Source organism: Amblyomma americanum, chromosome 4, assembly GCF_052857255.1.
Source record: "Amblyomma americanum isolate KBUSLIRL-KWMA chromosome 4, ASM5285725v1, whole genome shotgun sequence".
NCBI classification, from domain to species: domain Eukaryota; kingdom Metazoa; phylum Arthropoda; class Arachnida; order Ixodida; family Ixodidae; genus Amblyomma; species Amblyomma americanum.
The window spans coordinates 64,732,532-64,804,427 of NC_135500.1; the positions used below are offsets into that span (position 1 = coordinate 64,732,532).

Consider the following 71,896-nt stretch of genomic DNA (forward strand, 5'->3'; position numbering starts at 1 on the left):
TTGAGTGAAATAATTTTTATGACGTTGATTATTTGAATTTAAGTTAAGTTAATTTAATTCGATTAAATTTAGCTCAATGACCGCCGCCTGCCAACCGTGTCGGGTGGTGGCCTGCTGCGGCTGGCAGGTCGCAAAATGGAACGAAGGAAGTCCCCTATCCACGTTAACACGAGAGGAGGAGTTGGAAAATTGGGAGAGCAAAGAGAGATAAAGGGTGGGAATATATGCATAGTTCCCTGCAGCAATGTCAAAGCTGCGATGAGCGCATAGGCGACGTTGCGACACTGCACAATGTCATGCCAGTATAAAACTGGCTTAGGGGTATGTAAGACAGCGTGCTTTACAGTGCTCATGCGCAAAACGCTATTTTATATTGAGTCTTAACGTGCGTGGCATATTTATATCGAGTCTTACCACTTGTGCGTAGTGCGCTAGGACAGCTCCTAGCTCTCGGCGACGTCACGGTCACGTGACACCACCTGGCCGGTAACGTGTCGGTGACTTCACAGTTGCTTAATGTCACGTGATGGTGACGCCTTTGTCCAATGACGCCGTGGTCACGTGTTGTGGAACGGCAACGACGACGATTCCACTCACGCCACAAATCAGCTGCTAACAACCTCGCTGTAAATATTTCGCGTCTCGCGAAATAATGCATGGGTTTGCTTTTCCTCCCATTCATCCAGTTATGTGGAGCTGATTTCCCGCTGACCATTTTTGCTTTATTTTATTTTTCCCTAGGCTCACTGCTGGAACGAAGCGCATGGCTGCGCGTTTGTGGGCACCATGGACATCATGCTCCGACCCTATGAGACCGAATGCCCGTTCCACACCGTGGAGTGTCCGCAGTGCGGAGACGCAGTGTTGCACAATCAGCTTGCCGGTCACTACATGGCCGGATGCATAGGCGGCACTCCCTCAACCGCCGGAGACGCAGAGAGCAGGCTAATTGTGCATGACGTCAGAGCAGCCGTGGAGGAACTGAAAGCCATGGTGAGAAATCCGCTTCAAGACCAGCTGCCCGCGCTCCAGAATGAAATGAACGGACTCATCGAGGAGTCGAGGAATGATACCGCAAACTTGCTGAAAACCGTCCGTTCGCTCACTGAGTGTGCAGAATCCATAAAGGCGGAGGTGATGCAAATCGCCGGCAACGTGGCCACGACGCTTGCGGAAGTCCAGCGATATCGGGTAGATTTCGTAGAAAACAGATGTGGCGTAATCGGTGCTTCTGCCCCGGCAGCGTCCATACCGTGGCACACAGAGCAGAAGCTAATTCTTCGTAGGCTTGAAAAGTTAGCAGAGCAATCACTAATTGGTATAGAACAGCTACGTGAGAGCACTGCAATGGACACAGGGCTGGCTCTTATCAGCACCACAGCAGACACAGAGCTAGTACCCATCCCTGAGACCTCACCCGAGCCGCCCACTACGTTTAGGCTGAGGGACACTAAATAGCTCTCATCAGCAGCTTTATGCGGCGAGAAAGTGTACATCCTGGGCTTGAAAAATGTTCGGAACCTATTACCGAGTCTTAGCAGGCGAGCTGCCGTCACCAAAAGAGCGACATTGATTATATGGGATTTCAGGGACGGGTATCTAAAGGTTACCCTCACTATCACCAGCAGAGAATTGTTGCCACTTACCTGTCCTGTTGCTCTCCTTGATGTGCGTTTGGAGTTCTTCTGCCTCATCCCATCCTCTCGCTCGTCGTCTGTTCGATATACTGTGAGAATTCTGCATAAGGAGCCTTGGAAGAGTCTTGACTTGAATTTGTGGGATGAACTTTGGAACTCGGGTCATTTACTCTTTTACTTTGGAGCAAGTCTTGAATTGCCTGACTTCGAAGGTTTCCTTCACGACGGAGAATTTTGCCTTGAATTGAAACAGCAAGTTCTTTCAGAAGTACTTGTATTTGGGCGTGTTGGTTCATATCTTTTCAGGAGGACACAGGGCTCGTCCCTGTCTACTTCTATGTCCGTGTGTTTTTGTTGCGCCCCTGTGTCCTCCTGAAAAGCAAGTTATTTAATCGATGAACACGCACTATCTAGACCTGGCCTTGTTTGTGCACCATTATCACTATCGCCTATAGGTGATCTTTGTGTCTCTTCGACAGTTGGATTTTTTATTGATTATTGTTTTCGTCCCGGAAAACAACACTGTAAGCTGTCTTGTTCGATTCTATCACCCGCGCCATTGGCGCACGGGGATTTTCAGTGTTTTCAGGTGAAAGTTTCACTACGCTAGGTCTTCAGGACGTCAGTGCATTTTATCCTTGAACTCCCCTGATTGGTTGAGAGGTCATGTGGCCTACTGACGTCATTACCATCTGCGCACCGTGGATGCAGACTCGGGGGTATCCGTCCCGGAAAACAATACTGTAAGCTGTCTTGCTCGATTCTACCACCCTCGCCATTGCTGCACGGAGATTTTAACCCATGAAAGTGTTTTGAAGCGAATGCTTCAGTACGCTAGGTTTTCAAGACGTCAGCGTCAGTGCATTTTATCCTTGAACTCCCCTGATTGGTTGAGAGATGTCATGTGACCTACCGACGTCATCACTATCTGCCCACCGTGGACGCAGAGTCGGGGGTTTCTTCAACTTCGGCACTGGATGCGAAGATGGTTACAAGTGTGACGGAGCGCCGGAAGACTGACTTTGTGATCAAACTCAGCGAGTCTGACTCGGCTACACGTGCATTTCATAGAAGTTTTACAGACAATTTCTTCGGCAGTGTGTGTGTGGCGTTTGTGAACGTAGCCATGCAAAGGAAGCTTTCGCTTCTCGCCAGGGTTAACCAAAGTTTTAACCATAGCTAATTTTTTAACAGTAGAATAGCCGAGAATTCGAGACTGTCTTAGCGAGCCTTGTTTACCTTATTTCAGACCCGTGGATGAATGATATCTCGAAGGTGCTCAGGCGGTCGCTCATCTGCGTTTCTACTCAGAATACGCAAACACTTTATATCACATCTGCCCGACTGGATTTTATAAGTAATTTATATTAGAACACGTCGGACAAATGCAATAAAGACTAATTTGTGTGTTTTCTCGTGAACCAGCCAGACACGTATGTTCAAGATTTTAAATTCTGCGAAAATTTAGTATCTCGAGGATGTTAGCCATAAAAAACGAAGGTGGCATTAGTATGTCGCAGCGACCAAAAATAAACAAGGAAAGACGTTTCGGAAAGACGTTTGTGAACAAGGCTCCCGTGTGGGAGCCGAAACGCCTTTTCTTCTTTATTTTTGGTCGGTCTGACTTACTAATATCATGTATCATCCCGACCAGACGGGATGCCGTCAGACCCTTGACTACAAGAAAAACGAATGTGTTATGAACATTGCACACTGAGATATTTCTCTGATTTAAAGCATTCAGCCGTGCAGACTGGTTTTTCTGTGATATGCAAGAACCATAATCAGACAAACAACACTAAACTCAAAATGCGTCCTATTGCTGACGCTCAGCACACTGCTTAATATTTTCTTAATACCAGACTTCGCTGATGCGTGAATTCTAATGACGTTCAACTGCATTTCTAGAGAATAGTAAGATTAGTTTGTAAATAACTGGCGGCAAATGTGGTCACCGTTGGCCTGAATTCATTAGGAGTTGTCACCAGAAATTTTTTAGTGCATTTATTTAGAATTTTTTTGTCGGGTTCTTAAAAAGCCCATTTAATGCTATTTCAATCTGATTGGTGAATACTGAATTATGTGCTTGTTCCGTGGAAAATAAAGGTCGAGTGTCATGATGTTGGTTTCTACCGTTCAGAATAGTGCGAGTGCTCTGAAAAGTACAACACCAATTTCCTCAGTGTTTGGCCCTAAGTTTGAAGCTGACAAAGCTTACACTATAACACCAGGATTCTGGCTCATGCGCCCTCTAGTTTACAAAGCCACCACCACGCGCCGCATGAAGTTGAGCTGCTCCTTTAACATTCCTCCTTGGTTTGTGAGAGCGTCGCTAGTAATCTTCCCGCATTGTTCACTTTTTGCGTCGTCACCCCCTCCCCCCCCGCCCAGCTTCTCGAGGGCCCCGGCCGCGTTTCAGTTTATTTCTTTCTTTTCTCACCCAGCGTGTTCAAGGTGCGCTGACAGTGCAGCTGCCCTACTCGCCGCCTTCTTTGCTGGGGTGCAAGAAAAAGGAAAGAGGCCAGACAGCGGCGTATGCGCTCCGCCTTCGTCGGAATTTGAGCGGCGATTATTAGTTAAATAATATTGTAAGTCTGCACACCACGCAAGAAATGGCTAAACCTTGCAGAAGCCATCCAAAACTTTTCTCGAGACATTGAGAATGCCAATATCAGCGGATAAAGGCAGGCTTGTTGCTGCGATAATCAGACAGTGGCGCCCTAAAAGCCTGGAAGTTGCAGTCGTTAACAACACATTAAACTCCCTAAAGTGTGAAGAATGGGGTAAATTCGTGTGCACCGTACGAGAGAAGGTGTATCACGAACAGTTAAGGATCTGGACAGCCGTTAGGTGGAGAGTGAATCGAACAAAAAATGAAACTTCGGAAACCTGACAGTCAAGCAACGAGTCGGAAACTGAGATAGCCTAAGCGCCCAGGTGAAGAGTGGCTATTAACGTTAAATGCACGTCCTACATAGTACGAATTATTTGTATACTTACGAAAACTATGCTGGCCAAATTTTTTTCTGTCTCAAACTAATTTCTGCACATCGGAAAATGTTTCAAGCGCAGCCAGGGCATTGTCATATCGCCTTATCAGAAACACGTGTGATAAACTTAAATCCTAGTTACAGCACGAACATCTCAAGACAGAAGAGATTGCCTAAGCATAGCAGGACAGATATTACGGCGTGCTGTACCCATCATGCAGTGAATGAATGAACAGAACTAGCAGCCGTGTAAGCATTAGTGAGAACCTGAGGCTTCGGATTTGGTTACGCATCACTTGCACGCATTCCGAGAAAACATGAAATCTACGTTTCTCACAAAACCCGTTTCGACAATCAGCCGCTTCTTACCACGACCGAAAGACCGCGTCCCCAGAGAAAAACAACCGTGTGTCGTTTACGAAATCTCATGCTCCAAATGCCCGGCCTCATTCATTGACGAAACAAAGAACCTCCACCAACGAATAAGGCGACATAAGAGTGGCTTTTATGGCTTATGGGGGATTTAACGTCCCAAATCGACTCAGGCTATGAGGGAGCCGTAGTGAAGGGCTCCGGAAATTTCGACCACCTGGGGTTCTTTAACGGGCACTGACATCGCACAGCACACGGGCCTCTAGAATTTTGCCTCTATCGAAATTCGACCGCCGCGGCCGGGATCGAACTCGCGTCTTTCGGGCCAGCAGCCAAAAGAGTGGCGTCCGGCTACTGAGTTCAGAAGCCAACCCACTCGCCGAACACTGCGAGCGCGCCGACCACCGGCGCGACAACTGCAAAATCTCTGCTAAGCTCGCCTCGTGTCGCCCCTCGAATGCAGACGCGGAGCTAGCGTGAAAAAGTGTTCGTTTGGTCTATAGTGTGTAACGCCGCAAAGTGAACCAGACTGTGAGGGACGCCGCACGCAGTGAAGGGCTCCGGAAATTTCGACCACCTGGGGTTCTTTAACCTGCACTGACATCGCACAGTACTCGGGCCTCTAGAATTTCGCCTCCACCGCCGCGGTCGGGATCGAACCCGCGTCTTTCAGGTCAGCAGGAGATCTTCGTAAGGACTGATCAACCCCGGCGGTTGGCTGGAAACATCAGTCGCCATTACTAATGGCGTATTTAAAGCGATGTCCCGAAGCAAATTTTCTGGCTCCGCGAAAAATGGGAGCAGGTTTCCATCGGCAGCATGGATGCATATCCGGTGATATAATTGCATACAACGACGGACACTGTGCTACTCTGCGGATTCAGAGTGGCGCCCCGAATCGCCAATTGGACTAGGTCGTAAGCCTCAAGTGTGACTGACTTCGAGCAAGGGCCGGTGGTGAAGCATGTTTCGTTTTTTCCGATGTGATCTTGGAAGGCCGTAGCCTGTGAAACCGGAAAAGTTTACTGGCGGCAAAAAACGAAAAACTTCCATTGAGTGAGCGGCTGCTGGTTCTGACCGAGCAAACCCTTTTATCTCATACCACACAGCGCTGACGTATCAGCTACGGTCGTGGAGGAGCTCTCTCGCGATAACCGCGCAGTCCTCTCTCCTGGCGCCAGTAAGCATTGTCTGAAACAGCCGTGAGCTGGGGAAGACTTTTCCTAAAGCGGGCAATAGATTTCGTGAACAATGAACGAACGCTGCAATCTTTCAAGATTATAATACACTTCCGGTTTTCACCGCGTTGAACTCTCCGTTACGCCTGTCCTTGCAGAGCTCCACTGCGGCTGTCTATTTCATACGTCACGGGCCATTTTAAAAATCCGTCGTAGTGCCCGGATAACGGCCTCCTCACTGCCCTCAACCTGTGCAAGCGCCCGTCGGCTTCTTTCCTTAAGGGACACTCTGCGGGAGCCTCTGCGCCATTTTTAACGCGGCAGCGATCTGTGAATAACGGGCGTATTGAACCACTGCAGCTCGAGAAATGATCGCAAGAAGCCAGAGCGAGGCTCAAGTGGAAGCATATGTACGTGCCAAAATGCAGTGACGGTAGTTCCAGCAGGTGTCAGCAAGTAACTCGCACGGCTCACGACTGAAGGTTCAGTGGTCAACTTCCCGCTCGTCAGCAACTTTTTCTTTTCCAAAATTTTCGCAATAGATGGACTATATCCGCTCCTGCAGAGAACTGAACTGTGGCTTTGCATAGGTGCAGCCATTCTGGAAAAAGGAGTAAAATATCGGACAAGCCTATAATTCACATAAATTCGTTTCCAGCCCTCCTTTACATCTGGCAGTGTTTATGCATATGTCTTAAAATGCATGCATACTCCTTGTACTTACAGGGAGGTATCCGAGTGTTCCGAGCTTCACTGTTCCTAGCAGGGAACGCTGGTGAGAGCAGCGGTCTTAGGAAAGCAAAGCTTTCACAACTGAGTGCGAGGCATTGGAAAGTATTCGTCTGGGCTATCAGCGATCTGGCTGAGACAGACTGAAAGTGGCCACATGTGTAGATCTCCTACGGGAGAAAGAACTCATTTGCCACATGCTATTTTCGCTAAAGGCACATCAGTTATGACACGCATAAGGCGGGTGCGGAATGTTTAGCTTTTTTCAGGAAAAAGTAACTGATGGGTAATCCCAATTGTCCGCTAACTTTTTATTTTTTGCGATATTTGCGGCCAGCAGACCTCTCCTTCAAATGGAGCAATCACTCATTAGCATTCTCTCATGCGCAGCCGTACGGATACAAAGAAAAGCTATACAGGTTTCACAGAAGGTTGGCGTGTTAAAAAAAATTCGCTCTGGTCCGGGGTTCGAACCCGGGCTCGCCGTTTACCCGCGGCAGTTGCTCTACCAACTGCTTTAAATGTAACACCGTCAGTACCAACTCGTAACAACCAACAACTCGAAGCGAAACAGGTGTTAGTCCAGTTTGTTATTAGGGTGTTGGGTTCTAGCACCGGAAAATGACGAATTCTTTTTAACTACTAAGTTTATGTGAAAGCTGCAAACGTTTCTGCTCCAAATGTATGGCTGAACATGGGTGGATGCGGAAGACTTATTGGTCCTTTATTACAAATTCACTCCACCTTGGAGAGAGAGAGAGAGGAAGAGGAAAGGCAGGGATAGATAGGGGAACATGAGATAGATAAGGGTGGAGAGAAGAGGTGACAAGCACACCCACAACCCATCACAAGAGCATGTCGATATTAGATGACTACTGAGTGTTTTCAGACACAGGGGGCCGTCGAGAGATGTGGCCAGAGTCCGAGGACCTTATCCTCCGTCAGATGACGAGGATCGAGGCGGCCTAGGCATAGCGCAGCGTCTGTTGTTCGGGGATAAAAGCAGGGCGCCCACACAGTCCATGTATGATATTCGCTACATATTCACTTGTATCACAGGCAGGACCATCGGTCATCCCTATATGCGGAAACAGGATTGCTTAATAAAACCAGCACCACTGACGGCATAGCAACGTTGCCTTGCGACGCGGTATGTTAAGATGAAGAAGGCATATCCCGGAGTCCAGTGTATTCAGTCTAATAATAATAATTGGTTTTTGGGGAAAGGAAATGGCGCAGTATCTGTCTCACAAAACTAGCTTACAAAACTTTTATCCGACCTGTTTTAGAATACGCCTCTGTTGTGTGGGACCCTTATACTAAAGAAAACAATAAAACACTCGAAAATATTCATAGAAAGTCAGTGCGATTTATTTATAATTCATACAGCTGGCAGACGTCCCCTACCATGCTACTTGAGAAAGCAAATTTGGATTCTTTGCAGCTCAGGAGATACCGCGAGAGGCTTAAATACATGTTCATGATTGTTCACAACAAATTAGGAATTAACAGCAGCAAGTACATTGAGCTCGTCCCGGGTCGTTCGACACGATCCTACCATTCTTTTAAAGTGAAGGAATACTCATGCCGCACTGAAACATACAAGAATTCTTTCTTCCCCCGTACTGTGTGGGAATGGAATGTCCTCAAAGCGAATATTGTAGAGGCTTCTACTGTGGAGTCATTTACGGAGTCGCTTAGGAATTCGTAACAATTTTGCAGCATTCAACATTTTCCTCTTTTTTTTTTTCCAGTGCTCATTTTGACGCCAGGCGTCGTCTAATATTGTATAATGTTGTTTCTTTTCGTAGTTCATTTTTTCGGTATTGTGTGCTGAGTTGCGTGTACCTCAGGGAGGTTTTCTTTTTGTCAAAGTGTATTTTACACCCACTCCTGCTTAAGGCTTTGCAATAAAGCCAGCAGTCTCCTGTAAATAAAAAAAATAAAAATATATCGTTGGACACCTGAACCGCGCCGTAAGGGATGGGATAAAGGAGGGAATGAAAGAAGAAAGGAAGAAGAGGTGCCGTAGTGGAGGGCTCCGGAATAATTTCGACCACCTGGGGATCTTTAACGTGCACTGATATCGCACAGCACACGGGCGCTTTGGCGTTTTTCCTCCATAAAAACGCAGCCGCCGCGGACGGGTTCGAACCCGGGAACTCCGGATCAGTAGTCGAGCGCCCTAACCACTGAGCCACCGCGGCGGGTGTGTATTCAGTCTACGGTTATGTTTTATGGTTTTATGCTGGTTTGACGTCCCAAAGCGACTCAGGCTATGAGCGATGCCGTAGTGAAGGGCTCCTGAAATTTCGACCACCTTGGGTTCTTTAACGTGCACTGACATCGCACAGTACACGGCCCTCTAGAATTTCGGCTGCCTCCAAATTCGACGGGTAAAAAGTGGATCGTGTTCCATGCAGAATCTCTGAGCTCCCTCGCCACCATGCTAAGCCTAACCGCTGCGTCCATCGTTGATACAGGGATAATCAGATGAAGTCCGTCGTTCACGAAGTTTGCTTTAACGTCGCCATGTCCTGGCGGGCACTGAAAATTTTGTCCTGACCCTTTAGTTATGGGGCTGTGGTAAAGTTCGCGGATTTCTGTAACAAGTTGCTGCAACAGGGGTTCGGGCGGTCGGTCTACTGCGCAGGCTGAGTAGCCCACGCTGCGGTATGCATAGGCACGCTCTTCTGATGATTTACGAAACGTATATTCGGCGTATTGAAAATTTGGCTGCGTTCTGTTTTCTGGAGCGGCGGCACGCGAACTGCGCCCCCTTCTGCTCTTAGATCGTGAAGCACTGCGCGCTTGTTTGGGTCTCTCTAAATACGTGGCCTACAATGCTTTGTATCTTGAAGTGCGGGTGCCGCCTGTTACTGCAAGGCTTCGGCTGTTGCCAGTACAAACGTTCTTAAATTTTGGCGATTCTGAGCAGCATGCGTCCCAGTTGATTTTGCTTGGTCAGCCAGCGGAATTCTTGAGTGTCGGATGGCCTCGGCTTCAAACAGTCCAAATATGTTCGGTTGAAGCTTTGCTTGGCCCACTAAACGTGCAAATACCTGAAACTGTTCCGGTGCGGTTCTACCACTCATTTGTGACATCATCTTCGATGATATTTATCCACGTAATGCCAAATTACTGCCTTTCTCGTTGTTAAACAATATGTTGCAAGACTACTTGATGCCCGTCTGCTCACATGTTGCAATTGCGACTGATGCCTCGGCGTGTGAAGAAAAAGCAGGTATAGGCAGTTACTCCCACTCCCTTGACTGGTATTTTTCTCTCTGTCTTCAAGAATTTACACCTATTTATCTGGCCGAGTTTCTAGCAGTGGTCATTGCTCTGAGCAAGATGCCCAACTATTTATCCGCGGTGATAATAATTACGGACTGATTATCCTTAAGCACTTCCGTGTCTGCGCCTACTCAATAACAGCCCTTTCGAATACTAAAATTTCTGGTCCCTCTACATGTCAAATAAATTCGATATTTTCGTGTTCCTGGGCACAGGTGTCTTCTTTTAAATGAATCAGCTGGTGCTCTAGCGGAGGCAGCACTGAGTGGTCCGATTGTTGACCCCCTTCCAACCTGTGCTTACATTACGGCGGCACGATTTCGTACGTACATTTTTATGAAAGAATTTATCAGCGCTCACTTCATTGGGCGATTTTCAGCACCTCCTGTTCTCTTTTGAGGAGCAAAGCATGGCGATCGGGCAGACTTGAAGTTTCCTTCACGCGACTACGTTGCCAGATGCCACAACAAATTTTTTACCTCTACAGGCCTGGTCTTGCGATCTCCCCAGTATGTCCGTATTGTGCTGAGCAGGAAACAACTGAGCACTTTCTTCTCTATTGTCGTCGGTTCTCATCGCTCCGGAGGTGACCGCTAGAAGTTCCATTGCAGCATCTCAGTCTGCGTCTCTCTTCTGCGGTTGTTGTGTCTCGTGGCGCTTCTATATATGCTTGGCTGTACCAATGGGAATGTTTGCTCCGCCGTTCAAAATTCTCTGCTAGAAACAAAACGCCTACAATCGTAAGCTTTCGTACTGCCCATACTATCATAAGCTTTCGTATTTGGATACTTCCTTTTTGCAATTCCTGCCTTTTGTCGTTCAAGTAGCGAATATGCGCCAAAATGTTTAATTCGTATCCGATTCCCTTTTTAGCTAATGCATTCGTATTCCATTCGGTAGCAAAGCTGCAGTATTTGTATTCGATTCGGCTTGGGAAATGTCTTATTCATCCATCCTTACTTGAGTAGCGTTTCGTGAATGACAAAAAATTGAAAAAGAAAATTAAGCAATAGCGTAATTTAAAATAAAACGAAAAATAAAGTTATATATATATATATATATATATATATATATATATATATATATATATATATATATATATATATATATATATATATATATATATATATATATATACACCCAAAACACGCAGAGCATAAATACCCACGAAAGCAGCCGATTGGACAGCCGTCGCCGTAGCTCAGTTGGTAAGAGCCCCGGACGCGATATTCGGAGGTCGTGGGTTCGGATCCCACCGGCGGCATAGTTTTTTTTTCTGCCGCATTATAAGTAATTTTCTTAAAAAAACAAAAACTAATTGATTGGCACTAGATATTAAAAAAAAAGAAACATTCCCCTATGCACCTTGATTTCGGTGACTGTTGGCTTCCTAAATATGTTTGTCAAACGAGCCCCTCACTTCATTTGCGTTGTCTGCTATATATATATATATATATATATATATATATATATATATATATATATATATATATATATATATATATATATATATATATATATATATATATATATATATATATATATATATATATATATATATATATATATATATATATATATATATATATATATATATATATAGGCCAGCAGGCAGCTGAAGGGGCCCACTAACACAATCTGCGGTTAACGCTTAAGGCGGAGCTTAAGTGTGCGTCTAATTTTTTTTTTCATGGGATTTATTTGAATGACAGTTCTTTTCATCCCCGCAGGGGGGCGCCTGCAGCTTGCAGGCGTCGCGACGGTGAGTGGCGACACCGCGGGACCCGAGCACCCGCGCCTCGCCGTGCGTGGCATCGCCGTGTCCGGGGAAAAGGGGATCCTGGTGGTTGAGCCGATGCCGAGCGTTTGGACCCTTAAGGCCCCTCGGCGGAGGCAACACACCACTTTGGCCCCAGCTTCCTGTACACGGCACCTCCGGCCTGACCCGACCGGGGGAAATCGGCAGTCGCCTTTTCCTATCCTCCCCTCCATCTTTCACCTTCCTATCTTCTTTCTCACAACTCTCCTATCCCCTGCTTACTTCTTTGTTTCCCCTTTTCCTGGCGGCGAGGGTTAACCTTGTGTGACGAACTACCCTGAGTTGCGTCATATTCGGTTATAGTTGCGGTGTACAGCTGACGCGGGCAGGCCTTGCTTGCAACCTCCTGTCCCGTCCCCATGTTGGGCTCCGTGGTGGGTGGCTGCCACCGCGGCCGAAAAACAACTTTTTTTTATGGATCCCTTTCCTTCAACAAATGAAACAACTTTTTTTATGGATCCCTTTCCTTCAACAAATGATCGCCCTCATAAACGAGGGCGGACCGATGCCACTACGCAGTTCCTGCAAAAAACAAAAGAAGTTTTCCCTAGGTACCATGTCGTACATAGTGAAAATCTAGATCAACCAGCTAGGAAAATGTCCCCATTCATTGTTTCTAAATCTCTTACCGACGCCCTGGGCCTTGGCTACAAGGTGACGAAGCTAGCCAGTGGCGACCTATTCCTCCAAATCCGAGACAAAGTGCAATTTTCCAAACTCCCATCCATAGTGTCCTTTGGAGACATTCCTGTATCTATTACTGCACATCGATCACTAAACACAGTGAAAGGAGTAATATCTGAACACGATTTCCTGGACCTTTCTGAAGAAGAGATGTTGGAGGGTCTGAAAGACCAGAACGTCACCGAAGTACATCGTATTAAAATCCGAAAAGATGACAAGGAAATAGCAACAAAACACATAGTCCTGACCTTTGCCTCCAGCCAACTTCCCGAAACCATAGAAGTAGGATATCTGAAAATAAATGTAAGACCGTACATCCCAAACCCCAGACGCTGCTTCAAATGTCAAAGATTTGGCCATGGCTCACAGAGCTGTCGTGGCCGCCAAACATGCGCCAAGTGTTCGTCAAAAAATCATGAATCTGTGGACTGCAGTGCTTCACCACTGTGCGCGAACTGCGAAGGGGATCACCCCGCGTACTCGAGGTCATGTCCTACCTGGAAGAGAGAGAAGGAAATAATAACAATAAAGACAAAGGAAAACATAACATACCAAGAAGCACGAAAAAGACTCCCATCAGCTTTCCAGTTCACGGCAAAAACAAATTTCGCCGATGTGGTGCGCAGGGGCGGCACACCACACCAGGCTTCGGCCACTGCCCAGGAAATGCCTGAGGCAGGGCCACCCCCGCCCCCGGCAGACGCAGCGAAGGCTGCCCTGCCACCTCTGAGCAAGGGCCCGCCGGCCCCTCAGTCGGCCGCCCGTAAGGCTTCCCCAAGTCGGGAGAAGCCCACAAACCGTACACCTGCGGGTTCACCGCGGAAGTCCAGAGCCTCTAATGAGGCGATGGACACAACTCAGAACTCGCCTTTGCTGCAGCAGAGGTACAGCTCCCTGGAGCGAAAAAGAAAGAAGACCCCGGTATTGGCACCCCCAAAACCGGTACCCTAAGTTTTAACTACACTAGTTAAATATGGCGTTCCTTATACAGTGGAACTGCCGAGGACTAATAAATAACTACTCTGACATAAAAGAGCTTTTAAACACAATGTCCCCGGTGGCTTTGTGCTTACAGGAGACCAACTTAGGTCCAAAACAAAAAAATGTTTTAAACAAGTACAATATCTTTCGGTGTGACCGAGAGCAAGCAAGCAAACTGTCTGGAGGTGTTGCCATTGTCATCCAGAATGGTGTGGCAACCCGCGAGATCAAACTTAAAACCAAGTACGAAGCCGTCGCAGTCACCATTCTTCATTTTAAAACAATCACAATATGCACCATATATCTTGAACCACACCTAACAGTAACACTTCATGATTTAGAATCCCTTTTAGAACAGCTACCGGAGCCATATCTGCTAGTTGGTGATTTTAATGCCCACTCCGGTTTTTGGGGCAGTGCACACACTGATGCAAGAGGTCGTATTTTAGAAGATTTTATTCTAAGTAATAATGTTTGCCTTCTTAACACCGGCAAAGATACATACTGCTCTCCGAGCACGGGAAAAATGAGTTGCATAGATTTGTCTTTTACTTCACCTTCTATCTTTTGTGATTTTAAATGGGATGTCATCGATAACCCATACGGCAGCGATCACCTCCCTGTATCAATAAGCCTAACATACCCACCACTAGTCACCCCAACGAAACCACGACGGTGGAAGTTACAATTAGCCGACTGGGAACTTTTTAGAGAAAAGGCCAGCTTAGATAAAATATTTTCAGATGACCTCAGCATAGACGAACTGAATGAAGCTATCACGAACTGCATTTTAACAGCTGCACGCCTAGCAATTCCTCGGTCATCTGGAGTAGTAAACCAGAATCACAAAATTTGGTTTACACAGGAATGCAGAGATGCAAAAAAGAAACAAAACAAAGCTTGGGGAATTTTTCGTAGGTACCCAACGCACGAGAACTTAATAAGCTTTAAAAAGGCAAGAGCAAAAGCTCGATATATTCGCCGTAATGCAGAAAAAACTTCATGGCAAGGTTACGTGTCCTCAATAAACAGCTCAATTACGTCAAAACAAATGTGGGAGATGGTAAAAAAGATAAATGGCAGCTACTCCCCATTCACAGTTCCGTTTCTATCAACCCCTGGCATACAGACAAATTTAGAAGAACAGGCAGATATTTTGGGTGAATATTTTTCTGCAGTTTCGAGTTCATCTCACTACAGAGAATCATTCCTGAAATACAAAAACGCAGCTGAAAAACAAAGACTGCCGACAAGTGGCAGTTCAAATGAGCCCTATAATAACCTACTTACAATCCAAGAAATTAATAGAGTACTGTCCGCTGGTAAGCAAACTGCACCTGGCCCAGATGAAATACATTATCAAATGCTGGCTCATCTCTCTGAACCGGCTGTGGAGGCGCTTTTAAATTTTTTTAACAAAGTTTGGGTATCGGGGAAACTTCCCGAAGCCTGGAAGATGGCCGTTATTATTCCTCTATTAAAACCCGGAAAGCCCTCTACCCTTCCTAGCAGCTATAGGCCCATAGCTCTGACTAGCTGCCTAGCGAAATGTTTTGAAAGTGTATTGAACATCAGACTATCATTCGTGTTAGAAGACCGGGAGCTTCTGGATGTCCATCAATGTGGTTTTAAAAAGGCTTGCTCCACCACCGACCACCTGGTTCGTCTTGAAAACACTGTTCGTGAGGCTTCTGTACACAGACAGCATTGTCTCGCTGTCTTCTTCGATTTATAGAAGGCGTATGACACAACGTGGAGATTTGGGATTATTCAGGACCTGGCTGAACTGGGCATCCGCGGCAGGATGTTGAACTGCCTTAAAGACTTTTTGTCTAACCGTACATTTCACGTCCGCCTAGGCTCAACCCTTTCAAGGAAGTTTATCCAAGAAAACGGAGTACCTTAAGGATGTATTTTGAGCACAACACTCTTTATTGTAAAAATGAATTCTATCAGGAAAATAATCCCAAAGTCCGTAATGTATTCTGTCTATGTAGATGATCTCCAGATAGCTTATACATCCTCGAATATATCAACATGTGAACGACAGATACAGCTAACAATAAATAAACTGGCAATATGGGCAGACCAAAATGGCTTCCGTTTTTCTCCACAGAAATCGGTAGCCATTCTTTTTTCACTCAGACGAGGCATGCAGATAGATCCCACCCTACACCTGAACGAAATAGACTTAGCCGTGAAAAAAGAACATAAATTTCTAGGCATAACATTCGACAGAAAGCTCACCTTCATGCCTCACATAAATGAGCTGAAAAAGAAGGCTTCTCGATCCCTGAACATACTCAAAGTGCTGTCGAGAAAACAGTGGGGAGCCGATAGGACATGTCTGTTACAAATATACCGCTCTGTAGTACGCTCTACCCTGGATTACGGATGTGTAGTGTATGGGTGAGCAAGACCATCGTACCTCAAACGGATAGATCCGGTACATAATTTAGGTTTACGTCTCTCCACTGGTGCATATAGGACATCACCCATAAACAGTCTCCATGTAGAGACCAATGAACCATCGCTTACAGATAGAAGAGCCATACTGACATGCTCATACATTCTAAAAATCCGTTCACTGCATAAACATCTATGTTACCCTATCGCCACAAAGTGCCTTTCTAGAACACTCTTCAACAGCAAGCCGCAAGCTACTCGGCCTCTCCTCTTGCGATTTGAAGACATGTGCCGGAACCTTAGCATATTAGACGTATTGCCAAACATTGCCCGAAGGCGAGGTCCACTGCCGCCATGGCACAATTTCCCTGAAATCTGTGATTTCACTCTAACACAGTTCCGTAAGAAACAAATTCCGCAACAACATATACTACAAGAATTCCTCACACTCGAGGAAAAGTATACTACTTTCACAGCATTTTATACCGACGGTTCCAAAACAGATGCATACGTTGGAAGTGCAGTTGTACAGGGAAATTGGAATAAAATATTAAGACTTCCACAGTGCGCTTCCATCTTCACTGCGGAATGTTACGCCATTTGTGTAGCCATAGAAAAAATACTAAACGAGAACCTACCCAACAGTATTATTTACACAGACTCACTAAGTGTGCTCACAGCCCTTCATCCTAGAAATGCAATAACCCCGCTGCTTGGCGACCTCATACACAACATTACAACAGCCATAGCTCAAGGACAAAACATAAGACTCTGCTGGGTACCAAGTCACGTTGGCATAAAGGGCAATGAAAGAGCAGATTTGTGCGCTGCTCAAGCTTGTGAAAAGCAAATTAAAAACATAAATGTGCCCTATAGAGATTGCATGAACTTAATACATATTAATGCAAGGAAAAAATGGCAGTTCACCTGGAACAACGAACTAAATAACAAACTACGGTTAATAAAACCAGTCCTAGGTGAATGGAAGTCATGTGTGCACCAGAAACGTTTCAAAGAGGTCATTATCTGCCGACTCCGGATAGGTCACACACACTTCACACACGACTTTCTGCTAAGGAAAGAAGACATACCAGTTTGTACATGCGGAGATGAACTTACAGTGACTCACATTTTAATTTCATGCTCTAAAGTGGAAAGGCTACGGAAAATGTGTTTTTCTCCGTTTTATAACCAGTGCATCCCTTTTCATCCAGCACTGCTCTTGAGTGATAACGCAATTGTGGACATGTCCTGTGTTTTTAGATTTTTAACAGAAGCTGGTTTTCTTAAAAATATTTAAATCATGACCCAGTACTTCGCCTGAAACACCTCGGCCATTCCTCATTCCTGAGAAAAAGGGTGAGGTCTGTATTTGATTGGTTGGAAGCCTCGAGATCCTTACCCTGGTAAGGATGGCTGCTGAGGTGACCCGACCCCCTTTAAACGTTTTTAATAGTACCCATTTCTAGCATCTTTTTCCTTCATCATCATGAGGTAATTTTAACTATTTAAGCACTCTGCACCAGCGACGATTTTCACATTTCCATAAAATCATCCAGAGATTTCTCCTATACCTCCATCTTGGCGCATGATGGCCTTAGTTGCCTATGCGCCATAAAACCCAACACAACACAACAGTTCTTTTCAATAACGGCTCTTTTGACACCTAAGAATAGCGACCATCGACCGATAGCGCAGATGGTGGCGTTGACGAGAAAAACAACGATTATCTTTGAATTGTCCATTATAGCCGACTGCGGAGCGACGGTCGCTCAAGCGAAGTACACAGACCCGTGATATCTTACCGTAACCGCAGCAACGGACGACGGGGCGATGTTCGCCTGTAGGAGATATTGCCGAGCAGCGGTAACTGACCGCTATTGTTCAGCAGCAGTGCAGGAGTGGAGGTAGCCAGCACCGCCATGCCAGATCAGGGGCCCAGGGTGCTGTACCGACTGCGCGACCACATCGCTGGCGCCAACTGGCGGCCGACGCGGTTTGCCGAGGCCGTGCCCAACATCCGCATCTGCGGCCTTTGCCGCATGATTCCCAAGAGGACGGTGGCTCTTCCCTGCTCGCATGTTCTCTGCGAGTCCTGCCACAAAGCCTGCACACAAGATGGCGGGGGTGTTTGTCCGCTGGATGGCGATGCCTTCGCTGATGATGAGTGCGGCTGGACTCCTCTTTCCGAAAGGAAAGCGAAAGACTTGAAGGTAAGTGTTTTGACAGCTAAAGGTGGCACAGCTTTGGTTTAGCCGTATAGCCCTGCACTCTACCGTCGAACCTACAGCGTCAACCGTAAAACCTGAAATGTAATTAAATGGTTTATTTCTCTTCATGAATTGAACCGAAGTTAACGTAGTTTATTTCAGTTAACTTCACAGCAATGGCCGCCATCTACCAACCATGACACGTGACAGAACTTAGTGCGGGAAATCCCCCTCCTCGTTTAGGTGAGGCTAGGGGTAAGGAAAACGGTAGGAACGAAGAGAGAGGCGTGGACCTTTCTCTTACGGCCAGCTTCAGGACAAATGTATAAACCAAAGCCGTAAAAGCTTCCGCTGACTAATGCGATAAGCCGGTAAGCTTAGCTTTTCAAATTTTTCCCATGCTGCGCAAGATACATCCATGGCGTCAAAGGGTGCTTTCGCGCTAGGGCTCCTCCTGTTGAGTTGCAGGCCCAGATTTTGTCAAAACGTTATAATAGATTTTCTTCTTGAATTTTCTGTGAAACTGATTCTGTGATGTAAATAGTGGTACATATAAATGCATATGCCTGCTGAGCCACGTTGTTGTTTTTTTTGCCATGCATATAAACATTGCTTTCTGAGGAAACGCACTTTTATTGATCCATATCTCTCTAACACGCCGTCGGCTAGGATGCTGAGTAAAGGCCTGTGATCTCCCTGTGGTTCTTAAATGCGCTCTAATAACGCATGGTACGCGGTAATGTTCGGTTTCGCCTTCACCGAGGCGCGGCCGACTGTAATCTGCAGATTACGTGGTCGCAGTGTGCTGAATAAGTCTGGATGTTAGGGCGCGTAATGGCTTAAGGCGGCTAAAGTAGCCGAATTATTCTCTTGGAAACAATTTTAACCAAACAACTATTTTTTTCTTTTAAATTCGAGTCGATACAAGAAACTAAGACTCGAACGAACCTAGTTTTTAATAAATGTGTCGTAAATTTGAATTCAGTCTTCGACACTAAAAAGCTGTGTCGACTCGATCAGATACCCAACAATTTTTTAGTATGATATACTGCTTGCGCCAGTATATAGGCCGCTACTATTTTTTCGTTATTCTTCCTCCACCGACAAGGATCCTTCGTCATAGAAGCTGTGTTGTTTTGTATGTCCTACAGAGTGCCAGCTGGGACCAGTTCCAAAAAACGAAGGTGCCTCAGCGTCCATTTGCGCTCGTTTTAGAACCGTGACCGGAAAGAGCCCACAGGGACAGTGAGCATTCGCGCCGAAGATGGCTGCATGGCGGCAGCAGCCGGGTGGTTCCGGTTCTGTTAATATGCATGATATAGATCCTAGTAAAAATTCTTTCTCTGCTCAAATGCAGTTAGATGCTGATATTATTGAATTACACGCACATTTCTTTACAGCCCATACAAGTAAATATGTAAAAGCTATCATTTTCAGACTAACACTGTTTTCCTCGAGTACAAAAATCTCCTGCGCAACTCTATGCGTGGCTTTGGGCGCGAATTCAGCACACATATTTGAATTCTCTCATGACATCTCACGTTCTCGCAAAGCCCCATAGAGCACTAGGCCTTCATAGTGAAAGACGCTGTAGCTCATTTGTATTATTCCTTTATTACCATATTAACGTACAGGATCAGTCAAAAGTTCGCAGGCCGCCGGGTCTCCTTTCGAGCGTTATGGTCGGGCAATCACGACACCCCAAACCCCAAAATCTCCATATAGGATAGGACTAGTGTCATTCTCACCTCTCAGAAACTTGATACTCTTATTGCTATTATAACTGCCAGGATGCACCGTGGAAAAGCAGACCCCGTGGCCTCGGAAGTTTTGACCAACCCTGTACATATCAACCCACACTATATGCGTCACAGAAGAGAAACTGAAGTCCTGCCGCCGCGGTGGCTGAGTGGTTACGGCGCTCGGCTGCTGGCCCGAAAGACGCGGGCTCGATCCCGGCTGCGGCAGTAGAGTTTCGATGGAGGCGAAATTCTAGAGGCCCGTGTGATGTGCGATGTCAGTGCACGTTAAAGAACCCCAGGTGGTCGAAATTCCCCGAGCCCTTCACTACGGCGTCTCTCATAGCCTGAGTCGCTTCGGGACGTTAAACCCCATAAACCGTAAACTGCAGTCCTTCCTGTGACGTCACACTGCGACGCGCAGAGTGACGTCTGATCTCCACTATTTACAAAGGCTGTTTTCCTTCTACAGTCCGTGTGTGCTACGATAGGATGGTGCACGCCCTAGATAAGTTACTCGCACCAAACAAGTTACACACTCGTGCAGAGGGCAACAGCGGCTGCAGATTTGAGGCCATGCCCTTTTCGCCTTCTGTTTTTTTTTAACACTCCCTTTTCTCTTTCTCACCTTTATATCCCCCAATCCCTTTTCCCCAGTGCAGCGTACTAAACTGGTTCATCTACCGGTTAACCTCGCCGCCTTTCCTCCTCCTCTTCCTCACCCTCCTCCCTATGGGAAGCGTCCTCAATCGACGACTGCTGGCAGTCACTGAAAACGCCCCCCTCCCCCCCACATCCCGTGGCCAGGTGTCGGTGCTCGGGAGACCAGAAGAAAAAAATTGGAGAACGCTTAAGCTTCGTCTTTAAGAGAGAGACGCGACAGCGTGTTGCAGCGTTGCCAAGCGGTGCACGGAACGCCATCGCCCGTTCGGCGCGACGGGTGGCCCGTTGGACAATTTAAGGGAAGGGCGCCTGCCTCACATATCTCGGTGGACACCCGTACCATGCCGCAAGGGAAGGAAAATCCGTTCCCTTACGGCGCGGTTCAGGTGTCCACCGAGGTGCGCTATTTTTCGCTCATGGTCAACGACGCCGACGAAACCGGCTTTTCTGCGACACGAGCTCCTTAACGCTGTCGCGTTAATATGTTCCAAACTCTGCAATAGGTTGATCAAATGCATGCGACTGCGGCCGTGGTGAAACGCATTAAACAGAAAGCACAACAGTAGAGACGTTTCTTCCCTGCTACTATTATTATGGCTTTCTACAGAGTGTGAACGCTCTGTCAGAAGAGCAGCCGTGTTTCACGCACTAGCTTACTCAGCGGTTGCGGTAGCAAGTGTATCAGGAAGACTTCAGAACCTCTTTCATTATACGTACATTTTAGCTCCCAAGAGAAATGATATAAACACGTAACTTATTTCCTATTGATATCTTTCCCACTGACTCCTGCAAAGTCAAAAGAAAAAGGCGTAACGTGTGCGGAAAAACCTGCGATCTTTAAGTTTTTAAGGGATCGCGTAAAACTAGGATCACTAGGTTTCATACCAACAAGCGATAAGTGGTATCCTCTGAATGCAACGCCAAGCCTTAGATGGCATAGCACAGTATACTCATAAAACAGTTCGCCGGTTATGCTTTCTCTTTGATGCCTTTCACCAGCGCAGTTGTTAAAGCATTGGTGATTGGTGTATTTGCTATTTCTGACGCAATGAAGGAACTCCACCAACACCTGTGCGGAGGGCGCTAGGGCAGCTCCTCCCTGCCGGCGACGTCACGGTGACATAACACCACTATAGGCCGGTAGCGTGCCGGTTACTTCAGAGGTACCTGGTGTCACATGATGGTGACGCCGTTATCCAGTGACAATATGGTCACGTGTTTTGAAACGTCAGCGTAGAAATGATTTACTACTGGCCAATTCTCTTGTTTTTTTTTTTCAAGGCTCACTGCTGGAACGAAGCGCATGGCTGCGAGTTTGTGGGCACCATGGACATCATGCTCCGACACTATGAGACCGAATGCCAGTTCCACACCGTGGAGTGTCCGCAGTGCGGAGACGCAGTGTTACACAATCAGCTTGCCGTTCACTACATGGCCGGATGCATAGGCGGCAATCCCTCAACCGCCGGAGACGAAGACAGCAGGCTTACTGTGCATGACGTCAGAGCAGCCGTGGAGGAACTGAAAGCCATGGTGAGAAATCCGCTTCAAGACCAGCTGCCCGCACTCCAGAGTCAAATGAACACACTCATCGAGGGGTCGAGGAATGACACCGCGAATTTGCTGGAAACCGTTCGTTCGCTCACTCGCTCTGCAGACACCATAAAGGCCGAAGTGACGCAAATCGCCGGCAACCTGGCCACGACGCTGGCGGAAGTCCAGCGATCTCGGGAAGGTTCAGAAGAAGCCACAGGCGGCATTTCTGGTGCTTCTGACTCAGCAGAGTCTATACCGTGGCGCAAAGAGAAGAAACTCATTCTTCGCAAGCTGGAAATGTTAGCAGGGTGCCCACTGATTGATATAGGTGCTCTACAAGACAGCACTTTTTTGGACACACGGCTGGCACTCATCAGTGAAAGCTCACCCCAGCCGCCTACTACGCATAGGCTGTCTGTCACTGAATACCTGTCATCAAGAGCTTTCTTTGGAGACAGAGTGTACGTACTGGGATTGACAAATGCTAGGCACGTATTACGGCATGCTGGGACTGCATGCGGCGAAAAGAAAGTAGCCACAATAGTTATCTGGGATTCCAGGGACAGGTATCTCAAGGTTACCCTCATGATCGTCAAAGATATGTTCTTTCAAGCTCGTCTTGAAGTGCATTTGGAGTTCTTCTGCCTCATTCCATCCTCTCGTTTGCCATCCGTTCGACATACTGTGAGAGTGCTGCATAAAGAGCCTCGGAAGAGTCTTATCATGGATTGGTGGGATGAAGTCAGCAGATCTGGGACAAAATACTCTCACTTTAGAATATATTTTGCATTTTTCAAAGAAGAGGGTTTCCTTCACGACGGAGATTTGCGCCTCGAATTGAATCAGCATGTATCTTAATCGACGGGCACGCACTGTCGTCGAGCCTCTGGTTGTCATAGATGTAGACCACGCTTTCCTTGGGCATCGTTTTCGTTTATAAGTTAACTTTTGTCTCTCTATCAATTGGGCTTTTTTATCGATTATTGTTTTCTTCCTGAAAAACAACTTCCTAGACACTCTTGCCCGACTGTACCACTTTTGACATTGACGCGCATTGAATTTACCTAATAAATTCTTTTTAACAGGCAGCCGCCGCGGTGGCTGAGTGGTTATGGCGCTCGGCTGCCAGCCCGAAAGACGCGGGTTCGATCCCGGCCGCGGCGGTCGAATTTCGATGGAGGCGGAATTCTAGAGGCCCGTGTGCTGTGCGATGTCAGTGCACGTAAAAGAACCCCGGGTGGTCGAAATTTCCGGACCCCTTCACTACGGCGTCCCTCATAGCCTGAGTCGCTTTGGGACGTTAAACCCCCCATAAACCATAAATCTTTTTAACAGGCCTCTTGCGGACAACGAATTCGGGGCTGCCCATGGGCGCCTTGTTTGTCCGTAGACTGCTCCGTGAACAAATGATTAGCCCAGGCTCACTCGGTAGTTCCTCAAGTGCCTTTCCAATAAATATGTCCATGTTTTAGAGCGCAGATCTTAAGCCTCCGTACGTAGGTTGAATATCGTCGACGCCGTTGGCGAAACCGAGCTTAGTCATAAATAAACAAATAACAAAATAAAATAACACATTGTTGTGACTTGTATTCAGACCCGTAGCAGCGCGAACAGATCAGCTCCGCTGGCCCCAGCACGGGAGCGCTAGGCTATCGCTGCAGCTGATCCCACTTTGAGTTAAGCTGCAACACACTCTCGCACTGTGCATTGCACATCGTCGTCTTCGTCAACTAACGCTACTATCGAAATAATATCGTTGTCAGACCTGCCAATGACACAGCAAAGGCAAACAATGAGCCTACAGAGCCTGAGACGCTGATAGAGGTGCTCACAACTTTCGCATTGGAGAAAATCGTAACCAGCCTTACATTTGTTTCATTCAACCACTTTTTTTTTTGTTTTAGGACGTGCTCATATTAGACCACTTCGGAGAAATGTGAAAAAAAAAAACGAATACAAGTGTTTTCGCGTAAGATCAGCCAGGTGTGTGCGTTAATGATTTTGAATTCTGCGAAAATTGAGTACCTCAGAGATGTTGGGCGTGAAAAACAAAGGGGTTAGTAAAATATAGGGGTTAGTAAAATATGGCTGAAAATTTGACATTTCGCTGATTTGCAGCGATGGGCCCCGAAAACAATTTTCTATGATACGTAAAGAAGCACATTCAGACACACGGCGCCGAACCCAAAACGCGTCCAAGTGCTAAAGCTCATCAGATTGCTTGTAATTTTCTAAGGATGAGATACCAAATTTGGCTAATGAGCGACTTAAGCGTGTATTAAATCGCCTTCCTAATTGTGCTAAAATTAGTTTATAAATAATTGGCGGCAAGTTTCGTTGTTACCGTTGAACTAAATTCATCAGGATTTGTAACTGAAGTTTTTCTTTAATGCATTTCTTTAATATTCTTTTCAGCCGATTATTGAAACGTTTATCTACTGCTATTTTATTTTGATGCGTCAACAATTAATTATGCGGTTTTTCTGCGGAAAATAAACGTGTATCATTATGTTGCTTTCACCGTTCAGAGTAATGAGTGCTCTGAAAAAGTAAAACTAGAATTTTATTACTGGTTGGTCCTAAGCTAGAAATTGGCAATATTTACTCTATTTAGCCTCATTGCGGGGGCATCGTGTATCGTTCTTTCGTTCACGCCCTGAGGTGAACGAACTGCCTTATATGCCGCGTCGCTCCTACACCCGTGTCCTGCCATTATGCTACACATACTACACCCACACGCTTGCCATTCACTGCTACAAGTGATCGCGATCCGAACGTCAAATCAGGTAAGGCTCCACAACCCCTCCCTCTTCTCTCAGCTTTCGATGTGCTTTCCCTCTCCTTACTTGGAGAACTGCCATTGCAGAGCTGACAGAGTTGCCATCCTCTGAGCATCTGCGGTGGCGCTGTGGTTATGGCGAGCAGCTGCTAAGTGCGGACCGAACCCCTGGTGTGGTGGGCGCATTTGGATGGAGGCGGATTGCATAAAACGCCCGTGTGCTGTGCGTTGTCAGCTCAGTATAAGAAAGCCACGTGGTCTAAACTAATCACGACTCGTCCACTACCGTGTCTCTCGTGGGCCGTGTGCTGGTTCGGGCCGGTGAATCCCACACGATGCACCTCAGCAGGTCGCCTCATACCCCGGCTTCCGCGTTCACACTCACCGCATGACAGAACTAGATTTTATCGGTGGCGTGAGGTTTCCCTTCCCGGCTATCGTTCTGTGAACTAACCAAGTGTTATCCATGGCATCTCGTATGGTTAATGATAGCGAGAGGTTAAGTAATCCACCCGCAATCGTCCTTTATTGCGGCCACGAAATTTCTGGTGGCTAAATATGCTCTCAGAAGGCTATTGCTCTTAGCGCTCAACGCGTTCTTCCAGCGTGGTGACGCTGAATAAACAATTCACGCCGTCTTCCGCAGGACCACTGTGGAGATTGGTGAAACATAACTGATTTTTCTGAGCGCTTATGTGTGCATATGTTTAATGTGCACGCCTGTTCGACCTGAGCTGCGGATGCTTTGCACTCGATAAACCAGAGCGCGATCGTCCTTTACCGTGCGACTGTAGGGTCCACACAAAAATGGGACCAAAGCACGTGCGCCCTTGCCATTCCATCCCCGCATCCTACCTGCAGCTCTTCTTAAGGCTGGATGCGCGGACATTACTGCATGAACGCGCACGTAGAATGGACAACGAGGCTGGGGATGGCACCTCAAAGACGAACGGTCTCTCCGCTCGCGATGGTGTGGACAACACTGCCTCATGGCTCCGTCCAACTGTGCGTCATCCACACCCTCTTGGTTCCCCTGATAAAAATGTGCAGCCACCTTCACTTAAATAATACCTTCAGCGCTAGGTAATGGCATTGAAAACGATAAAGCGGCATATTGATGTGTATGACACCAGTATCATGTATCATTTTAAGTGAACCGGACTCGTAGTGTGTATTTTGTGCTTGCGAGAGATTCAATAAAATACATGGGGTGCTATGTGGGTTGAAGCACTGTCCTAACAGGACCATATGTCTTATGGGAAACTGCGTATGATATCTGCCCAGTAGCCATTTTGCGCACGTGCTCGCAAGCTTTCAGCGTTGCGAGGAGGCGGTGTACCTACGAGCAAAAGAAACCCGCGTTATTTATCGCCCCAAGCGGTTTACTGCGTAAGCACTCGCTGTCTTACTAGCGAAAAAACACTCCTGCCAGCAGATGAAGCAAGCTGCGGCCAATAAGAGGACGCTCAGGTGAGCTCGGGTGAGAGTCGCGTCAGCTGCAACAAACTGGACAAGGGCGAAAGATGCGAAAAGGATGAACAAGGTGGAGGCGAAGCGTGAAGTCGTCGTTGTTGTTGTTGTTTTCCTCTGTTGGGGTGGCACATACACACAGTGGGAGATTGGCCAGGGTGCCTTCTACAGTCAAACAATTGTGAAACATTGACTCATTGAAGGTAGTCGAAGTTGGATTTCGGGCTAAAAAAAAAAATAGTGAATTACAACTAACAAAGGTGTCTCCCTGACACAATGATGAAATTATGGAGATAATCGCACACTGGTTTTAGGGCATATCCCCTGGCGCTTGTCCCAAAGGAGAGAAGAACCGGAATAGAAAGAGGAAGCCCTAAAGGAGCAACGGGAATCTGAGGATAAGCTTTTCGCAGAGAAGTCAGCCTCCGATAGGAGAGGAGAAAGTGATCTAGAGTTTCGATTTCACCACGTGCTTCAAGAAGGTTCGACAGAAAGAACCCCGATCGGAACAAATATAGCTTTAGTCGTGGAATCCTGCACCGCAAGAGGGTCATAGCCGCCTCGCAGAGGGAATGCGAAGTGTTGAAAATCCGCTGCAGCAAGGAGAGGCCCATGACTCAAGGAATGCGGTTACAGGAACCGTTGGAAGCGAGCTGTTGTAAATTGCACAGCGTTTGGAGCAACTGGTACTTCAGGTCCGCAAAGGGTAGACTGTGCTAAAACATCAGCCATCACATTAGCATCAATGGCGCAATGTCCAGGTACACAGAGAAAGCACACTTCTTTAACATGCGGTGGAATAAAAAATCCTAAAGAACAGTCCAGAAGAGCGTCCCTCGAGCCTTCGAGTGCAGTCAGGACTGAAAGGCTGTCAGCAAGTATAATGAACTCACTAACGTTGCAAGGTATCTTTCGTAAGGCCAACTGAATTGCTAGAAATTCAGCAACGAATATAGACGTATCATTAAGAGCCCAAAAGGCATAACTTTAATTTGAGAGCCCTGCAATAAATGTCAATAGCTGCTTTTTCCTTTTGCTGAGAGGCATCTGTGAAAATTGCAGTATGTGTTGGAAATTTTTACAGATGCTCTTCTATAAGCCCATTTAAAACATTTGGAGACAAATTCTTTGTATTTTTGGGAGGATATTGTCAAAGTGAATACGTGCATCTGGCCGCAGGTTGTGGATCTTTACGGCAGAACTGATTGCGACTGAAATTTCTGATAGCAGACAATTTGCGAACAGAGAATGAAGTCGCTGCAGTTGTATGTGCAGTGATGCAAACGGTAAACCAGGCCATAAGCCTCTCGTACGACTGACTCCGAAGCCGAAAGACGTGCCCGGCAAGCTGAGTAGAGACGCAAAGAGAGGGTCCACCGCCAGCCTGGGTCGAACGACCCAGAGGATCCAGCGGGGCGGCAAGCCCAAGTGTACAACCTTGCTAAACGGGATGTGGAAACAGATGAATAGCGAAAGACGAGAGAAAGACCGCAAAAGTAGAGGTGAATGATGAAGTCGCCGAAGTAACGTGCAGTCAAGAGGTGTGTACAAGTGGCTTCAATTACCGCCCAACAGAGGAAATGAGGACTCGAATCGCCTCGAGCAGTTCTGGAAGCTTATCGCAAAAATAAAGCCGAGGAACGACTTGAAGAACCTTTGGCTGCGATTCAAGATTTCAAGCTTATGAATAGCCAAAGAAAGCTAAACATGGGCAAATGTGCTAAAGTACCGAAGTGGAATTTAGCTTAATCAGGTAAATGGTGGTAGTTTTATTTGTTTCTAGTTTCGCCGTCTGCTCTCCGTTTGTGCCTCTATGGCGGTGAAGGTGGCTGCTTGAAGAACGGAGCTTTGGGCGCGAGACAACGCAGCCCGCGCAAGCCTCTGTCCCCTTTTCTTTAAAAAAAAAACTTTGTGAGACACGTGATTAGTGAGCTATTGTACGCAAAGCGATGCGATTGTCCTTCGGGCTCTCCTTAAACAATCAAGTTGTAAAAAGGAGGTTCCAAAAGCGCGAGGGACAGCGCTTCCACAGGACATAGATGATCACACGGCAACGAAGGAATCGTTTGGTTTATGGTTTATGAAGGTCTAACGTCCCAAAGCGACTCAGGTTATGAAGGACGCCGTAGTGGAGGGCTCCGGATATTTCGACCACCTGGGGTTCTTTAACGTGCACTGACACCGCACAGTACACGGGCCTCCAGAATTTCCCTCCACTGAAATTCGACCACCGCGGCCAAGATTGAACCCGCGTCTTTGGGGTCAGCAGCCGAGCGCCATAACCGCTGAGCCACCTCGGCGGCAACCAAGATATAAATCGTCAGGCTCCGTTCTCCTGTGAGCGGCTAAGCCAACGAAGTGCAGAGATGACAGCGCATGCTTCTTTTCTGAAGATAACGCGCAGCCGGACGACTTGCAGACGCGTCCGGTGCACTACCAGCTGAGTTATGACGGCTGTAAAATCTGCTGCTTTTGTGGGTATTTATGTTTTGCGTGTTAGCGAACCTTGAAAGTGCTCACCAGCGCCACCCTCGTCCATAGCGGTGGACGTAGCACGTCCTGTAATACCGCTAGTGTGACGTAGAACGCCACTACAAGCTTAAAAAAAAACAGAAACATTTTCCCTATGCACCTTGCTTTCGCTGATTCTTGGCTTCGCTGACTCTTGGCAGCGGGAGGGCATCTATCGCGGCTTCTCTCGCACTAAACCTTACTGATACCGAAACTTTAGTGAGTGACTCGGAGAGCAAAAAACGGGGGAAGTCGCAACCCAACCCAAGCAACCCAAGTCACACGGCAACACCTGCCATTACACCTGCCTTGTGCCACTACGCCACTGCTGACTTGCCCACAGGGTGGTTTACTTGCCAAGGTGTAGCCGGTGGTAACCAGGCGAGAACCTGGGGCACTGGCACCCCCCTAAGCGCGCCGAGCTAAGCGGAATGAGCAGGGGTTCGGAGAAGAATGATTCGAATGATGCTTGCACAGAAGCTAAAGAGAAGAAGTTGGGGTGGTGATTAGGTGGTAGCCTGGTACCACCTATATTTGCATACAGCTCAAGAAAGCACCGGTTATTCCCCGTCAAAGGACCCCCTGCTAGACAATGGCGTCGGCCGATTCTCATGAGCCGGCTAGTGTGACAAAGCAGGAAGTGGTAGATGAAAGGGGATAATAACTTCCCTCTAAGGTCCGGGATAGAGCCTGTTGTGCCCGGACAACCAGCCCGGATTCCAAATGTACAGGACGCAAATTTTCTCCTGCGGACGCCCTTGGACAAGCCCGGTGCTGCGCCGGAAGGCAACACCGCCCTAACGCTCCCTTGACAAGCCGAGATACTGCGCCGTTAGGCAGTGGCGCCCTATGGACAAGCATCGGCGAGCGACATGTCAACACGTGCAGCAAATTGCTAGACAGCCAGGCGCCGGTTTCTTTTTCGACCTGGATGCCCCCGAGCGCCGGAAACTTGAAGCGGATGGCCAGTGCGCTCGCTGGTTGGACCTCTCGGACGGCTGTCAAGTGCTGGATTTTTATTGCTCCGTTTGAGTGAGCACCGTTTCTCGGGGCTACATAAGCCCCAACGCTGCCGCCTGGAGACCACTCCGTTCTACCGAGCCCGTTCTACAGAGACCGACCCATCGTGAGCCGTGTGCCGCTCACGAGTGGAGTGAGATGTGTTACGCGTTGGAGTCTCGCCGGACGTCGCTGTGCGAGAACAGTCGCGTTTGCTGTTAGCTCTCGGCCCCCGTGCCGATCTCGTCGTGTACAACGCTCTGTACATAATGTATAAAATCCCTTTTGTTGTTCTCACCGACACCTGACTCGGAGTCTTCGCTACCGACTAGAAACCTGGCAACGCTCTGTCGCAAAACGGGTGGCGAGCGTTACGGGACCACCTCAAAGTCACAACATTGGTGGCAGCGGTGGGATCCCCAATCGCAACAAGCCCTCTCTCCTTTTCGGGGCCTCTGCCTGCTTTGTCACGCTAGTAGGGTCATGAGAATCTGCCGATGCCATTCGCTGGAAGGGGTTCCTTGGAAGGGTTAAATCCGCTGCGTTCTTGAGTTGTATCCGACTATAGTAGGTCGTATCTCCAACCAACAATTGACGTCATGCTAGCGCTCATATCAATGCGCTTATGCTAGCGCATTGGCCTAATTATGCAAATCGACTGAATTTTTTATTCGTGTTTTGCACGCTTTGTGGTTACATACTTATCCAGCTATGCACGCATGCAGTCAATTTAAGGTCCGAAGGCGCTCGACTCGAAGTGGCCTGAGCACAGTGTCCAGTGCCTGCTAGGCATGAAATTCGTTCGCCCCATTGCTTGGAGCCATTTACGCAGCAAGTTGGCCTTGCTAAGCGGGAACCTGGGCTGACTGTGTATTGAAAGAAGAAAGAAGGGAACAAAGTTTTGTGTGCATTTAGAACTGAACACTCAACCACTGTGACCACTCTGCACATTCTCGTACGAGACTCGGAGACACCTGTTAAAACCGCAAAGTGTACTTCGATAAGCCCAGCTTACGTTAAGCGTACGCGTCGAGGATTACATTTGCTTCACTTCGAAGTCTGGCGGTGGCCGCGCATTGCATGCTGGAATCACTTTCACTTCATGCATTAATTCACGCAATTGATACCACTCCATGATGCTTGCTAAGAGACCGGAATTAGACGGGGCGGAAGTGGCTCGCGCTTTCCTCCCAGACACGCATGCTCGACTCAGGGTGCGCTGCCAAGCACGCCGCTACGCGATGCGTCGAGCGGCGACGACATGGCGACAGAGAAGAGAGAAGACCGTCGCGCAGCAAGCTCCACGCCGTCGCCATAAAGAGCTGGCGAGCAAGCGAACGAAATCTGCCTGCTGCTTGCAGGAAGGCTGGCAGGGGGAGGGGGGGGGGGGGGGACGAGGTATACAGGGAACCATCGTTGGTGACCGTGTCTCTTTTCGCTTATGGCAGGAAACTGTTTGAGGAAAGTACTGCGTGACTTTAGCCACACTTTGCGATAATGCAACTCGGATAACTTGGGCGTCTCGCTTCTGTGTCTGCTAGAATTGGGCAATTTCTCACCTATGCGTACGCTCAGTCAGCCGGCCGGCGTCAGCGGCAGCCTGCTGCGGAGGCGGCGGACCTGGCCTCCTAGTGGCGCGACGCTCATTGGCTCAGTAAAGTGACCACGTGACCATGGACACGTGACGAGCGCGAAAAACCGCGGTCGGTTCGCGCCCAATTCGTCGCAGGCTGCGTGAGTGTGTTGTGTTTCAGCCGCGCTGGTCGGTGGCGAGGTTTCCGGAGTGAACTTCGCGCGCCATGGCGGGAGCGGGCCGAGGAGCTCTGTATCGAGTGCGAGGCTTCGACAGCGGCCTCAACTGGCGACCGACGCGATTCGCCGACGACGTGTCTCAGTACCGCACATGCCACATGTGTCGTGTGCTTCCAAGAAGAACGACGCTGTTGCCTTGTCAACATTCCTTGTGCGAGCCGTGTCATGGAAGCCTGCTCAAAGATGGCCGAGGAGCTTGTCCGATAGACGGGGAGGCATTCGAAGAGAACGAATGTCACATGGTCGACGTGCCTGTTAGGAAAGTGGAGAACTTGAAGGTACGTACTACGTGCGGCAATTTTGTGTTTTTTGTGCACGGCGCGGAGGCAGTGCACAAGTTTTGCGAATGCTTAAGCAATCTGCTTCTTCTTGCGAGGGTTAACAACTGTTGTTAGCGTCGGGCTTTCTCCTCGTTGGCGTTCCTTAACCCTCCTCGCTGCACCGCCCCACCTCCTCCTCTTCTTGCCTGCCTCCTATTTTCTTGCACAGCTCTTACGCTCTTCGTTCCATTCCTCGCGCGACGCAGCTTTCCCGCTTTTTTTTTTTCCGCTTCGCCAGCTGCCGCGCGCCCGTCGACGTTTGCCGATGTTAGGCGTTTTTTTTTATTGCTCATGGGATTATTATTTATTGAAGGACATTTCCAGGTACCATGAAACATGCTCCAAATTTAATCGCTACCATCATGCCTTCCCATGATGTTGGTGATGAGTGAAGTGGTGTAGCAGACATTACCACGGGATCTCCCAGTATCTTTGAAAGTGTGCTTGAGCGATCGTGCATAGCCCCAAAGGTTTCTGTTGAAGTGAGGGTCGAACGGCCGAGTGCTGTCGTTGTGGTTCATTTGCCGTTCGTGTCAGGCCACGATGTCATCGCGGGCCCCTACTTCGTGATCCTGTTGCCGCAGTCTCAGTTCAACGTCGGGATCTTGCATACCATGATTCATTCCCTGTTGACGCTTCGCCGGCATGTGAATCCGGATCTTCACGTAGCTGTCGCTACATAGTCTAGTGCGATTTGAAGGTTGTCGCGCGAGCGTCGACCGTGAACATGAACAGCGCTATGGCCCAGAATCCTCTGCCGTTGCAAGGAAGGTGTCCGGCCGGGTTCCCTCAATCCCGTCTGGGCATAAAAAAAATGAGAAATGGTGGTGATTTCGTCGCTGTGGTGACGACTGCAGCACGGAACAGCGAAAGAGGGTGAGAAGAATGCGAAATCGTTATTTTCACTGTTCCAACGCCGGCCACTAGGCGCCTGGAACGCTAGTCCGGACGACGCTCGCGCGATAACCTTCAAATTGCGCTGTAAATTAGTACCTCTCGACACGGCGACCTTCACGGCGTTCTTCGGAGTACTGTAGTTAGAGTACTGTACTATCTTTTGTATCACTATAGCGAGCGCCCACTGCGGTGGATAAGTGGTTAAGGCGATTGGCTGCTGAACCCAAGGTACAGTGCTCTAGAATATGGGTAGTGGGTTCAGGGAGCGGACAGCGGTGAGGCGACTTGTGTCGACGATACCAGATGGCGCCACCAGAGCATGGGCTGTATGAAATGCGGCGCGCCGCGCCGTGGATGCGCGCTGTGCATAGAATCGTCGGAGAAATAAGCAAGGCTCTGTCTTTTAAAACAGGTCCTACAAATAGGTGAAGCTGTACACAGCTATTGTCGGCGAATCAAGAAAATTAGATGTAGTAGTAGCCAACAGCCGATAGCGCGGTGGTGCGGACGAGCGGCCCCGTTAATGCTTCGCAACGCTGATCGTGCTCTTTTGCAGGTACGGCTCCCATATTTCAACGTTAGTGCATACTAGTATTATCGCCGCCCATAGGAAAGGCTGAGTACAGGGAGAGGAGCAAACATTCTATCGATCATCGGGGTTATCCAGCGGCCAACTCGAAGCTGTCGGCAAACGTGGCCGAGTGTACTCCAGCTTGAGCCATCGGAAGTGTTTTAGTAGAGGGGCGGGGCAACAAGAAATTGGAATTAAAAAAAACGCTTCACTTAGAGACCGTTGTGTGTACAGCGCACTATATGTGAATGCGATAATTTTAAGTGTGGTATGCATGCCTCTGTTTTGTAAAAAGGAAAGGAACGCCGACCAAAGGTTGTTGTTAAAAAAGAAGACGCTCTGGCTTCCCTATGGAAGCCTTGATAACTCTGATCAAGGCTTCCGTAGGGAAGCCGAAACGTCTTTTTTTCTAACAACCTTTGGTCGGCGTTCCTTTCCTTTTTACATGAATATTCTACCTGACCGGACGAGTTTTCGTCGAACTTTAGATTTCATGCCCCTGTTTTATTTGTTGTTTTGATGCATAATAACTGTTTTAAGTATTCTTTCTTTCCCCGAACAGTAACTGAATGGAATCTACTAACCAATGATCAAATTTCAAAATCATCACTATCGGCATTTGTTTCAGGTATTGTTTAGAAATGTGTTGTCTTTAACTGTTTATACGCTCCATGGATCTAATTTGTATTATATGCTTTGTCTGTGTTATTGTTTTCATTATGTATTTATTGTATCCCACCCTGCTAAAATCCCCAGAGGGGATTGCAGTATTGATAAATAAATAAATAAAATCTTTTTCATCAAAACGAAGGGTCAATTGCCGCCGATGTATAAACGCTGATGAATGCAAGACAAGATAAAATAATTTTTATAAAACAAAGCACTCCTTTATTGCAGCGCTCCATCTATGTATGCACAGTGTGAGACATATTCTTGAATTTCTCAAAGGAATGCCGTGTTTTCTTGTTTGCGCGACTATGAGCACTTGCCCATCTTAGCATGAAGCTTCTTTTTCCTGCGAGCTTCTCGCGACTCATTGATTGATTTAACATAAAAATGCAGCCTTGTCAAAACATAAAACTTGAGAATGCTGACTGTGAGCGCTTCTGAGTGCTGGCTGCACGCTACACCACATGAAATCTGAGATTTTCCCAGCACCATAACATCTACTATGCTGTTACTGCACAGCTTTTCCTGACTAAAAAAAGTTGTGAAAAGGTTTTCCAGCCTCCTCACCATCAAAAAAAGCACACGAGACGGGTAGAGCAACCCTCCTTTGTCACAAATTGCAGTAAACTCACTGTCCTGGCTTTGAAGGAACATCCAGCTTAGAAAAATCGTCCGGCACAGATGCTTCGTCAACTTCACAAGGGTCTTGGTCGTTCGCCAACACGCTACTCTCAGTGTCAATGCCCGGACACCTCGATTCCTTAACGTCGGAAGCATTACTTTGTGGTCTTTTCGCTTCATTAGGATATGTACTTGTGCTTTTCCTCTTTCTAGGTGGTCTCTGTAGCGGTGTTTTCTTTGACAGATAGCTCGGCGCGTTCGGCAGCAATGTTGGCACCGCATCGGGTAAACGTTCCGGCTTTCCACGCGGGATGCGGACTTCTTTGCCGTCAGTGATGTGTATAAAGTCCCTCACAATGCATGATGGCTCGAAATGTAGCTCACACACACAGCAGGTTTCGTCCAAAACCTTATCTTTTCGATGAAGGTTGCGTTCCCACTGCTTCCGTCGGTTCTCATCCTTTGGCACAGCGAAGAGCGACGGCTGATCGCCTTCCGTCCACTGGTATCCCGTTTTGCACCCGGGAGCAAAACAATGCCGTTGACGCCGACGATTCGGCATGACCGTAGTCTTAACGCCGCGAACTCACAAAGAGGAAAAATGCACCGCACAAAAAGCAACAAACAGCTGCAGGCAGCTTGGCGGGACTGCTAGCCGCGCGCGCGGGCGCGCCGAGCCTACAGCCCACGCTACAACAGCGCCACCGCTTACATCCGGGACCTGTCGACACTCGCCGCCTCACCGCATCGCATGGAGCGCGCTGGCTCCTGAACCCACTACCCATATTCTAGAGCACTGTACCCAAGGACGCGGCTCGGCTTTTATATCCTCCGGTGACCGTTGCCGCAGCCAGCCGTGCAAACCCTCTAATCAGGCCAGGCCACTGTTCCCCGTTTGAATTTGACAAATGGATGAGAGGGCTCGGGAAAGGGCTGCCGCCGAAGCGTGGATTGCGTCAGAGCCGGCGCTTGCGAGGGGGAGGGGGGGGGGGGAGGAGGAGGAGGATTCCGCCGGGCCAGCCTGGATGAATCAGCAAGCCGCGACATGTTCGAGAGACCGAGCTGCTTTGCGCAGTGGCGGGTGCGCGGCGCTGGTATCCAGTGCGTCCTGGGCTCATTTTTCCAAGGTTTTTCAGAGCTAGCGCTCTTGCTACATATGTTTGTCGAGGACGTGTATATCTGCAACGAAAATGAAATTGACCGAAACAGTTACCACGTGACCACACTTTACCACATAGTAAATGTGCCCGCATAGCGCATCAATTGATACCTATACTCTCAATTTGTTATATTGTCACGGTCTAGAAAAGACAAAGTGGGCAGTGGCGCGATATAGCACACTCCCCCCTGTGACCACCACCATTTCTGCATAAAATTATGGGGCCCATGCGATTGACGCAGAATGTTTGAGTGGTGTCTGATAACTAGGCATGTTCCTGAGGACAATATTACTGATTTAGATGAAGCCCAAAATATGTGTGGGATTCGTAACTACGACTTTTTCGCCCCCAAACCGTGCATTCCGAAGACATTCAGAAGGCCATTACGGCTTGACCGTTTTCCGCAAGGGGTTCGGGGTGGTGTCAAACTATTCGTCGTGTTGTGATGCACACATTTATAATTTTTTTAATTGAAATTACGAGCGAATATACCGGACATAGTGAAGGTGGCTGTAAATTGCAATAATAGTGCAAAATACATAATGTAGTTGGTCCCCGCTCGTGTTTCAGAAGGGCTGTTTCCGGAAAGGAAACATCCGCGTATGTTTGGATTTGCTCTTCTCCACGTTTGCTGAGCGCTCCGATGTGTACACTTGGATCTCCCCTAATTAACGCTCTCAAGTCGAACACTGAGGCAGTGTCGGCGGAGAATTTTTTTATTGCAATCTTTTCCACGTTTCCTTATGAACACATCTGTAGCGACACTAACCAGGACGATCGAATGAGTGACGAAGCGCAGACGCTCATATGCGCCCCAGCTATGATGCCTTTGGAGCGATCAGGGAGGGACACGTGTTACGCGGAATCGAACAACGAATCACTGGCATTTAGTACTTTAAAAGGAAAGCGCAGTTTAGCTTCTAATAACATTGCCAGCCAACGAACGCAGTCAGCTCTCGGTATGGTTCAGCAAGCGTCGAACATGTGCAAAACTCATACGCAACTTTCCAGCTTTCGCGCATTTCTTAAACGTAAAATTCCAACTAGCGTTCTTCTCACCGCGTACAACTTTAAATTATTTTGCATCCGTACGACCCTAACCGGAGCCGTTGTTTCTGCCAGATCGCAGGCACAGCCCTAACCTAAGGTCGGTTATTTTCCCAGTTCTTCGGCGTGTGTTTGACTACACTCGGCAGAGCTGGATAAGCAGCAAGCTAAGGTCGAAGAGCTGAGCCGCCTTCTGAGGATGTAATCTCTGGTCGCAAGTCGTTCTGGTTTATAGTTGGTTTATAGGGGTTTAACGTCCCAAAGCGACTCAGGCTATGAGGGACGCCGTAGTGAAGGGCTCCGGAAATTTCGACCACCTGGGGTTCTTTAACGTGCACTGACATCGCACAGTACACGGGCCTCTAGAATTTCGCCTCCATCAAAATTCGACCGCCGCGGCCGGGATTGAGCCCGCGTCTTTCGGGCCGGCAGCCGAGCGCCATAACCACTGAGCCACCGCGGCGGCTCGCAAGTCGTTCTGATTGACCGCACACGCGGAGCATGGTGGAGATCAATTTCTTATTCTTCTTCACCTCAGTAAACATGGCACATACCCGCCCGGGGGGATTGGCCAGGGTCATTGGTGAATGCCAAGGAACTATTTGCGAGAACCATTCCGTTGCACGCTTTCTATGTTGTCGTCAAACGTAATCCCGGCCATGTGCTGCAACATGTTGCTGGAAAGAAGGCACGATTCCTGTGACGAATGGCCTGCTTAAAAGCGTTAGTATTAGATGTGTTAGTGCAAGCAGAAATGGCGACCACCGTCTGTCAGTAGTTAGAGGCTGGTTGTCCACCTGGCTATACGAAGGAACTTAGTAACTGACACGACCTATACGAACTCAGGATACTGCTTCGGATATAACTAACCGTAACCGTGTCACAAGACGTTAATAATGACACTTCAGCATTATGGCATACGGGGAAATTCTAATGCTCTCTTATCATCGTACCTTCAACACCGCTCTCAGTATGTTAGCCATAATAATAAAAATTCCAGCGTCAAAAAACTTACTTCCGGTGTCCCTCAAGGCAGTATTCTCGGTCCCCTCCTATTTGTTCTTTACATAAATGACATCTTTTCCACTATAAGCGAGGTACAATGGATTGGATATGCAGATGATACCGCGCTCTTCATTACCGGAGATAACCCAAACAATTTGATACACACAGCAAATATAGCATTACAGTTTGTTAAGCGTTGGTCCGAAAATAACTTTCTGAGAATTAATGCAAAAAAGACTCAAGCAATACTTTTTCGTGCAAGAAACACCACTGTCACTCCCACAGAAAAGCTATTTCTAGCGAATGATGAAATTGATATACGAACGCACGTTAAATCACTTGGGGTCTTTTTCTCAGAAAACCTAACCTGGGATAAGCACATTGAACACGTTTGCTACAAATTAAACAGAATCGCGGGAATATTGAGTAGGAATCGGCATATATTACCTGCAAAAGTAAAAAGGATGGTATACAACGCCTTATTTTTATCTGCACTTAATTATTGTCATCTTGTATGGGCGACCACATCCAAAGAAAACATTCATACACTAAAAATATGTCAAAAACGCGCAATTCGAGCCATTGCGAATATTTCATACCGTGATCATACGTCCGCATACTTCGCATCCTATCGCATACTTCCAATTGAAACCATGTATTCGTTCCGCCTTCTTTTCCAGTACAAGACTGCTGTTCGCACCAATAATCAGTATTTTCTTCAGCTATTCAACCTTGACACGCGCACTCATAGTCATAACACCAGACACAATAATTCATGGGTCGAACGTTTCTGCCGCACAACATATGGCAATCAATCTTTATCGTACCACATCGCCGTCCTCTTGAACGCACTCAGTCGCGTTGGTGTTGATACAAATACAGAATCTGCACGCTCACTTTTCAAAAAATTAGATCGTAATGCATCCGCTTTCTGTTAATACCCTCACCATTGTCTCTGGCTTCATTTCTTATCCTCCGCTGCGCTATTGCCCACCTGTCTGATTTTATATCCCTTCCTTTTTTCTTTATATCGTGCAGCTAACGAAATTTTGCTTACATATTGTTGCAACTACGCCCTGTACCACGTGCATTGTATTATGTCAGCCGCTTACTTTTTGCATCTCACGTATAAAACCCTGACATTGTCGTCCATATGTATATATCTTGTACAATGCTTGTCATTGAGCGTCCTTTGTTTATTTTTCTTGAATTGCTGCTGAACTGTACCCAAGGGGGCCGGGCTTCGTCAAGCTGCGCATGTGCAGCTTTTTTCCGTTTCCCCCTTTCTGCCTCTCGGAGAAAAATAAATTTGACTTTGACTACTAAGCCACCTCGGATATAACCTCTGGTGTTTACCTCGGATATAACGAACTCTTTTGTGTCAACAACGGACATAACGAACTTTTGGCTGCTAACGCGTTCAAACGATATGCCGAGGATAGCCTGAGTTTTTTTTTTTTCATTCATTCATTATACTTTTCCCCGACCAAGCGCCTTCAATAGGAATGCATATGCAAGCGCTTAGAGTGGAGTGCAGGGGCGCAGTCGTGTACCAATTTCTAAATCCCGCTGACTTTCTTCATGTATTTAAAAAGCAACCAAGCTTAAAATGCTATTCAACCATGCTATTCAACCCTCTCTATTCAAATCGTCATGCAAGGCATTGTAATATTTATGGCCGTGGCACAAATTAGTTCAAACACCTTCTATATTCGCATATGTATCTTATTTCTCAGTATCAGGCTTCTGCTACAAAGCCTGCTCCAAAATGCACTCGGCCACTCTCAGCACCGAGTGCCCAGAAAAAGATGTTTTGTGTAGTTTAAAAAAATACACAAAAGGGGAGAGGGAAGCCTGCTTGTGCTCTAAACATTTCCATCTTTTCTTCCAAGGCACACTGCTGGAACGAAGACCGTGGCTGCAACTTCGTGGGCAACCTGCAAGCTGTACTGCAGCACTTCGAGGAGCAATGCGGTTTCCATGAAGTCGCTTGTCCACGGTGTGGCGACAGCGTGCTGAACGGAGACCTGCCGCCCCGCTACGAGCCCGGATGCAGCCATGAGAAGTCTTTGGCGACACCAGACACAGATTCGCGGCAAGGGAGCGCCGCTGGTCTTAGTGATGTCTCCGCCGAGTTGCGGGAAATCAACATGCCCTTGAACGAACCCTTGGCAGCACATCACGCTCACGAAGGGGCGACTGTGCTGGCCATGTTGCTGGACCTTGAGACTGGCATAAACGAGCTCGTGGAAGTGACGCAAATGCACGACAATTCTATCCTTTCCTTTGACGACGAAATAGAGGAGTGATTAGCGGCTGCCATCTCTTGGGTCTTTACCAATACCCGGTTTTTGATTTTTTCCATTTTAGCGTTTTTTACTAACCTTCCCTCTTTTATTTAACGCTGTAGATGACAGTCTTGTGTTGTGCGCAGGTGTGAGCACTGTGCTTTTTTTTTTCCACGGGCAACTGCGAACGCTTCGCAGCAAGGTACAAATTTGCATTTGCACATATCGTACATCCAAGTTTTTTTTTTTTTTGTAGCGCGAATCGTTGAGGAATACTATATATGGACCGTATCAGGCCGCAACTTAAGTGCAAATGTTGAAAAGCTTGCCCTCCATCGCGGTCTGATATTGGTCTTACGCTTTACCGGCAGCTGTGAGTTCAGTGCAGCTAGAATGTGCAGCTGGATGCGAACATACATTCCTTTGTTCTATTTTTCCCTAATAAAGCCTCGTTCAGTGCTCTCTGTAGTGTTGTTTGGTCGCATTTTGGGTGATTCCATGCCAAGCGCAGCAGAGTTTGCGCTCCATCTCTTCCAATCTATTTATAAAATTTGTGGTTTTTCATTGAATGGTCAGATGTAATTTCCTTTACTATATCTGGGAAAAAAATTTACCGTCATGCAATAGCTCTCAATATTCCCGACTGGTTAAAATACTAGGTAGTCATAGAATTTAGTAAAAACTTTTTTTTTCATTTATGCGCTCTCAAATTTTTACAACGAATATGTATTCGTTGTACTTTTTAATCAAGTGCCGGTACAGAGTTTTTCGTTTCGTTAATTTTTTTTGTTCAAGACTCAAAACTTTCGAACTTTTTAAAAACTGCACGCGAAATACGTAAGCAATACAAGATTTTAATGGCCTAGCCATAACGTACTAGTTGAAAGTGTGTTGACACCAAGGTTGAACCGAATAACGTTCAGAAAACAAAAACGCCAGACCTGAAAGAAGGAGCGTTGTGCTGCGCATTTTAACGAAAAATTCATACTAAGCGTTCTGCAACATAAAAATCAGATGATAGTCAGTTTTACTCTAATTTCTGAGCAATTTTTATTGATATATTGTGTTTTGGTTCAGAACAAAAAGTGAAGTTGACTGCCAGAGCACCGGTCATAGTTGGGCCGTACTGTAATGTAACTTCATTGCAAAACAAAGCCTCGGCGTTGCTCGAACTGCTCCCGTTCCGTGTACTCACGTGTTCACGCGTTGCCCATCCGTTTTGAGCGATGACGACACCGTCGCTTCTCGCGTGCTGTCTTTACAAAAGCAGCGCTATCCCACACGGCCATTGACGTCCGACGGTTATCCCATTTCGGACTTTCAGATGTCCGTCGGAACACCCATTTTTTTACCCGAAGTCTACCAACGGACATACGTTGGACCATCCTTTCTCTTGCTGTCGAATGTCGTTTGCCGAACACGGATGTCACCTACAGGTGCACGAGATATACTTATTCGTCGCTCTCAAGAGTCACGTCATCCCCAATGGGCACTGAAACTCCCTTGGATGTCCTGTGGATGTTTGGGACGTCCAAGATACTTCCAGTGCCCATTGGGCCGCGAACAGCGCTTGACGAAGAAAAAATATCGGCAAATCGAGCTCGCATGCAGACAGCCGCAAAGAACGCCGACCATCGTTATTGTTTACTTCTGCGCATAGAGTTTCTTACTATTAACTAGAGGGAAAGCTGGCGGCGCTGCACCTGACCCTCCATGGGCGCGCAAAGCATCATGGGGCGATGAGCTGCTTGCTGCGGGACAGTAGGCTTTTTTCAGGAACATAGAGTGGCGTTACTGAGATGCCCCATTCCATATCCATGGCGCGCTCCGCGCAAACACAACTTCGGCGTGAAAGTAGTGTGCAAATGCAAAAGCCATAGTAGCGAAAACGCAACAGCAAACGATGCCAATAAAAGGTTTTTGTTTTCCGAAGTGCTCTGGAAAAACCTTTTAAGTTGCTGAAATGATAACATTTTTTTTCAAAAACATATTTATTTTTAAAAGTGCGCCTGTTAAGCACAAAATATTGGCTTTTGTGGTCTGCAATGCTTGGCCAATAGGAGAGCAAGCCATCGTTTATTTTGAGCAAACTTCGCGTTTACATGCTTTTCTGCTCGTTTATTGGAATTTATAGACATGACATTGAATGATAGCACATTCTTGATAATCGAACAGCGTTTTTTTGGCCAAAAGTTGTTCTGCAGTCGGTAGCTCTCCGCCACATGATGCTTAGAGCGCCCATGATGGTACGCATGGTCTCGAGTAAGCTTCATCCCAATGGGCACTGAAACTCGCTTAGACGTCCTGTAGACGTCCAGGACGTCCATGGGACATCCAAGGGAGTTTCAGTGCCCATTGGGATACAAACTCCCATAGGCGGGGCGCCAGCTTTCACTCTAGTTAATAGTGAGAAACTCTATGGTTCAGAGCGGCTCGCGATCGACTTCGGCAAGCTTTGGCCAATTCTTGACTTTACCTTGTGGTCTTTTTACGCCGGGCTTTTATTTCACAATCAGGAATGAAAATTAAAATAGAGAGTAAATATCTGCTTGTAAAATGTTGAAATTTGTAGTTTTTCGCATATAATCACTAGAAGGTATTTTTTTTTCAGTTCAATGCAGTAAATGATTCAAGTCGACTAGCAAGAAGCCGATAAGTGTAAACAAACATGACGGACCGAAATTAAAGAGCTCTAGTACTAGGGCACTATACAAAAGTCAATAGTTCGCGTTGTTCGAGGCTCGCAAGTTCACCTTTTTTTCATATATTAAGGTTTGATGCTTAGGCGCATGTGCTCACAGGCATGCATCTGGCGGGCGGTTTTGGTGGTAGCCGTGTCTGCGTAGATGTCAGTCGCGCACTACGCTTAAGTCTGGAGCAAGCTGTCAAAAAATGGCGCTAAGCATTGCTTCCGTGGCTGAAGTGGGGCAGAAAGGACATGCCAGTAGAGGCGCCTGTGATGTCCAGGATGCAGCACAGTGCCCACCCGAATTCCCAGTGCAACACCAAAAAAAGGCTTCTGCTTGGCAAGCATTCCCACAGCGGACGTGCCAAACACGAAGAGAGCGCGGCGCTTGTTTTCAATCAGTTGTGCTAGAGAATGCAATGCAGACACAATGCCATGTGCTGCTCTTGCAGCCTGCAATATGGACAAGTTTTTCGGCAGCAACTATGAGTTGCAAAGCACATGAAATAGACTAAAGATTACCGAGCTTCTATTAATAAGAGTTATCACTGGGCAGCTCGGTGTAATCCTCCCCGCCTCCCCGAACATTTAGACACTAAATATACCGCTTTATTGCCGACTAGGCGGAGTGCTTTCTCCATTCTGCCCGCATTTCAAAATCGGTCAGCAGAAGGACCCCCTCGTAAGCCCACCGGAGATCCGGATTCGGATGTCGGTTTTCGGATCTGCTTCGTTCTTCCTTTGGATGTCCGCTTTCGGACCTGCTTCGTTTTTCCTTCGGATGTCCGTTTTCGGATCTGCTTCGTTCTTCCTTTGGATGTCCGTTTTCGAATCTGCTTCGTCTTTCCTTCGGATGTCCGTTTTCGGATCTGCTTCGTTTTCCCTTTGGATGTCCGTTTTCGTATCTGCTTCGTTTGTCCTTCGGATGTTCGTTTTCGGATCTGCTTCGTTTTTCCTTCGGATGTCCGTTTTCCGATCTGCTTCGTTTTATCTTCGGATGTCCGTTTTCAGATCTGCTTCGTTTTTCCTTCGGATGTCCGTTTACGGATCTGCTTTGTTCTTCCTTTGGATGTCCGTTTTCGGATCTGCTTCGTTTTTCCTTCGGATGTCCGTTTTCGGATCTGCTTCGTTTTTCCTTTGGATGTCCGTTCTCGGATCTGCTTCGCTTTTCCTTCGGAGGTACGGACCTTAATTGGACGTCCATCGGACATTGTTGGCCGTCTGGAATGACAGGATGAAATGAAGTGACTCGAAGCGGCATCCACAGCAGCGAATATGATGGCATTGCGAGTCGGGAATCTCGCCACCGCTACCCTCTGCTTTCTCTTGTTTCCACCAGGCGCTCTGCCGCAGCCGGTACACATGGCAGGACACCCTAATTCTATAAAGTCTTGTTCCGCACAAACAACCGCTCCATACAGAGTGCGCCCTACGGTGATTTTATATCGAATCGTATGTTTTTTTCGCATTATATTCACTATTTTGTCACCGACGAACGGCTGACGTACGCAGAGAAGATTTACTTAGACGGGCTGGGATGCGCGAGGCAGCAGCGAGCTCGAAAACAGACGTCAAAAACAGCTACCACCTAGCATGCCCAAGACCTAGCGAAAAGATAAAGCTTACGCTTGTAGCGCAAGCAAAAAAATGCAGCGAGAGCTAAGGCGCAAGACATTGCCGACCGTCCCCCAGAGATGGGTAAGTGCCCTCATTTTTACTTTCCCTCTCTCACCCTCTTTTGAATCCATGGCTTTCTCTCACCCTCGTCCTCATTTTGAAAAGTTGTCCGACCCTCCCTCAGAGCGAGTAATTTGCTGGCCTTCCCTCACTAACAGTCGTTTCAAAACCCGAGTTATTTTTTTCTAGTCTGCAACTTCTGGCGATATTTCTGAGCAAAAACATATAAGACAAGCCCTCATGCCACTGATGGACGAGAGGCTAGATACTTATATTGGTGTGTGTGAGTTGCTTGAGGTAATACGTGAGATAAAACCGAGACAGTTACGACTTGAGCCCAAAAATATCACTCTGCCTTTACTTCCGGCACGCACTGCATGCACAGATATGCCCTGCACTTAGAGCATTTATTTGTTATGTATGCCAACAATCTTTAGAAAACAATGCAATAGCGTTTACCACGACAATTACAGTAAGTGCTAAGCACTGAATAGGCTCGGAACAAGACATTACCCGACGACATTGCGATAGCGCTCGCTCTCCTGAATTGCACTGCTTGTAATCTACCGCCATTTCGCTCTGTTTGCTGCATGCTGTCAGATGACGTTTCCACGCGCACGGATGGAAGATGATGAAGACCACGCTTTTCAAACTACAGCGTGAGAGACTGGCAGTTTTACACGCGTGAACACGGGTACTTGACGAAGACGACCACATTGCAAGCACAGGTCGAGAGCTTGGCAGTTCGTGCAGGCAGGATGATTTCTCCCAACTGACTGTTCATCTGAGGGAAGTTTATGAACCGGCCAACTTTAAGCCCGAGTGGCACGCCTTGGTGATGTGCTCAGCCTTTCCTCTCGTCTAGTGCTCTCTTGCTCTGTCTTTTTGCGATGTGTTTCGTGGCATTTCCTAAAAGCTTTATATAGGATTGGATAGGAATAAGTTTATTAAAATGCTGGGAACTGACGGTTTTACGCCTCATAATTTAGTTAATGTAAATTGAATATATCTTAAATGCAATTAATATCATGCCTCGAAAAAAGGTTGTGGCGATGGCGTAGTGGTCGGAGGCATCGGACAGCAGAACTGATTTTTTTTGGCGCCGGCGCAGGTTCATATCCCACTTTCATCATCATCATTTATTTTCCCTTAAAGACTCCAGTGGGGCATTACATAAGGGGGGAAGCTATGAAGTATTAAGAGCAAGGACGCGTCTGTCTGCAGAGAAGGTCGAACTGACCAAAACAGTCACCACGTGACCACACTCGATCACATGACAGCAGTGGGCGCGTAGCGCCTCAATTCATGCCGGTACTTTCGATCCGTCATACAGTATGTGCCAATACAGCGGCCATCAAAGTGCGACCGCTCCCGTGACCACCGTGACCACCGTTTGAATAAAAGTGCAATGTGGCGACTCACAAGTCGATTTAATCGGGTTGAATTACCTAATCACTATTTCGCGTAGTCACAATTAACTACGCACGCATCAGTACACGTCCTGATTACACCACAGCAAGCCAAAGATCACAACGCAGTCACCAGATACACCGTTACCCCGCTTAAGCCGATGAGCGTGGCCTATGGATAGCGTGTACGTCTCGTAATCCAAGGGTACCGAGTTCGAATCGTACTCGATTCTCCCAGTTTAGCTTTCACTGTAGCTGCTTTGCTTTGCATGCGTAAACGTTCTTACGACGTTTGCGACCAACGCAAGCATCGCTAGCACGAAGTTCCGCGCGTTGACGGAGCAGCATATAAGGAGTCTGATCGCACGAGGGTGTTCGAATTTCCCGCGCGAGGTCTTGTGGGTGTGATGTCACTTACCGGTCAATTAGGATAAAATACACAACCACGCCGCCGGACATCTTCGACGCCGGTTCTTATGCAACACGGGACCTGTAACGCTAATGATTAAAAAAAAAGGAATTGGCAGAGGTTTAACGTAGTTAAACATGGTATTAAGCGAAAGCTTCACAGCAATGGTTACTTGACGTTATCCACGCGACTGATCACATGGCCCCCTTCCCTTAACACTAGACTGAAAGATTACCCGAAGGTCATCGTAAGGGCAAAGTTGATGACCATGTGTTGCGACACCAAGATGCTCCACAAGGTTAGGCTGAAGGGCTTAGCTGTGGTGCGACTTCAAGACATTCATGACCTCTAACTCGGTGAAGGCCAAATTCAGCCACGCCAAGCGCGGCTCTACCTACCGTAGTGAAGTTTCGCTAAAAAAAATGCGTAAGAGCTGCTTCATATGTATACATGGGCTGCAGGCAGCCTGCCGGTAGTTGCGTGCATTCAAGACGCATCTCGTGCTCGAACAGCTCGGATCAAGGCGCATGGAACCGAGCATGGCTGCGACGGCTGGCTGCGCAGGCGGCGGACTTGGCGTTCTGTGGTTCTGCGTTTGGGGAATAATTCTGTGCAGCGCGTGCAACTGTGTCTCTTTTTTCCGAGATCACCTTCTCTGGCGGACGGCCCATGGCCTCCTAGCGGCGCGAACCTCATTGGCTCAGTAAAGTGACCACGTGACCGTGGACACGTGACGAGCGCGAAAAACCGCGTAGCCGCGTACGCGCCCAGTTCGTCGCCGGCTGCGTGGGTGTCGTGTCGCTTCAGGGCCGATGGTCGGTGTTTTTGCTTCCGGAGTGAACTTCGCGCGCCATGGCGGGAGCGGAGCGAGGAGCTCTGTATCGAGTGCGAGGCTTCGACAGCGGCCTCAATTGGCGACCGACGCGATTCGCCGACGACGTGTCTCAGTACCGCACATGCCACATGTGTCGTGTGCTTCCAAGAAGAACGGCGCTGTTGCCTTGTCAACATTCCTTGTGCGAGCCGTGTCATGGAAGCCTGCTCAAAGATGGCCGAGGAGCTTGTCCGATAGACGGGGAGGCATTCGAAGAGAACGAGTGTCACATGTTCGACGTGCCTGTTAGGAAAGTGGAGAACTTGAAGGTACGTGCGACGCTTTTGTGCTTTTGGTACACGCCGCCGAGGCAGTGCATAAGTTTTGCCCATGCTTAAGCAATCTGTTCCGTCTTGCGAGGGTAACCACTGTTGTTAGCGTCGGGGCATTTTCCTCGTTGGCGTTCCTTAACCCTCCTCACTGCACCGCCCCACCTCCTCTATTTTTCTCCTCGTCGTCTTGTCTCCCTCCTTATCTTATTTTCTTTCACAGCTCTTTCGCTCTTCGCTCCATTCCTCGCGCGACGCAGCTTTCCCGCCTTTTTCCCCCCGTTAACGAGTTTCTGCGCGCCCGTCGGCGTCTGCGTTCGCCAGCCCCGCCATTCTGACCCCACTGTTGCGTCGTGCAAAGAAAGCGACTGTGCACGTATTTACGCGCGGGGAGCACGAACTATTCGTGGTCCCTCATGTGCTGTGCTGTATTATGCACGCGAATTGCGCTTTTTTCGAGCAAAAGACGCGATTCTGCGAGCATCTCTACAGCCATAGATGGCCTCGCTGCTGCGTCGTGCAAAGAAAGCAATTAAATTTATTGCTCTGCTGTGACTACCGCAGCTGGCTCATTTTACGTTACTTATCCATTTTGTCTCGAGTGTCGATGTTGCGTGAGGCGCAACTACAGCCTCATGGAAGGTAATGCGCGCACAATATTTTGTTCTATGCGCATCCAGTACGAGCGGTCACTTGCTGATTACTCGTCATTGCTCATGGGAATATTGCTTATTAATAGAAGAGTTTCCAGGCGCCATAAAACATGCTTTACATTTAATCGCTAGTGTGTTGACTTCCCATGATGTTGGCGATGAGTGAAGTGGTCAAGCAGACATTCCCACAGAATCTTCCAGTTTTTTTTAAAGTGTACTTGAGCGATCGTTCATAGTGCGAAATTTTTCAGTTGAAGTGAAGGTCGAACGGCCGAGTGCTGTCGTTGTGGTTCATTTGCCGTTTATGTCAGGCCACGATGTCATCGCGGGCCCGTACTTTGTGATCCTGTTGCCGGTGTCTCAGTTCAACGTCGGGATCTTGCATACCATGATTCATTCCCTGTTGACGCTTCGCCGGCATGTGAATCCGGATCTTCACGTAGCTGTGGCTGTACAGTCTAGTGCGATTTGAAGGTTGTCCCGCGAGCGTCGACCATGAACACGAACAGCGCCATGGCCCAGAATCCTCCGCCGTGGCAAGGTTGGTGTCAGGCCAGTAGTACCTCTCGACAAGGCGACGTTCACGGCATTCTTCGGAGTACTGTAGTTAGAGTACTGTACTATCTTTTGTATCACTATAGCGAGCGCCCACTGCGGGGGATCAGTGGTTAAGGCGATTGGCTGCTGAACCCAAGGACGCGGCTCGGCTTTGATATCCTCCGGTGACCGTTGCAGCAGCCAGCCGTGCAAACCCTCTAATCAGGTCAGGCCACTGTTACCGTCTGAATTTGACAAATGGATGAGAGGGCTCGGGAAAGGGCTGCCTGCGAAGCGTGGATTGCGTCAGAGCCGGCGCTTACCAGGGGGGAGGGGGGGACGAGGAGGAGGAGGAGGATTCCGCCGGGCCAGCCTGGATGAATCATGCTGCAAGCCGCGACATGTTCGAGAGTCCGGGCTGCTTTGCGCAGTGGCGGGTGCGCGGCGCTGGTATCCAGTGCGTCCTGGGCTCATTTTTCCAAGGTTTTTCAGAGCTAGCGCTCTTGCTACGTATGTTTGTCGAGGACGCGTATATCTGCAATGAACATGAAATTAACCGAAACAGTTACCACGTGACCACACTTCACCACACAGGAACTGTGCCCGGAGCATGGCACATTCCTGCCCGGGGGGATTGACCTTTGTACAGCAGGGAATGCCAAGGAAGTATTTGCGAGAACCATTTGGTTGCACGCTATTTTTTGTCATCAAACGTAATCCCGGCCATGTGCTACAACATGTTGCTGGAAAGAAGAAACAAATCCAAAGTGGCCGTGCTCATCCCCGCACTATTCCTGTGATGAATGGCGTGCTTAAAAGCGCTAGTATTAGATGGGTCAGTGTGTGCAGAAATGGCGACCACCATCTCAGTAGCCAGCAGCTGGTTTGCCACCAGGCTATACAAACGAACTTAGTAACTGACACTACCTATACAAAATTAGTATACTACTTCTGATATAACGAATTTATGTGTGTCAACGGATATAGCGAACTTCCGTGTTTCAACAACGGATATAAAGAACTGCTGTGTGTATATGGATATAACGAACTGTTGTGTGTCAACAACTGATATAACGAATTGTGTGTCAAAACGGATATTACAAACATTTGGCTGGTAACGTACTAAGCGATCAACTGAGCGTCGTCGCCTAAGTGTTTTTTTATTCACCACGCTTTTCCCTGACCGAGGCGTTGAAGTGGGCGTTTCTCACGAGTCACTTTAAATTTTTCCCAGAAAAATTTGTACTATTGTTAAGAATTAAAGATGTCACTTTTTCTTTTTACAAATAAGTAAATTTAGGCGCATTAAGAATCCGGGCAACGATTAGGCGACTGTGCACAACCCTCTCTATTCAAATTGTCATGCAGGGCATTGCAATATTTTAAACCGTGGCACAAATTAGTTAAAACACCTATATTCGCATATGTATCTTATTCCTCAGTATCAGACTTCTGCTACAAAGCCTGCTCCAAAATGCATTCGGCCACTTCCAGCACCGAGTGCCCCGCAGAAGATGTTTTGTGTAGTTTAAAAAAATACACAAAAGGGGAGAGGGAAGCCTTCTTGTGCTCTAATCTAAACATTTCCATCTTTTCTTCCAAGGCACACTGCTGGAACGAAGACCGTGGCTGCAACTTCGTGGGCAACCTGCAAGCTGTACTGCAGCACTTCGAGGAACAATGCGGTTTCCATGAAGTCGCTTGTCCACGGTGTGGCGACGGCGTGCTGAACGGAGACCTGCCGCCCCGCTACGAGCCCGGATGCAGCCATGGGAAGCCTTTGGCGACACCAGACACAGATTCACGGCAAGGGAGCGCCGCTGCTCTTAGTGATGTCTCCGCCGAGCTCCAGGAAATCAAGGAGCACTTGAAGGAACCTTTTGAAGCGCATCACGCTCACGAAGGGGCGACTGTGCGGGCCATGGTGCTGGACCTTGGGACTGGCATCAACGAGCTCGTGCAACAGACTCCGAACGCCGAGTTGACGCAGGCCCTTGGCAAATTTTTGGCCACGTTCAATGAAGCCCGCCAAGCGCAGCAGAGCACATGTTCTTCCGCACAGCAGGAACACTGTGCGGCCGGAAGAAGCCCAGCTTCTGGAGAGTCGGAAGTACATGAGCCGTCAGTGCAACCGCGCCAGGAAAACACCCACGACCTTCAAAACTTGGAAGGCATTGTTGGCGGGGTTGTCGGCTGCCTGGAAGAGATTCTTCAGTGCGTACGCTTGCAGCTGGCGCCTTCGGGGAAGCCATTCGTCATTGTGGAGCAGGTGCTTAAATGTGTGCACAAGCCGAGCCCGTTAGACATGATGGAGAAAAGGAGGGCACATTTTATTCTCACTGTGCGTCACGCTAACAAACTCTCTAAGAACGGAGAGTTCGGTAGCTCTGTATCCGCTGAGGTGAGGGCGTGCCGCAGGAAGCAGGCGTGTTTCACGGTTCGGATTGGAACTCAGGGACAGTATTCACGTCTGGAAGTTGCGTTTATTTCGAGCGACTCGTGTGAAGCCCCCCATCTTGCAAAAGCTATCACAGTGCAGCTTAGGAAATGCGGATCTTATTATAACTTGCCGGAAGAATATGGGTTTTTCTCTGCTGCTCCCTGGCGCTTTCGGCAATTTTATGTCAACCCAACAGTGTGCCATTGGTGGCAAGCTGTAGTTCACGATGCGCTCGTCTTTGACGTCACAGTAGAGGAGTGATTAGTGGCTGTCAACTCTTCTATTTCTACGAATGCCTGATCCTTGACTTCTTCCATTTTAGCTTTTTTGAAGTATCTTACTCTTTTAGTTTAAGGTTTTAGAGGAGACCATTGCGCTGTGTGCAGGTGTGCCCACTGCGCTTGTTTTTTTTTTTTTTACAACGGGACATCTTTTGCTGAAAGATTCGGAATTTGCACTTGAGGATATCTGTATTTCCGAGACTTTTCCTTTTTGCAGCGCGAATGTTCGCGGAATATATAGGTATCGCATCAGCCCTCAACTTCAGTGGAAAGCTTTTCGTTCTTACGCGGTTTTACACCACCCAAGCAACACAATTAATCAGCCCAATATTCCAAATGGATGGTTTCACGCTTGCCCTTTGGACCGGCCTTTTCCTAAGCCTTTCCAACATCGGGCCGATTACCTGTGCTGCTTGGGCGGTCTTATGCTTTTCGGGCAGCTGTGAGTGCTGCGCAGCTAGAACGTCCAGATGAATGTGTACATCTCTTTGTTCTATTTTCCTCTAATAAAGCCTTGTTCAATGCTCTTTATAGTGTTTTTTTTTCCTCGCAGTGGGTGATTCCATGCTAAACGCATAAGAGTATGCTCTTCACTTTGCCGACTTATTTATAAATTTTGTGGAAGGGGGTTCATGCACCTGTGAACCTGGCGATAACAGTTCACAAACAGCTTAGCTGCCGCCAACATCAGCGCAGTTTACACAGCCAGGGATCTGCAGCCGCACGCCAGCATTTGGTCTTAACTTTTTGGTCTTCCATCGAGGCATCATCAGGCGTGTTCGTCATAGTTCACTACATTTGTGGCTTGTTATTGAATGGTCAGATGCAATGTCCTTTACGAACTCAGGGAGAAAAAAAATTCCCATCATCTGACAGCTCTGCATTTTCCCGACTAGTTTAGTAAAACCTTTTTTCCATTTATGCGCTCTAAATTTTCTACGAACAATCTGTATGAGTTGTACTTTTTAATCAAGCAGCACGTATTTGCCTGTTGGTAGTTTTTCGTTTGTTCTGTTTTAGTTCACAGCGCATGATTTTGAACTTTTAAGAAACTCGCACGAGAAATTGCTGGAATCCTAGATTTCAATTGGCTCGGCTTAATGTAGTACTTCAAAAGAGGGTTGAGAGTTACGCTGAAGCTAATGTTGAGAACACGAAGTGCATTGTTCTGCGCATTTGTACGGAAATCTCACCCTAAGTGCTCTGCAACAAACAATTCAGATGATAGCCAGTTTTACTGTAATTTCACTGCAATTTTTGTAGAGGTTTTTTCTTGTTTTGGTTTGAAGGAAACCTGAGTTGAGCGCCACAACACCGGTCATAGCCGGCGCCCGTACTGTAACTTCATTGCAAAACACGGCCTCGGCGTTTCGCGAACTGTTCCCATTCCGTGCACTCGGGTTTTCAGAGGTTGCTCGTCAGTTTTTGAGCGCTGCGGACACCGTCGCTTCTCGCGTGCTGTCTTTACAAGAACAGTGCTGTGCGAGGATGGAGTGAAGGGGCATCGACATCAGGGAATATACTCGTCTCGTGAGACTGCAGTCTCGCCGCCGCTACCCTCTGCTTTTTGTTCCCACCTGCCTCAGCCGCGGCACATACGGCAGGACGCCCCAATTCTATAATGTCTTGTTCCACACAAACTATCGCTCCATAAAGGGTGCGCCCTACCGTGATAAGGTGATTTTACATCGAATCTTATGTTTCTTCGCATTATATATGCACTATATTGTCGCCGACGAACGGCTGACGTACGCAGGGAAGATTCATTTAGACGTGCTGGGATGCTGAACGCAGCAGCGAGCTCGAGATCGGAAGACGTCAAAACAGCTAGCACCTAGCATGCCCAAGACTGCGACAAGATGGACGTTTAGGCTAGTAATGTCAAGAGAAAAATGCAGTGAGATCTAAGGTGCATACATCCCCGACCGTCCCCCAAAGGTGGGTAAATGCCCTCATTTTCACTTTCCCTCTCTCACCCTGTTTTGAATCAATGGCTCAACCTCGTCCTCATTTTGAAAAATTATCAGACACTCCCTCACTTCGAATAATTTGCTGGCCCTCCCTCACCCTCACTGGCAGGCGTTTTAGAGTTATTTTTGGTAGCCGGCAACTTCTGGCGATATTTCTCAGCAATCTCATCTAGAGCGGTCACATCTCTAGATTCTGCCGTCGTCGGGGCCAGTTTTCCCGCTCCCAGCGCCAATGGTCGAACCCTCGCCTGAGTTTCAATGCGACTGTTCATGACCGTGTCTTCACATCGTGTCAGCGCCCATCCAGTTACGCGCCACCACGGAACGACTCCCCTGCCTCTGACCGAAGTCTGACTCCACCTTCGCACCGCTCTCGCCGCTCGCCTTCCCCCCAACGTCGTTCCCCACCGTCCCCGGGAAACTAGCGTGTGCGGCCGATGGAGGTGCGGTCGCCGGATCATCGATAGTGCCAATTCCTCTGCCCATTGTTATGTTAAGGAACCGCCTTGAAGTTTTAGTGGACGGTATTTGCGTCATGGCTTTAGTGGACACTGGTGCCACGGTGTCAGTAATGAGTTCAACTTTCAAGAACCGTCTGGGTCGTAAAATAATGTTCGCTTGGGATCGTGCTGTTATATTCCGGGGTGTAGGGGGAGAATTATTGGTTCCGATTGGTATTTGTTTTGTGAATGTAGTGATCGCTGGCCACATGTTCCGAACTGAATTCACGGTGCTCCCTCGTTCTACGCATGACATCATCCTCGGTATTGACCTTTTGCACCAGTGCGGCGCTACTCTCGACTTCCGCAGTGGTGGCATATCGTTAAGTCCTGGCCTTCGGTCAGCTCTCATAGAAGACTCGCCAGTGGTTGCCCAAGTATTTTCTGTCTCTGAAGATACCGTCGTTCCAGCAATGTCTGCCATATTCGTTCCCGTTGTGTCCTCGAGCACGATTTCTGATGCCTTCGATGCTGTGGTGGAACCTTGTTCCCTTAACTGTGCAAAGAAAAGTGTGCTAGTACCCCGCAGCGTCGTCCATGTGACCAAGGGCCGTGCCACTCTTTGGACTGTCAATCATTCCAACGAACCTGCAGTATTGCCATGTGGTTTAAAACTTGCTGGCTTTGAAGAACGTTTTTCTGTACCAGTTGCCGCGATCACTGACAACGTGTCTCGTCCAACTAGACGCCGCGATCTGAGCGACTCTCAATTCCTAGCCATGGTCAACAAATCCCTACCCACTAGCGACCGCCAGGTACTAGTGGCCGTTCTTATGAAGCATGCGGACGTGTTTGACTTTGCTCGCGACCAACCACCGCCGATTCCAGCTTCCCGTACCCATCACGTGATCAATACTGGATCTGCACAGCCGATTCGCCAGAAGCCATACCGCGTCTCGCCTTCCGAACGTCCGATAATCGATGAACAAGTCCGTGACATGTTGCACCGCGGCATCATTCAGGAATCTTCAAGCCCGTGGGCTGCTCCAGTGGTCCTTGTCAAAAAGAAAGATGGCACTTGGCGATTTTGTGTCGACTACCGCCGGCTTAACACTGTCACAAAGAAGGATGTTTACCCGCTCCCGCGCGTTGATGATGCCATTGACTGCCTCCACTCAGCCTCCTACTTTTCCTCGGTGGATCTACGGTCCGGGTACTGGCAGATACCGATGCACCCGCAAGACAAAGAGAAGACAGCATTCGTGACACCTGACGGGTTGTATGAATTTAATGTTATGCCTTTCGGCCTTTGCAACGCTCCTGCCACTTTTGAACGATTTATGGATACGCTTTTACGTGGCCTGAAGTGGCAAGTTTGCATGTGTTATCTGGACGATGTTGTTATTTTTGGTAGGACCTTCGCCGAACATAACAGCCGCTTAGCCATTGTCCTAGACTGCATAGAGAGAGCGGGCCTCGTGCTGAACTCGAAGAAGTGTCGCTTCGGTGAACGCCAAATTACTGTGCTTGGTCATCTCGTTGACAAGGATGGCCTCAGACCCGACCCGCAGAAGGTTGAAGCTGTAAGCAGTGTCAAAGAACCCAAATCAGTGAAAGAGCTCAGGGGTTTCCTAGGACTTTGCTCATATTTTCGGCGTTTCGTTCCCAAGTTTTCTGATTTAGCCTACCCGCTTACAAGTCTCCTGCAGAAAGACACCCCTTTCCACTGGACTCCCGAATGCGACTCCGCGTTTCGGCAGCTCAAGTTTCTCCTCACCTCGCGGCCAATATTGCGTCATTTCTGCCCGACAGCACCGACTGAACTCCACACTGACGCCAGCGGCATCGGCGTGGGTGCTGTGCTTATCCAACGCCATGAGGGCAATCAACACGTTGTCGCTTATGCAAGTCGCACCCTCAGCAAGTCGGAACGCAATTACACTGTAACAGAGCAAGAGTGTCTCGCCGTTGTTTTCGGCGTACAACGGTTTCGTTCGTACCTTTATGGACGTGCTTTTACAGTCGTCGCAGACCATCACTCTCTGTGCTGGCTGGTCAATCTAGGCGACCCCTGCGGTCGGTTGGCCCGCTGGGCGTTACGCCTCCAAGAGTTTAACTTCAAAGTGTCTTACAAAAGTGGCCGCCAACACGCCGACGCAGATTGCCTCTCGCGGCTGCCGCTCCCGGTTACTACTTCCGATGATGAAAACTTCGATGACTATCTCGCTGCCGTTTCCCCAGAGTGTCCAGATCTTGGCACTTTCCAGATGGAACAACGCAAGGATCAGCACTTGGCGCCGCTTTTTGCCGAAGCCCGTGACCCGACATCCGCAAGCCCTTTCTGCGTTCGCGACGGTTTACTCTACAGAACGAATTACTCGCCTGGAGGTGCGCGCTTTCTCCTCGTCGTTCCGGCTACTCTGTACTCCTCCGTTCTGCAGGCAATGCACGATGACGTCACGGCTGGGCACTTGGGGTTTGCCAGGACCCTTAATCGCATCAAGGAACGTTTTTACTGGCCAAAAATGCGTCACATGGTTCAGCGCTACGTGGCCACCTGCGTCCAGTGTCAGCGGTTCAAGCTTCCCACGACTTCTCCGCCTGGACGCCTGCATCCTTTGCCACCTCCAAGCACGCCGTATGAACAAGTTGGACTCGATCTGCTCGGTCCGTTTCCCCGCTCGTCCAACGGTAACCGCTGGATTATAGTGTGCGTTGATCGCCACACCCGTTACTGTGAGACCACCGCCCTACCTTGCGCCACCGCTGCTGAGGTCTCGCTCTTCCTTCTTCGTGCTGTCATCCTCCGGCATGGACCTCCTCGAGTTGTTATCAGTGACCGCGGTCGCCAGTTTACGGCAGACGTTGTGGAAGAGCTTCTGCGTCTTAGTTCATGCCATTTTCGCCACTCGACGCCGTACCACCCCCAGACTAATGGACTGGTTGAACGTACCAATCGGACACTCACGACCATGCTGGCCATGTATGTCGATTCCTGCCATAAGAACTGGGACGACGTGCTTCCCTTCATTACATACGCCTATAACACGCCGAGGCATGAAATAACTGGTTACAGCCCATTCTTCCTTCTTTATGCCCGTCCGCCTCGAAGCTCCCTCGACAGCATCTTACCTTTCTCTCTCGACACCGAGCCTTCTATTGCCAACACTCTATGTCGCGCTGAAGAAGCCCGTCGGATTGCCCGGATACGCACCTTGGCATCACAGCATCGCTCTAAGCAGCGTTATGACCGCCGGCGCAAGGATGTCTCCTACCTGCCCGGTGACGTTGTATGGTTGTGGACGCCCCTACGCAAGCGTGGCTTACCAGAAAAGCTGCTATCCCACTACACAGGCCCGTTCATCGTTGTTGCTCGCCTCAATGACCTCAACTATGTCATCTCTCCCCAATCAACGCAAGGACGCCGCTCAAGGACAACCCAGGTCGTGCATGTCGCACGGCTGAAGCCATTCCACTCTCGGGACCCCGATTGATTGACTGGCCCAGAGGGCTTCGTCTGCGAACGGGGAAATGTCACGTGCTGCGCATGGGCTCTGAGGAATAAAGAAGACGTGCGGCGGCTGGAAGTAGAAGAGGAAGTCAAGGATCCTGCCGCCGGCGCACCAGGCTCCTCTCGACCTGCCTTGTAAATATTATTTGTAAATAGAACCTGTAACAATATAATACAAGCTGTCAAGGCACTGTTGGACGCGAGGCTAGATGCTTATATTGTGTGTGTGTTTGAGGTAATACGTGAGACAGTTACGAGTTGAGCCCCAAAATACCACGCTGTGTTTACTTCCGGCGCGCACTGCATGCATGCATATTCCCTGGAAACTAAACATTTTACTGATCTGCCTGTCTGGTTGGGTCTGAAGACTTTTAACCCAACGTTTCGAAGCCGACTCGGCTCCTGCATGAGGGGTGATTGAGGGCAGCAGCTAGCGTCTGTTAGTATGGAGGGAAGGAGGCAGTCAAAGGAACGAAAGCTGTGATGCGAAAGGGAGGGGGAGTTAAGACTGTTAGTCACGTTGTCGCACTGCGGGGAGGCGGTCAATGGCGACATTTCGTTGAGTTGAGCGAAGTCCCTGGGCATATACAGGCTTTACAGCGCCGTATCATGGGGGCTGCTTGCTATCTTTGATCACGCCTTTTGACTGCTCGGCGCGCGCTTCTTCGCGACGGCTTTCGCGCCTGGTGGTTCGGTTCCGAGAGGCAGTGTTTCGGCTGATACGATTGTAAAGGACTGGGCAGACGACACTATGGTTTGGCCAAAGCTTCAAAGGATATGTGAGAGCCTTGATCTGACCACTTGAGGCGTGAAAACGCGATCGGGCTTGGCTTCATGTTTAGATAATAACAATGAGAAGCATTCAGCAAAGCCTCGAGTGGATACAAACACAAGCATCCAGGGCGAGGATGGAGCCAAGTGCCTCGAAGGGGCATCAACATCAGGGATTATGATGGCCTCGGGGGACTGCAGTCTCGCAACCGCTACCCTCTGCTTTCTGTTCCCACCAGCCTCTTTGCCTCAGCCGGCACACAGGCAGGACACCCCAGTTCTATAATGTCCTTTTCCACACAAACTATCGCTCCATAGAGAGTGTGCCCTACCTTGATAAGGTGATTGTACAATGTTAAGATATTTTTCGTTCTTAAGCAAATCGCGTTTTCTTTGTCATTGAAAAGAGAGCTCTATATCTGGGCTATGATAGGCAGCAGAAGAGCAGCATATTAAATTTAAACTGATGGGACAAATTGTGTATGCACACACCACCCCAATACGGGCTGTTTTCCCTTGTTAAGTGTTAAATTTAGAACATAGTCTTGATTTACACAGTGACAGGAAATAGTACTGCCTCAAGAGTTACAGATTTGTTGTCGTGCACAAATGTATATGAAGACAATGCAGAGGCAAGTCAGCTTGTCTCGATTTCCCTGCTTTCTTAGAACAGCAGAAGCTGCTCAGGCAGGATTTTCATGCAAGCAGGCAAAAACAGTTCCGAGCTGTGCGAGCGCCAAGTAAGATTGCAGTAAAGGTTGTGCAACGCTATGAAGAAATATTTCTAAAGAGCAAACAATAAATGAGACAGGACAATAAAGAATGTTGACCCTGCAGTGTTTGCGAGAAATGGTTTATTCTGGAAACAGCTCCTGGCATGGATCATATTGCATTCAAATTAAAGGACACGTGCAGTGGAGGTGCACCAACACACAATCAGTCAAGTGCTCTAAAATTGAAAAAAAGTCGTGTGCTGGCAATCGAACAATATTATTTCATACAACGATAACCTGACCAATGTCTGGACAGGGTTCAAAAAGCAGAGCATTTTCAGTCAAAATCATATTCCTGGGACCAGATCATCATCTGAACGTGAGTCCGTGCTCACTCACGACTCAGATCATGATCTGAACCTGAGTCAGGGCTCACTCACGACTCAGATCATGATCTGCACGTGAGTCCGTGCTCACTCACGACTCAGATTATGATCTGAACGTGAGTCCGGGCTCACTCACGACTCAGATCATGATCTGAACGTGAGTCCGTGCTCACTCACGACTCAGATCATGCTCTGAACGTGAGTGCCTGCTCACTGACGACTCAGATCATGATCTGAACGTGAGTCCGTGCTCACTCACGACTCAGATTATGATCTGAACGTGAGTCCGGGCTCACTCACGACTCAGATCATGATCCGAACGTGAGTCCGTGCTCACTCACGACTCAGATCATGATCTGAACGTGAGTGCGGGCTCACTCACGACTTAGATCATGATCTGAACTTGAGTGCCTGCTCACTCACGACTCAGATCATGATCTGAACGTTAGGGCTCACTCACGACTCTGATCATAATCTGAACGTGAGTCTGGGCTCACTCACGACTCAGATCATGATCTGCACGTGAGTCCGTGCACACTCACGACATAGATCATTATCTGAAATGAGTGTGAGTGAGCCCGTGTGAATCCACTCATGAGTTCGCCTACCTATGCTCGCGATCAATAATTAATTGAAGTGCCAGGATGGCCAGTTTGCTCACAATAAGTGGGCAGCTAGTAACCACATCACAACATCATATGATCAAGGTGGCCAGAACGGGCTGCAGACAGATAGACAACCGCTTTTCGGCCGGAGTGGAAGCGGTGGGACCCTAAAATGGCAGCCACAGGAATCTTTCACTCCAGACTCGGGGAGATAGTAATTACCATTATGCAGCCCATATGCTGCATTTTAGCGACCCGTTTGACCCGCCGCGGTGGCTCAGTGGTTAGGGCGCTCGACTACTGATCCGGAGTTCCCTGGTTCGAACCCGACCTCGGCGGCTGCGTTTTTATGGAGGAAAAACGCCAAGGCACCCGTGTGCTGTGCTATGTCAGTGCACGTTAAAGATCCCCAGGTGGTCGAAATTATTCCGGAGCACTCCACTACGGCACCTCTTCTTCCTTTCTTCTTTCACTCCCTTCTTTATCCCTTCCTTTACGGCGCGGTTCAGGTGTCCTACGATATATGAGACAGATACTGCGCCATTTCCTTTCCCCAAACACCAATTATTATTATTATTAGCGACCCGTTTGATTTTCAAGTGGCCTGAATAATGTTGTCTTTTAAGCGACAGCATAGGACCCTCGCTGCAGCAGAAAGCAGGCATCGCACTCGGGGAAGACACTAAAGAAATTGAAAAATTCTCCGCCAGCAATGCCTCAGTGTTCGACTTCAGAGCGGTAGGTACTGGAGCTTGAAGTGTTTACATCCGTGAGAGCAGCAAACGTGGAGAAGACCAAATCCAAACATCCGCGGATGATTCCTTTCCGGAAACATACCTTCTAAGACACAAGCAACGCCATTTACCTCTTGGATTTCGCACTACTATTGCGATTTGCAGCGACCTTCGCTATATTCGGTATATTTCCCCATTGTAACAGTTGAATTTATAAACGTGTGCATCACAAACCGACAATCGTTTGACGCCATCCGCAACTTCCTGTGACAAACTGTTAAGCTGTAATGGCCGTCTGAAGGTTCTCGGAATGCACTGTTTGGGGTCGGGAAGGTCGTCGTAGCGAATCCCACACATATTTCGGGCTTCATCTCAATCAGTAGTTTTATCCTCAGGAACACGCAATATCATTTGAGGCCAGTTAGAATATTCTTTGTCAAATGGGTGGCCCCCCCGATTTTATGCAAATGGAGGTCACTGGAGGGGTCCCACTTCGATGACCGTAATACTGGCACATATACGTGTAACGGATCAAAAGTACCGGTATGAATTGAGGCGCTACGCGCCCACTGTTGTCATGTGATCGATTGTGGTCATGTGCTAAATGTTTTGGTCAATTTGACCTTCTCTGCAGACAGACGCGTCCTTGCTCCTAAACTTCATAGCTGGAAAGTGGGATACGAACCCGCGGCGGCGCCAAAAAATCAGTTCTGCTGGCCGATGCCGCGGACCACTACGCCATCGCCACAACCTTTTTTTTGAAGCATGATATTAATTACATTTAAGATTGTGTGAGCGCCTTACAGGGATCATCTTCTTTCTCTTGTAGATACCATCATCATCCCGTGGCTGCGCCAGTGGCACGCGCCCGGGTTCGCTTTTGGAATAAACACCAGGCACGGCCGTCTTGCCGCCTCGGTCTAGCCTTCCACAGACGTCTTGCCGTCCGGGCCTGGCCTTCCTTCACAAGTGGTGGAGGTGAAACTCGATCCCCTTGCTGCCTTGTACCCTGCCGCTCGCTGGAGCTGCGTTCCGGTCGCCGTTGTGCACCTCCCACTATCGTCATGCCAACCGAAGACAACCCCGACCCCGCCGGACCCTCTACCTCGGCCTCACCTGCAACGCCCCCTTCGACCGCGCCCTTCCGACAATGCGACCCACCGATGTTCGCTGGTCGTCGCGACGAAGACGTGGATGACTGGCTCGACACCTATGAACGCTGCAGTGCCTACAACCGGTGGGATGACGCTTTAAAATATCTCAACGTTTCTTTCTACCTCATTGAGGTCGCCAGAAACGGGTTCATCAATCGCGATCCCCATATCGCTAACTGGTCCACCTTCAAACAGCAATTCCGTCAGTACTTTGCCGACCAGGCTGTTCGGACTGAGATCGCCAAGACCAAGCTCGCTTCCCGCTTTCAAGGTCCTGATGAATCCTATGCGTTGGAACCCGCTGGAACCCGATGGGTCCTAGTCGTGCCGCGGGTGCTTCGCTCCCATTTCCTAGCGGCTCTCCACGATGACGCTACTGCCGTTTCTAGGTTTCCACAAAACATACCACCGCGTGAAGAGACGTTTCTTTTGGCCTGGCCTATCCTCCAGCGTTGCAAAATACGTCGCTTCCTGCCTCCTGTGTCAACTTCGCAAACGGCCGACTTCTGCACCCGCTGGCTTCCTACAACGCCTTCGCTGTCCCGCCACGCCGTTCGAAGTCGTCGGCATCGACTTATATGGTCCCCTGCTTCTCTCCGATCGAGGTAACCATTGCGTCATCACAGCTGTCGACCACCTTACGCGGTACGCCGAGACAACACCCGTGCCCACTGGCTCGGCTCAAGAGGTTGCAAACTTCTTTTTGCGATCTGTTGTGTTCCGGCATGGTGCTACCCGGGTGCTCCTCAGTGACCGCGGGAAGACCTTCTTATCGACCGTCGATGCCGAAGTTCTTCGCACATCATCCACCCTTCATAAGACCTCAAGCTACCATCCCCAGACCAACGGTCTAACGGAGCGTTTTCATCGGACTCTATCCGATATGATCTCCATGTACGTCACACCGGATCATCGAAATTGGGACACTATTATACCGTTTGTCACTTTCGTCTATAATACAGCAATACAGCGGACTACCGGTTACTCTCCGTTGTTCCTCGTTTACGTCGTCCTCCCACCACAATTCTGGACAGTTCTTTCTTCTCTACGCCTGAATATACCTCCACATCAGTACCTGCTCAGTTCGTATCCCGTGTGGCCAGATGCCGTCACCTTGCTCGCCTCAACACTGCAGCCTGCCAGGAAGACCGCGAGAGTCGCTACGATTCTACACATCGTGTGGTCTCTTTCCGACCAGGTGACGAAGTACTCCTTTTCACACCACTGCGCATCCCTGGACTTAGTGACAAATTTCTCCACCGCTACCCTACAGGGTCATCAATCGCACTTCCCCCGTGAACTAGTGTTACACCTGTTGTTCCCCCAGCCGATCGACGCCACCGTGGAACTGAAATTGTCCACGTTTCCCGTTTGAAACCGTTTGTACGCCGCGAACCATCGGTTGCTTAGGAGCGGCCAGGATGGCCGCTTCCGACCCCCCGGACAGATTGTGTGAGCCTTCCAGGGATCATCTTCCTCTTGTACATACCATGATCATCCTGTGGCTGCGCCTGTGGCACGCGCCCGGGTTCGCTTTTGGAATAAACACCAGGTACGGCCGTCTTGCCGTCTCGGTCTAGACTTCCACAGACGTCTTGCCGTCTCGGCCTGGCCTTCCTTCACAATATATTCAATTTACATTAATTAAATTATGAGGCGTAAAACCGTCGGTTGCCAGCATTTTAATAAACTTATTCCTATCCAATCCTATATAAAGCTTTTAGGAAAGGCCACGAAACACACCGCAAAAAGACAAAGCAAGAGAGCACTAGACGAGAGGAAAGGCAGAGCAGATCACTAAGGCCTGCCACTCGGGATTAAAGTCATCCGATTCATATACACTTCCCTCAGATGTACAGTGAGTTGGGAGAAACCATCCTGCCGAGCCACTGCGGTGGCCGAGTGGTTCTGGCGCTCGGCTGCTGGCCCGAAAGACTTGGGTTCGATCCCGGCTGCGGCGGTCGAATTTCGATGGAGAAATTCTAGAGGCCCATGTACTGTGCGATGGCAGTGCACGTTACAGAACCCAGTGTGGTCGAAATTTCCGGAGCCCTTCACTACGGCGTCTCTCATAGCCTGATTCGCTTTGGGACATTAAACCCGCATAAACAAAACCCATAAATCAAACCAGAAATCATCCTGCCTGTGAACTGCCAAGCCCTTGACCTGTCCATGCAATGTGGTCGTCTTCGTCACGTAGCCGCGTGTAAAACTGCCAGTCTCTCCCGCTGTAGTTCGAAAAGCGTGGTCTTCATCATCTTCCATCCGTGCGCGTGGAAACGTCATCTAACGAGCATGCAGCAAAGCGCACGAAATGGCAGGAGATTAGAAGGGGCGAAATTCAGAAGAGCCAGTTCTATAGCAATGTCGTCGGATAATGTCTTGTTCCGAGTCTATCTTGTGCTTAGCGCTTGCTGTAATAGTCGTGGTAAACGCTACGGCATTGTTTTCTAAATATTGTTGGCGCAAATTAGTTTCTGTACACAGACGCGCTGTCTCATTTTAGCTGCGGATATGGGTTGCAATTAAATGCTGTAAGTGCTGGGTATATGTATGCATTCAGTGCATGCGAGAAGTAATGGCAGAGATATTTCGGGGCTCAAATCGTAACTTTCTCGGGTTTGTATCAGGTATTAGCCAAACAACACACACAACAATATAAGTATCTAGCCTCTCGTCCGCAAGCGGCTTGAGGGCTCTTTCATGTTTATTGATCAGAAATATCGCCAGAAGTTGCCGTCGACAAAAAAAAAGTTATTTTAAAGCAACTATTAATGAGCGTGAGGGAAGGTGGGATAACTTTTCAAAATGAGGGCGAGGGGGGCGGAGAGCCATGGATTCCAAAGTGAGTGTGAGAGAGGAAAGTAAAAATGAGGGCATTTGCCCACCTCTGGGGGACGGTCCTCTGTTTGCGCCTTAGCTCTCGCTGCCTTGCTCTCTCTACGCTACAAGCGTAAACTTTTATGTTCTCGCAGTCTTGGGCATGCTAGGTGCTAGCTGTTTTGACGTCTTCCGATCTCGAGCTCGCTGCTTCCTTGCGCATTCTAGTACGTCGAAGTGAATCTTCCCTGCGTGCTTCAACTGTTTGTCGGTGACAATGTAGTGGACATATAATGCGAAGAAACATGTTTCGATGTAAAGTCACCTTATCACAACATTAAAGAACTGGGGTGTCCTGCCATGTGTACCGGCTGAGGCAGAGGCTGGTGGAAACATGAGAAAGCAGAGGGTAGCGGTGGCGCGACTGCAGCCTCACGAGGCGATCATATTTATTCACCGAGATCCATGCATTCACATGGCACCCTTCTCTTCGGCCCCCATTGACGGCCGGAGATTCCCCCCTGAGAAGGGGGAAAGACAAACACGGCACAGAAACACATATTGAACCGGGTTTTCAGGCTGTTAGTTGTTCGAAACAGGTTACGTCCCAGAAGGACTGCGGGATCTACGGAGCCTCCCCCAGGTCTGCACCCCACGGACAAACCGGGCGCCAGGTCGGGGAGCGCCTGCACCCATCCGGTGGGTATCCGTCGGTGGGTTTCCAACCTGCCACCTCCCGCGGCCAAGGCGGACGACCAAACCACTAGGCCACTTTTGCGGCTGTGGATGCCCCTTCGAGCCACTTGATTCCATCCTCGCATGGCAATGCTCTTGTAAGGTCAGCACGCGAGAAGCGACAGTGTTGGCATCGCTCAAAAGGGACGAGCAACCTCTCGAAACTTGAGGGCACGGAATGGGAACAGTTCGAGAAACGCTGAGGCTGTGTTTTGCAATGAAGTTACAGTACGGGTGCCAACTATGACCGGTGCTGTGGCGCTCAACACAGCTTTTCTTATCAACCAAAATTAAAAAACCAACAAAAATTGCAATTAAATTACAGTAAAACGGGCTATCATCTGAATTGTTTGTTGCAGAGCACTTAGATTAAAATTTCCGTACTATGCACAGCACAATGCACTTCGTGTTCTGAACGTTATTAGCTCGAACTTCTTAACTGTCAACCCATTTTGAAGTACTACGTTATGGCGAAGCCATTGATATCCAAGATTTCTCATGAATTTCGCGAGCCAATTTTTTAAAAAAGTTCAAAAATGATGCGTCTTGAACTAAAACAGAATAAACAAAAAAGTTCTGTATTGCCAAATACGTGATGCTTGATTACAAAATACAACTCATACAGATTGTTTGTAGAAAATTTAGAGCGCATAAATGGAAAAAAAAGGTTTTACTAAACCAGTCGGGAAAATGCACAGCTGTCGAATGACGGGAAATATTCTCTCCTGAGTTAATAAAGGACATTGGATCTGACCATTCAATAAAAAGCCACAAATGCAGTGAACTATCATGAACGTGCCTGGTGTTGCCTCGATGTCAGGCGAAGAAGTTAGAGACCAAAAGCTGGCGTGCGGCTCCAGATCCCTGGCTGTGTAAACTGCGCTGCTGCTGCCGGCCACTCAGCTGTTTGTGAACTCTTATCGCTGGGTTCAGTGGTGCATGAACACCCTTTCATAAATTTTATAAATAAATCGGAAAAGTGAAGCGCATACTTTGATGCGTTTAGCATGGAATCACCTACTGCGAGAGAAAAAAAAACACTATAAATAGCACTGAACGAGGCTTTATTACAGAAAAATAGAACAAGAGATGTACACATTCGACTGGAAGTTCTAGCTGCACAGCACTCACAGCTGGCCGAAAAGCATAAGACCACCCAAGCATCACAGGTAGTCGGCCCAATATTGGAAAGGCGTAGGAAAAGGCCGGTCCAAAGGGCAAGCGTGAAGCCATCCATTTGGTATATTGGGCTGATTACTTGTGTTGCTTGGGCGGTGTACACCTCGTAAGAAAGGAAAGCTTTTGAACATTTCGACTGAAGTTGAGGGCTGATGTGATACGTACATGTTCCACGAACATTCGAGCTGCAAAAAGGAAAATGCTCGGAAGTAGAGATATCCTCAAGTGGAAATTAGTCAATTTTTATTCCTAATATTTCAGAAAAAGATCTCCCGTTGTAAAATAAAAATAAAACAAGCGCAGTAGGCACACCCGCGCACAGCGTAACAGTCTCCTCTAAAACCTTGAACTAATAGCGCAAAATAGTTTAAAAAAAATCTACAATGGTAGAAGTAAAGGATCAGGCATTCGTAGAAATAGAAGAGTTGACAGCCGCTAATCACACCTCTACTGTGACGTCAAAGATGAGAGCATCGTGAACTACCGCTTGCCACCAATGACACACACTTGGGTTGATATAAAATTGCCGAAAGCGCCCGGGAGAAGCAGAGACAAACCCATCATCTTCCGGCAAGTTATAATAAGATCCGCATTTCCTAAGCTGCACTGTCATAGCTTTTGCAAGATGGGTGGCTTCACACGAGTCGCTCGAAATAAACGCTACTTCCAGACGTGAATACTGTCCCTGAGTTCCAATCCGAACTGTGAAACACGCCTGCTTCCTGCGGCACGCCCTCACCTCAGCGGATACAGTGCTACCGAACTATCCGTTCTTATCGAGTTTGTTAGCGTGACGCACAGTCAGAAGAAAATGTGCCCTCCTTTTCTCCATCATGTCTAACGGGCTCGGCTTGTGCACACATTTATGCACCTGCTCCACTATGACGAATGGCTTCCCCGAAGGCGCCAGCTGCAAGCGTACGCACTGAAGAATTTCTTCCAGGCAGCCGACAACCCCGCCAACAATGCCTTCCAAGTTTTGAAGGTCGTGGGTGTTTTCCTGGCGCGGTTGCACTGACGGCTCATGTACTTCCGACTCTCCAGAAGTTGGGCTTCTTCCGGCCGCGCAGTGTTCCTCCTGTGCGGAAGAACATGTGCTCTGTTGAGCTTGGCGGGCTTCATTGAACGTGGACAAAAATTTGCGAAGGGCCTGCGTCAAGTCGGCGTTCGGACTTTCCAAAATGCCCGGTACCGCGGCCCTCAATTCGTTCAGTGTCTCTTCGTGCAGTTGCATCTGTTGCACGAGTTCGTTAATGCCAGTCACAAGGTCCAGCACCATGGCCCGCACAGTCGCCCCTTCGTGAGCGTGATGCGCTTCCAAAGGTTCCTTCAAGTGCTCCTCGATTTCCCGCAGCTCGGCGGAGACATCACTAAGAGCAGTGGCGCTCCCTTCCCGTGAATCTGTGTGTCGCCAAAGGCTTCCCATGGCTGCATCCGGGCTCGTAGCGGGGCGGCAGGTCTCTGTTCATTCAGCACACCGTCGCCACACCGTGGACAAGCGACTTCATGGAAACCGCATTGTTCCTCGAAGTGCTGCAGCACAGCTTGAAGGCTGCCCACGAAGTTGCATCCACGGTCTTCATTCCAGCAGTGTGCCTTTAAAGAAAATATGGAAATGTTTAGAGCACAAACCGGCTTTCCTCTCCCCTTTTCTGTACTTCTTAAACTGCGCAAAACATCTTTTCCTGGGCACTCGGTGCTCAGAGTGGCCGAGTGCATTTTGGAGCAGGCTTTGTAGCAGAAGCCTGATACTGAGGAATAAGATCGAAATGCGAATGTAGAACGTGTTTGAACTAATTTGTGCCACGGTTTAAAATATTACAATGCCCTGCATGACGATTTGAAAAGAGAGGGTTGTACACCGTCGCCTAAGCCAGGTGCCCGGATTCTTAATGCGCCTAAATTTAATTATTTGTAAAGAAAGAGTGACATTTTTAATTCGTAACAATAGTGCGAATTTTTCTGGGCAAGATTTAAAATGACTCGTGAGAAACACCCACTTCAATTGTTTTCATAATTTCAGCATGGTCGCTTTTTAAATACTTGAAGAAAGCCCGCGAGATTTAAAAATTGGTACACGACTGCGCTGCTGCACTGCACTGTAAGCACTTCTAAATGCACTTAAATTGACCCTCGACCAGGGAAAAGCGTGGTGAATAAAAAAAACCTCTAGGCGACGACGCTCAGTTGATCGCTTTAGTACGTTACCAGCCAAATGTTTGTAATGTCCGTTTTGACACACAGTTCGTTATATCAGTTGTTGACACACAAAAGTTCGTTATATCCATCGACACACAGCAGTTCGTTATACTCGTTGAAACACGGAAGTTCGTTATATCCGTTGTTGACACACATAAGTTCGTTATATCCGAAGTAGTATACTAAGTTTGTATAGGTAGTGTCAGTTACTAAGTTCGTTTGGATAGCCTGGTGGCCAACCAGCTGCTGGCTACTGAGATGGTGGTCACCATTTCTGCACACACTGACCCATCTAATACTAGCGCTTTTAAGCACGCCATTCATCCCAGGAATAGTGCGGGGATGAGCACAGCCACTTTGGATTTGTTTCTTCTTTCCAGCAACATGTTGCAGCACATGGCCGGGATTACAATTGATGACAAAAAAGAGCGTGCAACCGAATGGTTCTCGCAAATACTTCCTTGGCATTCCCTGCTGTACAATGGCCAATACCCCCGGGCAGGAATGTGCCATGTGTGGTGAAGCGTGGTCACGTGGTAACTGTTTCGGTTAATTTCATTTTCATTGCAGATTTACGCGTCCTTGCCAAACATACGTAGTAAGAGCGCTAGCTCTGAAAAACCTTACAAAATTGAGTGCAGGACGCACTGGCTACTAGCGCCGTGCGCCCGCCATTGCGCAAAGCAAGCCCGGACTCTCGACAGCGTGATTCATCCAGACTGGCCTTGCAGAATTCACCCCCCCCCCCCCCCAAAGCGCCGGATCTGACGCAATCCACGCTTCGGCGGCAGCCCTTTCCCGGGCCCTCTCATCCATTCGTCAAATTCAAACGGGGAACAGTGGCCTGACCTGATTAGATGGTTTGCACGGCTGGCTGCTGCAACGGTCACCTTGAGTTCAGCAGCCAATCGCCTTAACCACTGATCCACCGCAGTGGGCGCTCGCTATAGTGATACAAAAGATAGTACAGTACTCTAACTACAGTACTCCGAAGAACGCCGTGAAGGTCGCCGTGTCGAGAGGTACTACAGTACAGCGCAATTTAAAGGTAATCGCGCGAGCATCGGTCGGCCTAGCGTTCGAGGCGCATAGCGGCCGGCTTTGGAACAGTGAAAATCACGATTTCGCATTCTTCTCACTCTCGTTCGCTGTGCCGTGCTACAGCCGTCACCCCAGCGACGAAATCATCACCATTTCTCTTTATTTTTATGCCCAGAAGGGAGTGAGGGAAGCCGGCCGGACACACACCTCCCTTGAAACGGCAGAGGATTCTGGGCCATAGCGCTGTTCGTGTTCACGGTCGACGCTCGCGGGACAACCTACAAATCGCACTAGACTGTACAGCGGCAGCTACGTGTAGATCCGGATTCACATGCCGGCGAAGCGTCAACAGGGAATGAATCATGGTATGCAAGATCCCGATGTTGAACTGAGACTGCGGCAACAGGATCACGAAGTACGGGCCCGCGATGACATCATGGCCTGACACAAACGGGAAATGAACCACAACGACTGCACTCAGCCGTTCGACCCTCAATTCAACAGAAAAATTTCGCACTATGGACGATCGCTCAAGTACACTTTCAAAAAAACTGGAAGATTCTGTGGGAATGTCTGCTTGACCACTTCACTCATCGCCAACATCATGGGAAGGCAACACGCTAGCGATTAAATTTGGAGCATGTTTCATGGTGCCTGGAAATGTCCTTCAATAAGCAATATTCCCATGAGCAATGACGCGTGATCAGCAAGTGACCGCTCGTACTGGATGCGCATAGAACAAAATATTGTGCGCGCATTACCTTCGATGAGGCTGTAGTTGCGCCTCACGCAACATCGACACTCGAGACAAAAGGGATAAGTAACGCAAAATGAGCCAGCTGCGGTAGTCACAGCAGAGCAATAAATTTAATCGCTTTCTTTGCACGACGCAGCAGCGAGGCCATCTATGGCTGTAGAGATGCTTGCAGAATCGCGTTTTTTGGTCGAAAAAAGTGCAATTCGCGTGCTTAATACAGCACAGCACATGGGGGACCACGAATAGTTCGTGCGCCCCGCGCGTAAATACGTGAAGAATCGCCTTCTTTGCACGACGAAGCAGGGGGGGTCAAAATGGCGGGGCTGGCGAACAGCGACGTCGACGGGCGCGCAGAAACTCACCAAGGGGGGGAAAAAAGGCGGGAAAGCTGCGTCGCGCGAGGAATGGACCGAAGAGCGCAAGAGCTGTGAAAGAAAAGAGGAGGCAGGCAAGACGAGGAGGAGGGTTAAGGAACGCCAACGAGGAGAAAGCCCGACGCTAACAACAGTGGTTAACCCTCGCAAGACGAAACAGATTGCTTAAGCATTGGCAAAACTTATGTACCGCCTCCGCGTCGTGCACAAAAAACACAAAATTTCCGCACGTAGCACGTACCATCAAGTTCTCAACTTCCCTAGCAGGCACGTCGACCACGTGACACTCGTTCTCTTCGAATGCCTCCCCGTCTATCGGACAAGCTCCTCGGCCATCTTTGAGCAGGCTTCCATGACACGGCTCGCACAAGGAATGTTGACAAGGCAACAGCGCCGTTCTTCTTGGAAGCACACGACACATGTGGCATGTGCGGTACTGAGACACGTCGTCGGCGAATCGCGTCGGTCGCCAGTTGAGGCCGCTGTCGAAGCCTCGCACTCGATACAGAGCTCCTCGGCCCGCTCCCGCCATGGCGCGCAATGTTCACTCCGGAAACCTCGCCACCGACCAGCGCCCCTCAAACAACACAACACACACGCACCCTGCGACGAACTGGGCGCGTACTGACCCTATGGGCGGTTTTTTGCGCTCATCACGTGTCCGCGGTCACGTGGTCACTTTATTGAGCCAATGAGCTCCGCGCCACAAGGAGGCCAAGTCCCCCAGCGAAGGTACAGTTGCACGCGCTGCACAGAATTAGTTCCCAAACGCAGAACCACAGAACGCCAGCGAAAGTGATCTCGAAAAAAAAAAAGAAAAACAGGTGCACGCGCTGCACAGAATTATTTCCCCAAACGTAGAACCACAGAACGCCAAGTCCG

The 71,896-nt window shown here is 48.5% G+C and overlaps 2 protein-coding genes across 4 annotated transcripts; both read left to right on the forward strand.

Moving 5' to 3' along the window:
* Window positions 1-17,262: 17,262 nt before the first annotated feature.
* LOC144128005 (uncharacterized) lies at window positions 17,263-40,841 on the forward strand. Of its 3 annotated transcripts, none has more exons than XM_077661051.1 (2): window positions 17,263-18,306; window positions 39,995-40,841. In XM_077661051.1, exons 1-2 carry the CDS (start codon window positions 18,016-18,018, stop codon window positions 40,409-40,411), a joined length of 708 nt encoding a protein of 235 aa, XP_077517177.1. In that variant the 5' UTR covers window positions 17,263-18,015; the 3' UTR covers window positions 40,412-40,841. The 3 variants fall into 3 exon arrangements, with proteins under 3 accessions (XP_077517177.1, XP_077517176.1, XP_077517178.1); XM_077661050.1 differs by lacking the exon at window positions 39,995-40,841 and adding an exon at window positions 21,987-24,230 and having other exon boundaries at window positions 17,702-18,306; XM_077661052.1 differs by lacking the exon at window positions 17,263-18,306 and adding an exon at window positions 31,441-32,090.
* A 6,544-nt stretch (window positions 40,842-47,385) lies between these two features.
* On the forward strand, window positions 47,386-52,154 carry LOC144130142 (uncharacterized). Its single transcript, XM_077664154.1, has 2 exons — window positions 47,386-47,714; window positions 50,508-52,154. Exons 1-2 carry the CDS (start codon window positions 47,424-47,426, stop codon window positions 51,603-51,605), a joined length of 1,389 nt encoding a protein of 462 aa, XP_077520280.1. The 5' UTR covers window positions 47,386-47,423; the 3' UTR covers window positions 51,606-52,154.
* The last annotated feature ends 19,742 nt before the right edge of the window (window positions 52,155-71,896 follow it).

Excerpts from the sequence above, each read along its gene's own strand:
- LOC144128005 (XM_077661050.1), top strand. The coding sequence starts at position 18,016 with ATGCCAGATCAGGGGCCCAGGGTGCTGTACCGACTGCGCGACCACATC. Across the intron at positions 18,307-21,986 it reads GGAAAGCGAAAGACTTGAAG|GCTCACTGCTGGAACGAAGC; the intron begins GTAAGTGTTTTG and ends TTTTTTTTCAAG.
- LOC144130142 (XM_077664154.1), top strand. The coding sequence starts at position 47,424 with ATGGCGGGAGCGGAGCGAGGAGCTCTGTATCGAGTGCGAGGCTTCGAC. Across the intron at positions 47,715-50,507 it reads GGAAAGTGGAGAACTTGAAG|GCACACTGCTGGAACGAAGA; the intron begins GTACGTGCGACG and ends TTTTCTTCCAAG.